The 58,846-nt window shown below is 33.4% G+C and overlaps 6 protein-coding genes, 1 non-coding gene and 1 pseudogene across 10 annotated transcripts; 3 read left to right on the top strand and 5 right to left on the bottom strand.

Moving 5' to 3' along the window:
• Nucleotides 1-4,822: 4,822 nt before the first annotated feature.
• On the top strand, nt 4,823-9,979 carry LOC140063143 (testis-specific serine/threonine-protein kinase 5-like). The gene is made up of 10 exons (XM_072109597.1): nt 4,823-5,073; nt 6,103-6,243; nt 6,485-6,581; nt 6,768-6,911; nt 7,236-7,367; nt 7,530-7,649; nt 7,829-7,978; nt 8,834-8,960; nt 9,062-9,171; nt 9,430-9,979. Exons 1-10 carry the CDS (start codon nt 4,912-4,914, stop codon nt 9,864-9,866), a joined length of 1,620 nt encoding a protein of 539 aa, XP_071965698.1. The 5' UTR covers nt 4,823-4,911; the 3' UTR covers nt 9,867-9,979.
• LOC140063131 (eukaryotic elongation factor 2 kinase-like) lies at nt 9,950-22,366 on the bottom strand. 2 transcript variants are annotated; one of them, XR_011847575.1, is made up of 14 exons: nt 22,198-22,366; nt 21,327-21,706; nt 20,873-20,910; nt 17,457-17,628; nt 16,881-17,030; nt 16,180-16,240; nt 15,449-15,648; nt 14,751-15,233; nt 14,130-14,252; nt 13,858-14,046; nt 13,488-13,612; nt 13,203-13,381; nt 12,788-12,979; nt 9,950-12,131 (listed from the first exon to the last, which is right to left on the bottom strand). XR_011847575.1 is itself a non-coding variant. In XM_072109580.1 (13 exons), the coding sequence occupies exons 2-13, from the start codon at nt 21,636-21,638 to the stop codon at nt 12,864-12,866; spliced, it is 2,148 nt and encodes a 715-aa protein (XP_071965681.1). In that variant the 5' UTR covers nt 21,639-21,706; nt 22,198-22,366; the 3' UTR covers nt 9,950-12,863. The 2 variants fall into 2 exon arrangements, 1 of the variants encoding a protein (XP_071965681.1); XM_072109580.1 differs by having other exon boundaries at nt 9,950-12,979.
• A 321-nt stretch (nt 22,367-22,687) lies between these two features.
• Trnal-uag (transfer RNA leucine (anticodon UAG)) lies at nt 22,688-22,769 on the top strand. The gene has a single exon. It is a non-coding gene; the product is annotated as a tRNA-Leu (tRNA).
• LOC140063113 (transmembrane protein 180-like) lies at nt 22,745-28,628 on the bottom strand. Of its 3 annotated transcripts, none has more exons than XM_072109571.1 (5): nt 28,620-28,628; nt 24,610-25,534; nt 24,213-24,367; nt 23,864-23,947; nt 22,745-23,779 (listed from the first exon to the last, which is right to left on the bottom strand). In XM_072109571.1, exons 2-5 carry the CDS (start codon nt 25,501-25,503, stop codon nt 23,500-23,502), a joined length of 1,413 nt encoding a protein of 470 aa, XP_071965672.1. In that variant the 5' UTR covers nt 25,504-25,534; nt 28,620-28,628; the 3' UTR covers nt 22,745-23,499. The 3 variants fall into 3 exon arrangements, with proteins under 3 accessions (XP_071965672.1, XP_071965654.1, XP_071965663.1); XM_072109553.1 differs by having other exon boundaries at nt 28,533-28,624; XM_072109562.1 differs by lacking the exon at nt 28,620-28,628 and adding an exon at nt 28,498-28,601.
• Nucleotides 28,629-28,692: 64 nt separating this feature from the next.
• Nucleotides 28,693-32,181, top strand: LOC140063105 (cytochrome c oxidase subunit 6B1-like). The gene is made up of 3 exons (XM_072109545.1): nt 28,693-28,803; nt 31,383-31,586; nt 31,895-32,181. Exons 2-3 carry the CDS (start codon nt 31,392-31,394, stop codon nt 31,946-31,948), a joined length of 249 nt encoding a protein of 82 aa, XP_071965646.1. The 5' UTR covers nt 28,693-28,803; nt 31,383-31,391; the 3' UTR covers nt 31,949-32,181.
• Nucleotides 32,182-32,467: 286 nt separating this feature from the next.
• On the bottom strand, nt 32,468-43,139 carry LOC140063101 (polycystin-1-like protein 2). The gene is made up of 14 exons (XM_072109537.1): nt 43,028-43,139; nt 42,432-42,570; nt 41,437-41,629; nt 40,716-41,024; nt 40,164-40,541; nt 39,166-39,948; nt 38,704-38,939; nt 38,153-38,508; nt 37,228-37,350; nt 36,297-36,581; nt 35,479-35,801; nt 34,821-35,076; nt 34,235-34,504; nt 32,468-33,983 (listed from the first exon to the last, which is right to left on the bottom strand). The coding sequence occupies exons 1-14, from the start codon at nt 43,095-43,097 to the stop codon at nt 33,841-33,843; spliced, it is 3,864 nt and encodes a 1,287-aa protein (XP_071965638.1). The 5' UTR covers nt 43,098-43,139; the 3' UTR covers nt 32,468-33,840.
• Nucleotides 37,032-37,149, bottom strand: LOC140063704 (5S ribosomal RNA; annotated as a pseudogene).
• Nucleotides 43,140-48,050: 4,911 nt separating the features above from the next.
• LOC140043038 (uncharacterized) lies at nt 48,051-57,551 on the bottom strand. Its single transcript, XM_072087737.1, has 6 exons — nt 57,455-57,551; nt 53,830-56,874; nt 49,040-49,202; nt 48,614-48,712; nt 48,217-48,367; nt 48,051-48,092 (listed from the first exon to the last, which is right to left on the bottom strand). The coding sequence occupies exons 1-6, from the start codon at nt 57,549-57,551 to the stop codon at nt 48,051-48,053; spliced, it is 3,597 nt and encodes a 1,198-aa protein (XP_071943838.1).
• Nucleotides 57,552-58,846: the final 1,295 nt, after the last annotated feature.

Below are 58,846 nucleotides of genomic sequence, written 5' to 3'. Positions count from 1 at the left end.
CAAAGGGGCACATACAAACGTGCAACCTACCCTCGCTATGATCATCAACCTTGACGTGGTAGCGAGGCTTGCGTGCTTCCAATGTATTGGTAGCCAGACCAATGATGATCAATAACAAAGTAAAATAAATACAAACACACTTACTGAAACAAGTTTTAATAGCAATAAATAAATAAATAAATAAATATTTTTCTGTAACTATTGTTCATTATTATTACACTATTATTATTTTATCCTGTTAATATAAGTAATGATCAATGATATATAATTTATGTTTACAAAACTCGTTCATATTTACAACTCATTCTGACAAGACAACAACATTTAATATTTTTGTAATTCACAATTCATACATTTATTTGTAATGTATTCATGAATTTGCTTTTCCTTCATCCAATCTACATAGTAGATATATGAAACTATTGTTCTAACCACGTGACTATGTAGCATAGAACATTAATTCTAAACCGCCCGGTAATATACTGAAATTTAATTAATTAATTTGAAACGATAAAGATGAGGAAATCTGTGAGAATGAGTTAAAGTCGCCCCAACCGAGACTCGAACTCGGACCGCCTGCTTGATATGCAGATGTCCTAACCGTTAGACCACTGGGGCTTTCACGGTTCGAACTCGATTGGATAGCGACTCTTTAACATTCTCGGCGTGGTACGGCGGAACAGCACTAGTCCTCAGTTGTAAACACAACAGGCATAGAAATAAATTCCAAACCGCCCGGTGATACACTGAAAATGATTTAATTAATTTTTGAAACGATAAAGATGAGGAAATCTGAGAGAATGAGAAAAAGTCGCCCCAACCGAGGCTCGAACTCGGACCGTCGGCTTGATATGCAGTTGCCCTAACCATTAGACCACTGGGGCTTTCATGGTATTGTTCTTTAACTCGACCGGATAACGACCCTTTAACATTCTCGGCGTGGTACGGTTGGAACACAATACATATATATATATATATATATATATATATATATATATATATATATATATATATATATATATATATATATATATATATATATATATATATATATATACAGACAGTAACAAGTGTACATTATTATAAATATAACAAATACATATATATTATATATATATATATATATATGTATATGTATTTGTTATATTTACAATAATGTACACTTGTTACTGAACTATGGAGAATTTTTTTTTTCCGAAATAAAAGAAGAATGAATGAATGAATTTATTTTCAATCTTTCTACATAACAACAAATATATAGTATAACAGGGGAGTAGCGGAAAAGCAAAAGTAAAGTAAATTTGAACCAGCCAAACATGTATGAAACATTATCCAGTAAGCACATTTTATAAGAAGCTTTTGTTTATTAAAATGGGTTTCTCTGAAATTCCAGAAGTTTATTAAACATTGAAAATAACACAATCGCCTTTAAACAAAATGCTGTTCAAAAAAAGAATCGGTTGAAGCAAGCGTTCTTATAACATCCGATAAAATGAAGGTTCAATAAAGTAGCCCTATTAACAAATGTATGAGGTCTCAGGCCTATCCCATATTAATTATTTTTATAGATACATTAATTTTAAGATTCCAGATACCGAATTGTTGTTTTTTTTACATAACAAGTCATTTTTTCTTTGAATATAAATTCTGATTTAAGGACAAAATACTAAAATAAATACTTACACCAAAGGTGCATAAAAACGTGTTGATGTGGCGCTATATCGATGTCATTATCTTTGCATTCACCCTAGACGCACATAGTGTGACACCCCTACCATATTCTCGATGTGACGATCAATGTACCAATTAACATAATACTTCAGTAAAACTGATTATGTTTTTTCAAGAGATCAGCTATATCGTGTTGATTATAAAAAGGTGCAACTTTTAATTGATTGGGGATTAAACAAGTAAACTATTTATTCTTCTTGTCTTTACTCGTACAAAATAATATAACGGTCGCTAATTGGAAGTGTTTAAACTAAAGTGATCTATAATTGGAAGAGGACCCGTACAATTACTTGTTTTTTATCACATGATTATAAACTATTTATTCTTCTTGTCTTAACTAGTATTTATTCTTCTTGTCTTTATTCATACAAAATAATATAACGGTCGCTAAATGGAAGTGTCTTAAAGTAAAGTGACCTTTAATTGGAAAAGGACCAGTACAATTACTTATTTTTTATCACATGATTAAAATCTATTTATTCTTCTTGTCTGTACTCATACAAAATAATATAACGGTCGCTAATTGGAAGTGTCTTAAAGTAAAGTGATCTTTAATTGGAAGAGGACCAGTACAATTACTTGTTTTTTATCACATGATTAAAATCTATTTATTCTTCTTGTCTGTACTCATACAAAATAATATAACGGTCGCTAAATGGAAGTGTCTTAAAGTAAAGTGATCTTTCATTGGAAGAGGACCAGTACAATTACTTGTTTTTTATCACATGATTAAAATCTATTTATTCTTCTAATTGTCTGTACTCATACAAAATAATATAACGGTCGCTAATTGGAGGTGTCTTACAGTAAAGTGACCTTTAATTGGAAGAGGACCAGTACAATTACTTATTTTATATCACATGATTATAAACTATTTATGCTTCTTGTTTTTATTCATAAAAAATAATATAACGGTCGCTAATTGGAAGTGTTTTAAAGTAAAGTGATCTTTCATTGGAAGAGGACCAGTACAATTACTTGTTTTTTATCACATGAATAAAATCTATTTATTCTTCTTGTCTGTACTCATACAAAATAATATAACGGTCGCTAATTGGAAGTGTCTTACAGTAAAGTGACCTTTAATTGGAAGAGTACCCGTACAATTACTTATTTTATATCACATGATTATAAACTATTTATTATTCTTGTCTTTATTCATACAAAATAATATAACGGTCGCTAAATGGAAGTTTCTTGAAGTAAAGTGACCTTTAATTGGAAGAGGACCAGTACAATTACTTATTTTTTATCACATGATTAAAATCTATTTATTATTCTTGTCTGTACTCATACAAAATAATTTAACGGTCGCTAATTGGAAGTGTCTTAAAGTAAAGTGATCTTTAATTGGAAGAGGACCAGTACAATTACTTGTTTTTTTTTATCACATGATTAAAATCTATTTATTCTTCTTGTCTGTACTCATACAAAATAATATAACGGTCGCTAAATGGAAGTGTCTTAAAGTAAAGTGATCTTTCATTGGAAGAGGACCAGTACAATTACTTGTTTTTTATTACATGATTAAAATCTATTTATTCTTCTAATTGTCTGTACTCATACAAAATAATATAACGGTCGCTAATTGGAAGTGTCTTAAAGTAAAGTGATCTTTAATTGGAAGAAGACCAGTACAATTACTTATTTTATATCACATGATTATAAACTATTTATGCTTCATGTTTTTATTCATAAAAAATAATATAACGGTCGCTAATTGGAAGTGTCTTAAAGTAAAGTGATCTTTCATTGGAAGAGGACCAGTACAATTACTTGTTTTTTATCACATGATTAAAATCTATTTATTCTTCTTGTCTGTACTCATACAAAATAATATAACGGTCGCTAATTGGAAGTGTCTTACAGTAAAGTGACCTTTATATGGAAGAGGACCAGTACAATTACTTGTTTTTTATCACATGATTAAAATCTATTTATTCTTCTTGTCTGTACTCATACAAAACAATATAACGGTCGCTAATTGGAAGTGTCTTAAAGTAAAGTGATCTTTAATTGAAAGAGGACCAGTACAATTACTTGTTTTTTTGTCATATGATTAAAATCTATTTATTATTCTTGCCTTTATTCATACAAAATAATATAACGGTCGCTAATTGGAAGTGTTTAAATTAAAGTGATCTTTAATTGGAAGAGGACCAGTACAATTACTTGTTTTTTATCACATGATTAAAATCTATTTATTCTTCTTGTTTCTATTCATACAAAACAATAATAACGGTCGCTAATTGGAAGTGTTTAAATTTAAGTGATCTTTAATTGGAAGAGGACCAGTACAATTACTTGTTTTTTATCACATGATTATAAACTATTTATTATTCTTGTCTTTACTCATACAAAATAATAAAACGGTCGCTAATTGGAAGTGTTTAATTTTAAGTGATCTTTAATTGGAAGAGGACCAGTACAATTACTTGTTTTTTGTCACATGATTAAAAACTATTATTACTCTTGTCTTTACTCATACAAAACAATAAAAATGGTCGCTAATTGGAAGTGTCTAAACTAAAGTGTTCTTTAATTGGAAGAGGACCAGTATAATTACTTGTTTTTATTACATGATTATTATTATATTGTTATTTATTCTTCTTGTCTTTATTCATACCAAATAATATAATGGTCGCTAATTGGAGGTGTTTTAAGCCAAGTTATCTTTGAAAAATAAAAACTAGTTTGGCATTATTAACAAATAGTGGTCGTTAAAAAAAGACAAGTGCATGCGCAATCACGATCAAAACCTGAATCTCAAATCTCAACCACGGACGGTATTCAATCCAAGGGTCAGACATTATTAAACGCGCCGGACAGCATTAAATTGTTGGAAAACGCCCGCGAACCCGTTGAAACATGCAATTGGACACTATCCAATGCTGAAAAGTGTCCACCCGGACACTTTTGAATGATGGACACATTTCAATCTTACACCGGCAACCAAACTCTACACATTAGATACACGTGTACGCGTACGTATGCCCACTGTTGCTAAGTACGCATCAATACGTACGCAAGTTACTAGGTTACGATATAAAAGTATACACACTATACCACCAAAATTTAAAGTTTAGAGAAAAGGACGCACAGACTTAAACGTTAAGGCACAGTGGGACTGTATGTCATATTTTTGCTTCACAAATTAATAAATTCAATAACCACGTCATAATGCCAGCAGACGACCAAATATTTTACTCAAGTGAGGAGTTTGAAATGAAGAAAAGAAGAGGCAATAGCTGCTGGACACCTCGCAAACAAAGTAACCCTTTAGATTCTCTGGGACTTGGGATACAGATAGGTCGAACATTAGGCGAAGGAATGTTTTCAAAGGTAAGTTAAATTTTTTATACAAATGTAGAGTAGGGTAGTAGATCTAACAAATATATGAAAATAGATCTGTAATCAATGTGACAATAGGCCTAATACAATTTTCATGTATTAAAATTATGGCTTTCTATAATGTATTTACTATTAGATATATCGTTTTAGTATTAGGCATTTTTGTCTATTCCAAATTAAATGCTAACTTACCTTTATTATGAACAACAAATCATACTTGACAATGACAGACAACATTGTGACAATGTCGGACAATATTGTGACAATGTCGGACAATATCGTGACAATGTCGGACAATATCGTGACAATGTCAGACAATATCGTGACAATATCGGACAATATCGTGACAATGTCGGACAATATCGTAACAATGTCAGACAATATCATGACAATGTCAGACAATATCGTGACAATGTCGGACAATATCGTGACAATGTCAGACAATATCGTGACAATGTCAGACAATATCATGACAATGTCGGACAATATCATGACAATTAATGTCGGACAATATCATAACAATGTCGGACAATATTGTGAAAATGTCGGACAATATCGTGACAATGACAGACAATATCGTGACAATGTCGGACACTATCGTGACAATGTCAGACAATATCGTGACAATGTCAGACAATATTGTGAAAATGTCGGACAATATCATAACAATGTCGGACAATATTGTGAAAATGTCGGACAATATTGTGACAATGACAGACAATATCATAACAATGTCGGACACTATCGTGACAATGTCAGAAAATATCGTGACAATGTCAGACAATATCATGACAATGTCGGACAATATCATAACAATGTCGGACAATATTGTGAAAATGTCGGACAATATCGTGACAATGTCGGACAATATCGTGACAATGTCGGACAATATCGTAACAATGTCGGACAATATCGTGACAATGTCGGACAATATCGTGACAATGTCGGACAATATCGTGACGATGTCGGACAATATCATGACAATGACAATTTGTCTTGTTGATTTGCATTGTTGTACAGGTGGTGAAGGTCCATAGTGAGAAGCTCAACAAAGATCTAGCAATCAAAATAATATCAAAAGAGAATGCGCCGGAAGAGTATACCAAGAAGATTATTCCAAGAGAAATTACAATAATGAAAACGCTTGGCCACGAACGGCTGGTAAGTGGCTCTGTTGCTTGTGGTTTATTTGTGTGCTTTACATCGCCAGTGCTTTGGTTCAAACCTAGTTGTACTCACCACCAATGACATTATTATTGTGTTGGAGATGCTGATAGGTTGTGAGATACCAAGATGTACTTCTCTGTCTTCACCCAACCTCCACATAGAAAACCATCTACCTCCCCTCGGGCTTCAAAATCAGCATAATATTTAGCGGTCTTTCTTTTTTATACAATTTCAGATTGGATTCGAAGGAGCACTTTTGACAAATAAACACACTTACATAATTATGGAATATCTTCCTGGCGGAGACTTGTTAGACTACATCAACAGAAAGGGTATATTTATATATAATATAATTTCATTGTTTGATATTCTAATGACTTTTACCACACAATACCCTTTAGCATTGAAAAGTCGCATTGATAATCGCAATTTTATTTTCTAAATTGTTTGGTGCGGTACAATTATTATTTATATTCAATTATTTATAATCATTAGATTACTTCTTATTTTTATTCCAGGACATCTTTCGGAATGCGAGTCACGTCGCATTTTTCATCAACTATTGGACGTCGTGACGTATTTACACAATTTAGATATTGTACATCGCGATATCAAGTGTGAAAACGTTTTGTTGGATCGACAAAATAACATAAAATTAGCTGGTAATTTAACTTTTTGGCGATATCTAAAGCAATATCTACTCTAACTACTATACGTGTTTTGGGTTGCAAACGCCCACAGTTAAAAGCATCCAGGCCTCTCATTGGCTATCTTCCCTCCACGTTCAGGTTATTGATGTTAGCGTTTCCTCTCTCATTGGCTGCTACGTGTATGATGCATAAATAACGATTCTCTCATTGGTTAAAAGTAACCGAATAATTAAAATATCTCTCAATTTGCATACAGGCGCTTCAGTTGTTCGTTTGCAGCGAATTGCTTGGTTGTCTCTTTGGAATTCACCTTTAAACCTTGCCTTTATTTTAAAGATCTAGGCTTTTCGACTTTTTGTGACCGCAGCACCCTGCTTGACACAGCGTGTGGTTCATTCGTGTACACCGCACCTGAAATCCATGAAGGTATTTGTTACGACGGGAAAATGGCAGATATTTGGAGTATGGGTAAGTTATCAACCTCATCCGGCCACAGAAAACAGATCATTCATTTTATATGTATAGGCCTACCCTTCGAGAACGTGGGAAGAAACATATAAGCATTTTCTTTAAGCCCAGCAACAAAATAAGTAAACTATAACATTGATTATCAATCAATACTTATTACAGGTATAGTTATTTACGCCATGTTGTGTGGGCGATTGCCATTTCGCGATGATGACTTCAATATCTTAATGGCGTCTTTTAGACGAAGAGAAAAGCTTCATTTTGAGAAGAAAGTGTCAAAAGGTAAGAAGATGTTAGCACAAGTTTGCAGAGTTGTGTGTCTTATGGAATTGTGAATCCTTTTGATGCACAACAGTAGGCCCACTTTACCGTGTAAATCAAGCCCCATTTTGAGATGGTGTAAAAGGCTTGGTAAAACAATACTATACATGTAAGATAAACTTTCTTTTTCTTTTTTGAAGATTGTCGGTCTTTTGTAAGATCAATGCTTTGTTTAGAGCCAAGATGTCGTGCCACTGTCGATCATTTAAAGCATTCTGATTGGTTGAATCGACCTATTGACACATCAACTGCTGACTTTGGAACACCTTGTTCGTCATTAGCTTCACTTGGTAAAGCGTGGTTCCCACTAGAACGTAACGCAAGGACGTAAACGCAACGCAAGCGTTTTAACCAATGACAAGCGAAGTTATAGACAGTTAGCCATCGCTTGTGATTGGTCAATTCACTTGCGTTGCGTTACGTCCCTTGCGTTGCGTCGCTAGTGGGAACCACGCTTAAGGGAAAACCCCAAAAAATTGACACTCAGTTATTAACCAAACATAAGATGAGACATGAGACCAAACTATAGTTCTTGGGTCACTCTCTGTACCTCAGTTATCCATATTGGTATTGGTAGAAAATGACCAGATGATGTGATTGTTCTTTGAGGCTAGCTATGGTATTTTAGTTCCCCAGTCTCAGTGTTCCTCTCTGTATCTCAGTTCTCTATATTGGTATTGGTAGACAATGGCCAGATGATGTGATTGTTCTTTGAGGCTAGCTATGGTATTCTAGTTCCTGGGTCTCAGTGTTCCTCTCTGTATCTCAGTTCTCCGTATTGGTATTGGTAGATAATTGAAAAAGACCAGATGGTGTGATTGTTCCTTGAGACTAGCTATGGTAATCTAGTTCCTGGGTTGCAGTGTTTCTCTCCGTATCTCAGTTCTCCGTATTGGTATTGGTAGATAATTGAGAAAGACCAGATGGTGCGAGTGTTCCTTGAGGCTAGTTATGGTAATCTAGTTCCTGGGTTGCAGTGTTTCTCTCCGTATCTCAGTTCTCCGTATTGGTAGATAATTGAGAAAGACCAGATGGTGCGAGTGTTCTTTGAGGCTAGTTATGGTAATCTAGTTCCTGTGTTTCAGTGTTCCTCTCTGTATCTCTTTTCTCATCAGTTTTAACATGCCTTAACCCTTCTCTTTTAGGTGGCGACACTTGGAAGCCCATGGAGGCTGATGCGTCCCATGGTTATGCATTGAGTCAGCGTGCTATGAAACAGAAGGAACCATCACTGGTCACAAACATACTACGAGCTGTCGCTATCAAACATACGTAAGTATGAATGTTATCAGACTTGCAAAGATACGCTACAATTTGTTAATACAAAATAAAATAATACATAGAATCTTAACCTATGATATTAAATTTATTAGAGCGGATTCCAATGTGACTCATCATCTGGGCATGTTAGAAAGAGCTGAACATACTGGACTTAGAGGACCAGCCGCCCAGAAGATTAGCATTCAACTCAGTGACCATAACTGTAAGACTATTGCTACATGTTTGTTTAGTCAATTAAGTTCAAGTTTAAGTTTAGATAAATTTAATAATTGTATTGACATGTAACATGGAATTAAAAAATTGTATTCCAACCTCCCAATCCCAGTTGTCTTGGTAAAAATTGTGCATTTTGTGCATACGTTTGTAAATGTGTTGACTTAAAAGTTAAAGAATGTTTGCGATTGCGATTACTTGCCTTTATTTGAAACATAAAACAAGAGAAATAATGTTTTTCAAGCAGTACAACAACCAATGATGATGTACCACACAATGGACGATTACTCTGGAACAGAACCAGACCGTAAATCAAGTCTTATGATGATGGCGGCCTCGAATCGCAAAGCTAATCTACGCCGAGGCTCCCTCGCACTTAACCATGGTGCTCTTCGTCCAGGTGGTTCACAAATAAACATGGCTACAGACGACCTGATGGCATCCGTCACTCGTCTTAACGAGAGGAGTTTTGATGCTGATTCACGCCATATGCACTTTAATACCAGCTCACGTGTTGCAATGGCAGCCGGAGCAGGTAAGCGGTCATCAGCAGAGTGTACCAGACGGAACTCTTCCATTACAGATGAAATGAAGACCAGGAAAATGTACCCTGGTGGTTTGACAGCAGAAGAACGTGAAGAAGTTGATAGATGGAAAGGAAAATGTCAATTCATGCTTTATTAAATAATATAAAAACTGAAATTTACAAACAAAATATAAATTTTTTATGTAACTTGCATTTTAAAAGGCAATCTTTATACAGTAAACAAGAGTAGAATAAAATAAAAAATCATATGTAGACAAAAATTCTGTATTTTAGTTGTTTATTTATCGAAGGCATACAGAACCAGTTGCAATTTGACAAATGTATGGTGTATTTCATACACGTTCATGTTTATTTGGTATTGACAAATCTAGAAAACTCAACTTTCAAAAGTGGGAGGGGCATGCACTCCCAACTACTTGACCTAATACAGTGTTAACACTATAATATACTGACCATTGTGTTACACACAGCAGAAATGTCTATACGGTAGATTGTGCCAAGTGATTCACTCTATTCAGGCATTCAATTCCTATCGATAATACCAAGATTAAAACACATTAAAGACATTTACCAACTACTATCGGTATAGATCTTGTATTGTATTGCATTTAAGCAGTTATCAAGATTTCAACATTTGACTATTATTATTATAATAATAGTTTTTTCTCTAACACAATTACTGACTGAACTATATCAATTATTATATACAGATCTTGTATCAAGATCCTATCAATATTGATGGAACTCGTGTTCTGAAGTAATACAACTTGTACAGCATAGCATTAGTAATAAAACTCACAACTTTAGTACAAAAGATTGCTATAAAAAGCTAAATTGTCTGCTACAATTTCATGTTTTTAAAAACATTTTATTAATAAGAATCCATTAAGTTGTATCTCATCACTTTTATTTCATAATATTGTGGTTTAAAATAATTGAAAGGAATTTAAATAAAAGTAAAAGCTGTAATAAAAGTTCCATATTTAATATTATATTCAGTTAATTTTGGCGTGACTTTACTAGTCAGAGACTTAAACTAATTGTTTTTTAATACTGATTTTTTTTTATATTAAATTTTATTATAACATACTAACATAATGTAATAAACATTAACATAACGACAATCTAATAAAGAATTCCAGAAAGGTATTATTGTTTAAAATATATAAAGAATAAAAGTGTGAAATGCTTGGAAATCTGGACAAACATGTAGGTTATGTTGTGTCCTCTAAAATGTATAATCAATATTAAATCATAGTCAATAATCAATATGAACTTGATAAAGGTAGAAATAGTATAACAAAGTGTGTGGTACCATCATGTTAATAATGTTCCCCTAATTTTCTACATTGGTTCTTTACATTTAATTGTTAAACTTGAAAATTCGAAAAAAAAGATGTCTACAAAAACATAAAAATTTGTCGATTTGTTTGTGTGTGTATGTCAGAATAAAATACAAATTTTTTTTAAATTTATAAAAAATAACTTGTGAGGTAGTTGAAATGTAGAAAAAAAAATCAAAATCAAAAATTGTGTTTCAAAATACAACTAAACAGTAGAATCTTGTTGGGACACCCTTATTCAAAAAAAGTGTAATAGGCCCAAATATGATAGTGATATGCTCATGTATGACATCATTGTGTCCATATATGGGCACATCATATTTTGTTGTCACATCAAGTTTGATAGTGTAGACAGACACTTATTCAAGGGACACTTTCCACTGAAATAAACAAGGGGAAATATTAACACGTTGCCAACCCCTAATTAAGCAGACACTTTGTTAATTGGGATCCCAATCTACTGTATAAATTAACATTATTTCCTTAAAGAAGGATAGAAGGAATGAAGCTTCAAAAAGAGTGGTAGAAAGTTAAGAACTGTAACATCATCCAAAAAAGAAAAAAATACAGTAAATTTGAGTTTAGAAAACCTCTTGCAATATCACAATAATTTAGCTTTACAAGAAACTGACATTACTATTATAGTGGCTTTCTAGTTATTTAAGAACTCTAGCACCAATACGAAAGATTATTGGAAGTAAACTATGTCGTTAAAAAATTAATTAAACAAAATGATATCTTGTATCCTATCTAAGATAGAAACAAAAATCATTCAAACAAAAGAACATGAATATTTTTACATTTGATTAATTCAAAATTAAGCAAATATTATAAACCGATATTTTGTCTCATAAAGTATGCATTCTCATATAATGTTAAGGATTAAATCTATTAATCTATCTATCAAATTGTGAAATGTATGCTGTATTATCCATCTCCTATTCTTCAGTGGACACCCTTGTGTCACACCAAATATAGTGGTTCTACTGCATATATATAATGCCATGTCCATTAGTATCGATTCTATGGAATGTTGCTTTGTTAGTTGCTGCTTTTTTACTGAAAAGGCAAACAATTTATAGTATGTGTATGTTAGTAGATGGGCTATAACTTGTAAATTTTACAGTACTAAATATTACATGATTGCATTTTCTAATTTAAATCAAAACAAATTAAAATAACAGTTTGTAGCAAAACGTATTGCTAATATTTGCCATTTTATACATTTTATGGTAGTAATACGATTGTATTGATAAAGATGTCAGGTTCTGCTTAGGCATTATTTTGTTGTTTTGTAAAAATTGACGTCTAAAATGAAATTTCGCCCTCTGTAGCTAAGACATTAGCCTAGGCTAACATGACTGAGAAAACATAATGGAGATTCTCCTCCTCCAATCCCCAAATAATATCCATAAAATTTCTTAAGACAGATCAATGTAATCAAAAGATAAAACAGTTGTTTATCATTTCACATACACCTCCAGGATGTGCAAACTAATATGTTCTAAAAGGTTTATTCAACATTTTACCAAATTAACTTAAATTTCTTAATCAATTACAGAAAATAAAACTTTAAATTATGCAAATGTTAAAATTTGAAATGTATTGTAAAATTGATTTCAAAAGCAATGTTTTTGTTTTTAAATTATGATGAAAGAAAGATAAGACAAAATTAAAGATTATTTACACATTCGCAAATAATTTTACCTACATACGTTAAGATCAAAGGAACGTATATCTTTTGCCAACCTTGTAGTTGTTAGACCTCACTAATCTTGTTGTTTGACCTCACTAATCTTCTTCCTCGACCTCTCCATATGCCTCTTCTGCCAACATGTAGTATTTATTAGCTAATCGGCCTTTCATACTTGCCATTGCACTTTCTGCTGCTTCATTGTACAGGTCACCTAGAATATTAATATCAATTTTTAGTACAACATTTAAAAAGCTTTTTTACACTAGAATTACTCCCTTTTAAGAAGATACTTTCCCATGAAATGATATATATATTTGAACACTATGGCCAACCCTTAATCAGGGGACACCCACATTAAGAGGAAACGGTGTTTGGGCCAGGTGTCCTAAATATACTGTATTAATTATTAATTATATATATAGCACATAACTGACCTGCACGTGATGGATCTTTATCGACACCAAAACCGCCCTCCCTGTATATTTCTGCTTGTCTAGCAATCAATTGATATATGGGCGTATCAACGACAGCATCATAGCCACCAGAATCATCGTCTTGCGGAGCATCTGTGACGGAAGAGTACCAATGGAGAGCTTCATCCCAATCTTTCTCTCTGGAAAAAAAAGAGTTTTACAAATTTAAACCTTTATCTTTTTGCTAAATTTTGATTATTATTTACTGACCAGGTTTAAGGCCTAATTTGCATACATTTTCATTACCTCTGTGTGCCTAGGCCATTACCAGTGTCAAATGCTTTAGCCATGTATATCTGTGAAGCCCTGTCTCTGGCATCTGCAGCCTGCTCCATGTAGTCTAACCCTTTGTCCTGATTTTGAGGATTGTCCTGGAGGATAACAAGAAAAATATAACACTACTTCCAGACATCAAGGTATTTCCTTGGAAAAACAGTGAATGCCGGTCCAGGTCTGTATATTGCCTAGGAATTTAGCATTGTATAACATGTATAGTGTTTTGTCTACTGTGTGTCCCATTTATTTAATTGAATTGGAAAAGTGACGCACACCAACACATATTGTGCTAAGTACTGGGACATGGGTACTCACTAAACATGAGAATAATAATACACACCTCAACTGAGTGGTCTTCGAGGACATCATGCGGTAGCTGCAGATATATCTTAGCAAGATTGATGATAGCTTCAAGTGATCCACAGAGGCCCGACTGTTCAAGATGATAGAGGGCGGCCTCCATATTACGTACATCATCTGTCTGAGCAAACCGTCCAATTTCGTGGTAACGGGCCATGTCCATGTGAATCTAGGGAAGAGAATTTGTTATTAGTAAGTGTCTTAATAATAATCTCATTCATTCTCTTGTTCTGTACTGTACAAAGCCATTACCTTGCCAAGAATGGAATCATCCGATTTTCTCATATTTGCTCGTAATCTTAACTGCATTTCCAAATTAACGCAGGATGCACGAGCCTTCATGTTGCACTTAAAATATGCAGCGGCTTCTTCTTCCTAATTGGTTAACAAGAAAAAAAAGATATTACTAGGCTGCACACACATTTGCTAGCCAAAAGTAACATTATAAACTGAGGGTGTGTGGTGCAGTGTGTTGTACGTTGGATTACTGATCGTGAGATAGTGAGTTTGAATTCAACTTTTGCTGCACTGCTTGTATCTTTAGGGAAGACACTTTACTTATGTTTGCCTTTCTCCACCCAGGTGTATAAATAGGTACCTGGTTAGATCAAGACAAAACTTTGTGCTGATTAAAGCTCCATTATGCGAGTATATTTGATCCAAAAAGAGTTTTGTGCTTGTAACAACGAATATCATTATTATTATTATTATTATTAAACTGTAGATATTGTCTAGATTTAGATCTTAAGTGAACTTTATGAGTCAGGTCTATTGTCACTATGTGCTGCAAAATATATTTATTTATTCCTAGTACTATATCTTGATTCAGCACCACTCAATCAAAAGAAACGATAAAAATATTGTACAAAATACCCTCGTCATAGAGTCTCCTTCTCCACCTGAAATTGTACGGCTTCTATTTCTTCCAAAAGTCACATGATTTGTAGTCGTACCATGTTCCTCCTCTCCGTTCTCATCCTCGTCCGCAATCTCTGACAAAGGAGATGACGGCATGCAAACCTCTTCTGGAGATGCAGGTGACGTAAAACAAATTGATGCGCCATATCTCAATGCCCGTCTCTTATCAATGACCGGTCTGGAATTGGCAAAACGTGACGGTGGAAGATCACCAATAGTGTCAGAACTTTCCGATAACGATCGGTTACTGTCAGAAGACGTACGTCTTTCAAACTTGTAATCCATTTCTTCCATGCTTTCTTCGGAGCATTCTGATATGTGGCGTTCTCTAACTTCGCGTATTATGAACTTGGTCATATCAAGTGGTGTGATTGATTTGCGAGGACGAGGGCGGAATACTGGCTCCTCTTCACCACTACAAACTGTTGATGAATTCTTCTACAAAATACAAGATTATTATAAAAATCAAATATTATATATTTTGTTTTTCTTTCATTGAATGTCTAAAAAAAAAAATGTTTGATTCAGCATTGGTTTAATATGGTTAACAGATCCTTCTACTCTTCCACCACACATCATCCTTAGAAACAAATGTACTATAAAATTACCATGATAAATATATTTCATAATCAGTTGTTAATTAGTTGTCTTACATGCATATCAAGATATCTAGAATGATCAGCAATTTCTGATGAGTGCATATCAAATGGTGTCATGTCCATCTTTTCACAGATAGTGTTACAAGTATGTGTGAAGAAGAACAGCGCCATCCCCTTCGTACCAAGATTTCCATCGTTGTACTCTGTTCCATTGGAGGTGTGAATCTGTGGATCAGTCCAAAGGTCACCAACACCTAAAATGATACACATTTAGAAAATGTTATTAAAATTATTAGATGACATATTTGGAAAGTATTAGCATACACTGATATAAAGTGCATTAGCATTACACTGACCTGAGAATATGAGCATAACACTGACCTGGGAAGTATTAGCATAATACTGACCTGGAAAGTATTAGCATAACACTGACCTGGGAAGTATTAGGATAATACTGACCTGGAAAGTATTAGCATAACACTGACCTGGAAAGTATGACCTTGTTGTAAACTAATATTGTGAAAGCTAAGTTGATTAGTAGATTACCAAGCTGTAATTAGTTACATTTAAGCAATGTGTCATGTGACAAAAAGGATTTCAACATATGTTCATAATGTCAGTCAAAAAATCAGCACAACAAATATTATGTGTAGATATCTGTTCTGATATTTAGAATTATGTAATTTTGATTCAACTTGAAACTGAATTATTTTTGCTGAAAACAGGTAGTGTAAAGTTACACTTAATTAACTTTATGCAAATTAATATTATCAACTAACATTTACCTTGAATATCAACAACAATCAACTTGTGACCTGACCTTTCAAATGTGAAATGACTGAAGGCCTAAAAAAGAAAACAATTAAATAATACAAAATTCTGATTAATAAAAATAATATTAAAAGTAAATGGTCAAATGGTCATTGACATGAGATGACCGTGATCTGAAATAAAAATAGATTTATAAATCAGCATATTCCTATTGGGATCAAAGGATTTACATATTATAAGTAAAGATCACAATTAGTCTAACCTGAATTATAATATTTAGCATATTACATTTGTATAGTGTTACTTCAAGCTATAGTTAAGTAATCATGCGATTCCACAACAGGATTAGTTTACAATAATGCTCAAGGAGTGCTTGTTGGTGATGATATTTTTATGAGTCACAGTGGATTATCTGATGATCAGGCAGTATAATACAACAGCGGATAATGTATTGTATATAAGTATTTGTTAATGTTAATATTTCCATGTCATGCAAACTGAGATATACAATTTGCATGTACTGCATGCAAGTGTTTGTAAGAGCAACTATATCCCAAATAATTTATTTAATAATAATAATCATGTTTTACATTTTAAAAACATCATACGACTACCATATTTGGGCACATCACACTGTTTTTTGTCAAACTAGTTTGATAGTGTATACATCCTGTAGCTTTAGACGTGCAACTATATTATGTAATTGTGACTTTACCTGTGGAGTGAGTCTCAATGCTTCGTCTCGGACAAAGCCAGAATTTGAGTTATACTTCATGTAGTCACCCTCAATGAAATTCTCGATGTGGTAAAGTGGGCTACCAGGTCGATCTTTGAACTCCAAAATGCACATGGCCATAATGTCAATCTAAAAGATTAAATAATGAATAATTATTGGAAACAAAAGAAAAAAAAATGATATATTATTAATATCACTACTGATATGGTACAATAATGTTATCACTTATAAATATATTTGTTTTCATAAACACAGTAAACCTCTATTATGGGACTCCTTCTGGACGAAGTGTCACCTTAATTCCCTGAATAGAGGTTTCCCCTGAATAGAGGTGTATATTGTAATTATATGGGTTTGGATGGATGTTGTTTATTTTAATTCCTCGGTCAGTCCATAACAAATTAATTCAAAGCAGATGACATATGATCAGGGGACCCCTCAGGTAGATACCATACCATACATGATAAAAAACAGATAACAAATCTGGTATCTGGTATCAAAAAAAATCAAATCAAAATCAGCTTATTAATTTTCAAAACAGTAAGTTGTTAATACCGGTTTAGGTGGATGGTGTCTGTTATATTCCTCGGCCCAGAGCTTAGCATCCATTTGCAATCGCACATCATTAAAATAGACGTCTCGTTCAACAGATGCCATGTACCGCTTAGAAACAAAATTACCAGAATGTTTCCAGTTCTTTGTTCTGCTCATGTTTGAGATTTTTTTCCTGTCAGATAGAATTTGTAGATTCATTTTATTATGAATAATGGTAAACATGGGTTAAGTTCTTATTAAATTATCTGTTTACTAACTCATACCACAAATACACAAGGCAATCATATGAATTTGGCGAGATCATTCTAGCTAGAATTCAAAGTATATTTCATTGTTATATGTTGTTATTGTCATATAGTTAATAAAATAATAATTTAAAAATTAAATTACATTAATTTTATCAATTGATTATACAAAATTAACAATTGCAGAGATAGAAATCATGATTGATGGTTTTCAATAGTTTACTGTTCTAAAACATATTATTATTATTATTATTATTTAAGTTACTTATTTATGTTATTGCAAAGTCAATACTATAATATCATGAATGTATTATTTTATTGTTCTATTTTATTTCAATAAAAATCATTGAAGTTGAAAACAGGATGAAGGCATTGACTGACATGAACACCAGGAAACTGATTGACCCCAAGGTAACCTAACCATAGACTTCCTGAACCAGATGTAGTTTAAATAATGAACCCTGGATGTCAATGAATACAAAAGCCTAGCCTTCATTTTTGTTCTTTTCTATTTTTTTTTATTCAGAGGGTCAAGGCAGGTTACCTTTAATTTGTTATTCTCTAGTTACATGCCTCAGTAAATGTAATATTTGATTGGACAAAGAAAAGTAGATGGTCACCTGCGGTCATATTTCATACAGCACAGTCTGTGACCAGTCATCTATGGAGTGAATTAGTGTTGATGAAAAACAGGACATTATGATTTGCTAAAAACCTATGCTGACAAATCTTACACTACACAGCAGCAGTGGCAGTACTGTATACTCAATTTGCATACATTCATTAAATTGACAAGAAATATTTAGGAAAGAAAAATAATTTATGTAATGAATGTACTGAAATAAGCCTACTGTAACTGGTTTTTATAGAATTTTACCAAATTCTTTATTTGATCAGAAAGAAGAGAAATTTATGTTTTATGTTATTTTTAGATATTTTGAAATTCATGTACATTAACAAATACTGTTAGTATCTAAAACTTATGCTTGTAGAGGTTTAACGATAAAGCATGCTGCAATGGGAAGGAATTGGTAATAACAGATGGTACAAACTGACCAGCAGTATAGACAGATCTTATCAAAGCATGACAAAGCAGTTAGGAGTCATCATAATCAAGTCAACAGACTGTTTACAATATTAATAGTCAAAACTTTAAATGCTTATTTACAAAAATAGTCCTGTAATAAAAGTGTATGTTGCTTAAGTACACTCAGGCTAACATATAGTTATACTGGAACTTGTGACTTGATATGTACGGTAGGTTGTGGTTTCTTCCAACATCCCCACCCACTCTTACGTAAAAAAAACATAACATTAACAGTAAAGTACAGTTTATTTTTTTGTTAATTATACATAATTAAGATTGAATGAATGAAACTCGTCTATTTGTTTGTGCATTGCAATCCAATGTTATTATTTAATAGTCTTCCATTGTAAACCCCACCTTTCTCCCACCTATAAAAAAACCAGTTACACAAAATAGTTGTTTGCATTGTAATCAGGGGACTTTCCAAAAAATGGAAAAAACCAATATCTGTATAAATTTATTACAGTACTCTTAATATAGACCAACATCTATCAGTGTAATGATTTAATAGTTATTTGAATAAATATTTACACAAGAATTACTGTTTACAATGTTATTATTATTGATATACTGAATCAACATATTGTTGCACATTATTATAAATAGTAAAAATTGCATTGCATACAATCAGGGGACTCTTCTGAAAGTGGAAAAACCCAATAAATACATTGTAAACATTAAAATGATTAAACATATTAGTTTATAATTGAACTTTAACTGACAGTCTGATGTGTGTCCTCGAAAGTGAATTTGTTGTGTAGGAGTGATCCAACAGACATATTGACCTTTGAGTTTGTTGTGATGCTATGGCTGTTATTTGTTTACAAAACGGTGTTATCATAAGCAGTTAGATTAATGACCAACTAAATAAATACATTAAAGGTATACTTTAATAAATTGTTTTTTAAAACCATTTATGACTTTTTTGGTTCATTGTTAGTGACTATAGACTGGTGCATAAGTATGTTGTATGGAAGTGCGAGGTGATCAGTCTTATGTTAAACAATTTGAAGCTAGGATAAAACTTAATAAATAAGCAAATGGACAAATAAACGAACCAAGAAAGGAAATAAGCAAAATCTGAGGTTATTTATACAACAGACAAAAGAACATCTCAGCAATGAACATCAGACCAACATTGTTTGGTAACAAAGGGCTATCATCACACCACTGTGTTGTGACTACACCAAGTTCAGGTCAAGGAGTAAACAGTATTATTGATTGGTGTTAAATAAATACTTACTCAAACAACTAGCTAACCTTGCCTTAAAAAGTACTTAGGTAGTCTGTAAATTACAATTTAGACACTACTAACTTATTTTAAGGTACTCTATAGTACAGGTAGTCTGTAAACAATACATGGTACAATGTTTCTAAGGACATATACACAAATTATCCATAAAATATCCTAATAAATAACCAAAAAAGAATAAAATCAGAGGAACCATTTACATCTGAACAGAATTATCCATAAAATATCCTAATAAATAACCAAAAAAGAATAAAATCAGACTAGGAACCATTTACATCTGAACAGACTGTACAAATCATACTAGCAGTAAAAATAGCCATCATACAGTTTCATGATAGTGATAGGTATATGAAATCAAATAATATCAAAATATATTCCTAAGGATCTGTTTACATTATCAAACTTGTTTGACAAAAAAAGTGTGATGTACGCAAATGACACAGGGATATGCACAAATATGGTAGTGATGACATCATCATGTCCATATATGGGCACATCACATTTTTTTGTCACATATCACAGTTTGATAGTGTTAATAAAGGAATATTTCACTGAAAGAAAACTGAAATTAATAAGTTAACAGTTTATCAGCCATACTGAACAGGGTCATGTATGACAAAGGTCATTTGTGTTGGTCATGAATCCTTCACAGTACTACCTCATGGACATTTGAACCTGTCCCAAGGACACTTTTTCAACATTATATTAGGCGTTTCCTTTGTTTTACGAAGACAAGTAGAAAAGACTATCCCCGTACTGTATATTAACTAATACTATTTCTATTACTGTGTTTAATTTATTAATAAATAAGTAAATTAATGGAGATACTTACATTCGAAAGCATTCCCTCATGGCTCCATTTGCAAATGGCTATAGATTAAATAAATTCACTTAATTATTGAATAAAAACTTAAATGAAATATTTAGCTTTTTTCAAAGTGGGGGTAATAGGAATTTTTTTGTATTTTCTATAAAATAAAATACAGTAGATAAGGACTTTTTCCACGACTGTATAATCAACAACTTGGTAACTATTTGTCTACGTAAAATTGATTGTTCTTTCGATGAATGAATGATTTTCAATCTTTTTACACTATTCCTGTAGAATCACTTTTGAAAAAGGGACTTATTTCATGACAATTATTCTTCTTTATCACATTCACAGCAAAACGGTATAAAAAATATGGTAATTTACTTTCAACTTTTTTTTCCAAATTGCATGAGATTAAATAATAAAATATTTAAAATGAAGCAAAACATAGGGCCTTTTTTTATTCTTCACTTACCACATCAGCCATTTTGACGAAGACCATATCCACGACCCATGATTGGTCAATGGCATTATACCTGAATCTCTTGGCTTTCTCTTCCTTAAACACCTCCAAGTGAAAATCCTCCCATGGATCGGTACACTGGATTGCTTTTCTCATAACCCTCTGCCACCGCCGTCGCACAGCCATATTAATGGGCCTTGGAATTGGTTTGTGGACGGCAGAGACATGATCAACTACTTCGATCTCTGTCAATGTTTTTATGTTCAAGTCATCATCTTCCTCTGTATCCATAGCAACCGGTACCAAATTGATGTTGACTGACATGCTGTAGTGCGCTTAGACCAATAAATATATTTAGTAAATTTTTCTTTTAATAATTCCTCTAGAATGGCCTACAGTAAAAGAAATATTGAAAGTTAAAAATGGCTTGAAAATTAATCTGATGACACCTGTTTTTATACAAAAATTTCCTTTCCATTGGTTGCTCTAGGCCTACACTAAGAATAGCACCAAAAAGCAATAATTTGACCTAAACTAATTAGAAGTTCAATTGGCCTTTACTTATCATTTACTATAATTATTTTATAATACTGTATATAATCTAAAAATAAATTACTAAAAAAAGTAAAACATTAAATAAAAAAGTTAAAAAAAGGAAAAAAATTAATATTTCATTCATTTAAATTGATAGATTAGCATAGTTTACTAAATTCAAGGGAGAGTGCATTTTTCAATATGCTAGCCTAGCCTATATTTATTCTCAACTGAATGTAGGTCACACTCCTGCAAGAAGGATGCCTGGTCTGAGTAGACATACATCCCACATACGTACGACACCACGTGAGAAGATGGCCTGGCCTGGGAAAAAAACTTTTGCACTTACTTTACATTCGAGATAAAAACTGCAAAGATATCCGTCTCTCTACAATGATATATTGTATGTTACCATATTATATTTAATAGTATTGAAGGCATTAAACTCAGAGATGCTTTTGTGAAAGAAAATGAGAAGGCCTACAGTGTAGGCTGCTGCTCTGACTGGATATTTATTATTAATTTTATCAACACCACTGTCATGCTTCACCGCCTATGACGACGTGACAGTACACACATGAGATGTTGTTGTATTTTGTACATCTTTTGCATATTCATTAAAATCATTGAACCGTTACCAGGCATGAATATTCATTTGAAGTTAAAAAATAAACGAAATGTTGAAATTAACAATTTTATAAATTTAAAAAAATGTAATTATTAGTAAGAGTTATTATAGCTAGTAAAAAATATCAAGAAAAGTAAAGCAATATTCAACAAATATTAACATTTATGTATTAAGTGGTGATGTCCAATAAAAATACTTTCAATCTGTTCAAGGTAGCGTGGCCGAGTGGTCTAAGGCGCTGGTTTTAGGCACCAGTCATTTCGATGGCGTGGGTTCGAATCCCACCGCTGCCAAATTTTTTTTTTCGATTAGATTTTTTTTTCATAAATATTTCTTCGTACTTTTGAAACTATTATATCTATTTACAAGAGCCCACAATTTAAAAATGCATACCCAAGAACAATATACAAAATACAAATTTCATATTACAATTTTTATTCAGTTAATAAAACATTTCTTTATTAGGCAAAATGCAGCTGCAAAAAGAGTAAAAAGAGAAAAAGAAATGGTAAAATTGATTACCGTACAGTTGTGTATTGCACTGTATTTAACAAGTACCATATCTTAGATATACACTCTAAATATTACATTGAAAAGTCATTTCTAGAATATGAAAGAAACTTTGTAACCAAATCTGAAACGGAGTTCTACGTCTTTCAGACTTTGAAGCTCAACCACTCACCAAACCTGATCTCAAACTACCAACAATGTCAACGTACAATACAATAAATATGAATATGTTTATAATGCATTTTGTATAGTAGGTTCTTTTCTGGGTTTATTGATCATGTATTAATATTTTTGTGTGGTGAAAAACTGTTTTAAAATAATTTTCTACTGCTACTACTAATGTTTTATTTGTATTAATAAATAAGAGCAGTTTTTCTGTTTGGGCTCATAATTACCTTCTCCAGGTAAAGTTGTATTTGCTAAATAAATATTACAGTACTGTAACAAGAGACTTTTTAAGATTTACATGCATAATATGCTTGTAAAAAAAATGGCAAGAAATTTATGCTTATTTCAATTTTCTAGATGAACTGGAACAATCTTATGACTGGATCGTATTGAGTAAGGTCTCCATACAATCAGCTGCAGAACAGCAATAGCTATTGGAAGCAAACACAGAATGTTGAACATCGCAGCATGCAGTTCTTCACTCTGATCTTCTGAGGCTGTTCCGTGTTTCATCTCAGTGTAACCATGGCTATTGAGAATACTTACAACCAACATTGGAGCAAACGACTGAGCTGGTTTAGTAAAAAGGGCATTGAAGCCAAACACGGAAGATGATAGTGGACTCCTGAAAAATAAATTGAAAAAATTAACAGTCTGTGGATTTAAATTCATTAAAAAAAAATTGTTAATCTATGACGGTAAAACTTACTTGCGTTGGTGCCGTTGTTGGTCATCATCAATAATGTCAGACAGTGGAAGATTTGCAAAATTAAAAACGGCATTTGATAAACCACTAAAAAGAGGTAAAAACCACAAAGTGAATCAATATAATGAATAACATATTCCATACTATTATATTATAACATGCCTAAGAATATTGTGGATAGATGTAATAGCACCGTAGTTGGCAGACAATGACATGATGTGACCCGACAATGACCCTCAGGGGAGAAGAATGTTGTTGAAAAGCTATTACGGATATGGCGCTATCATAGAGGTTACTCTATCTATTCACTCGGCAAATAAATTATTTATATAAAATAAAAATTAAAACATACCAATCTAAAAGTAAAAAGAAAGCAATAAACCATGTATGTGTAGGCCCAAGCAGGAACATTAATGATGCCAAGATAAGCTTGAGATAGAAGGAACAAACCATTAGACTGTAGTATCCTATTTTTGAAACTGTCGAGCTTAACAGCAACACCAACACCTGTAAATGAGAATTATTTATTCATATTATTACCTCTGCTAAGGAGGTTCAATCACTTTGGTTTCACCTTTTTAAGTTGCAATTTCAAATTAACTTTTTTTTACATTTTTTGTTGATTGTTCAGTGCTTGCATTTTGTGCTATATTAATTTGAACATTATTATAAATATTATTATTTGTCTGTTTATTTGCGAGTTTGTGTATTTGTTTGTATGTTACCGAGTGTGTAATATAATATATTACCTGAGGCAGGATCTGAGTGGATCCGTACACTACTTTCCGTGAAAAACTACTAATATCATCATCTGGTATAAGTTGATCTCCAAGGATTGCCAGAAAGCTTACTAAATACTGTATATGGAAAACCATCAGAAAGTTGGTTCCTATGAAACATAGAAAGTTCTTCTCAAAGCATATCTGCTTAAAGCTGTTATACAAAGACAGTTGTATTTTTTCCGGTTCGAGCAGAGACTCTGACTTTTGTTTTTCGAACATTGCGTCCTGATGAGTGTGAACATTGCGACCTGTGTAGGTCATCGATAACCAGCCAACGAATGCAATAAGCACGCAGCACATTTGAAATGCTTGAAAATTCTGCATGCTATTGGATATAAACTCTGTGAAGAAGACGCTAGTAGCTCCAAGGGTTTTAGCAATTTGGCTCCAATTCGTCAAAAGTATACGATCTTCGTACTTGGTAGATATCTCAGCAAAGAGGGCGCACTGAGCGAGCAATACAAAGGTATACAAAGCATCATAAAATGACAATGTTACCATTAAATGTACGCCACACAACCAGTCGTTTTTTTCATAGTCACGCCAGGGAAACCAAGGGAAAAGAAAAGAAACAGCAAAGATTGGTGCTCCGTACAGTATTGATAATCTACGCTGTCGAAAGACAGCAATGTTTGAGTTATCTTGGAAATAAGCAAACAGAGGGTCATTGATGGCATTCCAAAGAAGGTAAACTACCTGCGAAATTTGAAACCATGATTCAGAAATCTCGTACTTATTTAGGAATAATTTAACATAGTAAAAACTAAAGACGCCTGTCATTAGACTTGCACCAAATGTTGTTAAAGAGTAAGCAAACGCATTTAAATGCAATGTTCTTCTGTTACTAGAAGCTTGTACCATTTTGAACGCCCTCCTGTTGTTGTCGTTGCGTCTAATAAGGAATTAAAAAAATAAATATTTTTAATAAACATAAGAAATTAATATGACACTAAATAATTTACTGATTGCTTTTTTTCTATCAACCTAGAATCAAACGACTTTTCATTCATTAAGTTAGTCGACATCCACTTCAGTTGGTTGGGCATTGTCTCGGCTTAGACTAATACTTTATGTTGGAACTTTGAGGTAACCTCCATGGTTGAATCAGTGTTTATACAGTACCACAGATCCTAGCTAGACATGGCACATTTTTACATGATTAACTGAAGCTTAGATAATTACAGATGATTGCAGCATTAACAATTAAGGTTGACAACAATTAAATACTCTTTGTTGCCAAGTACTGTCTTAAACAGTCTGATAATAGTGAGTATTACTATTTTAGCTTCATACAGTATATTTCGGTGTAGTGTAATACTCAGCTATACTATTATAGATTAATTATCATTAATGCTAATTCATTTGTTTGATTATTCCGATGGGCCAAGTAAGGCATATTTTGAGCTGTGATTTACGGTTAAGTCGAATTTATGATTATGATACAGATTTGATCATTAATTTAGTTTATGCGTATTACGTACATTTACTGTAGTTTAATATGATTTTTGAATTTAGTTTAGTTGTTTTAAATTTGTTATACCAATTCATTATTCAATCACTAAGACAGTTTTAATTATCAATTATTTACAGTTTAAAACATTCAATCATCTAACTTATCGTTCGTTCAACATCAGTCTAATCATCATTTGTTCGTCCAACTATTCGTTCGACCGTTCAATCAATCGTTCAATCATTTGTTCATCGTTCGTTCCATTGCTGCTGTGTTGAATAAACATTATTTTATCCTTTGTGAATGTGTTTAATTCGTTTTGACTCCCAGAACCGCACTGTGACGTCAAGGTTACGTAAGTTTAAAATCTCTTCTATTGCAATAATCTCTAAGATGTCTGACATTGAATCAAATGATTCAGCGAGTTGCACAAGCTCTGAAAACTAATCATCGAGCAACAGATCTAGACTCCGGGTTAAGGCTGAAGCATTAAGGAAACAAGCCGCCAGACAGAAAGAAAGGCATGATTTGGAATTAATGCTCATGCAAAACTTTATAACCATGAAGGACGTGAATAGACCAGTTCAATGTGAGCTTACAAAGTTGGACATTTTTGATCTAAATCATCAACATTCAGTGTCGCTTGCAAATGTCTATTCAGTACAAACACTGCCAATTTCCACCGATACAATCGCTATGCCAGATGACATCAACAAATGGCCTCACTTAACTGGAATTCAAGTAAAGGAAATGTTGAATCAAAGACAAAGGAATGGGAGAGAAAGAGAGATGCAATTAAGAAAGAAAAAGAGGACAGGACAGCCAACTGGACAAAAGAATAATACGAAGACATGTTATCTTCTCTCAAATCGGACAGAAAAGAACGAGAACATAGTAGTTTTTTTTAAAAAAAGCGAAATTCAGAAAGCACTGATTTGTTTGACTTTTTACTGTAAAAACTGTAATTTAAATTTTTGATACTATTTTTGTACATATATATTTTGTAATTTTATATTTTGGTGAAATTAAATACTTATAGTATATAGAAGAGAAAAAAATTGTTTCCTTTTATTTCAATTGTCTGAATGATGGTGATGATGATGACGATGATGATGACAACAACAAACGATGACAGAAATGAAAGAATATTGGAAATTAACAAGAAAACAGGAAAACGTTAAATTTATCTGATCCAAGCTGAGGATGTCTAGAGAAAACTAATATCTACAAAACAAAGACCTAATAAGATATCTTATTAGGTCTTAGGTTTTTAGATATTAGTTTTCTAGACATTTTAAGTTGAGTAAAGAATAACAACAAAAACACTTAATTAATTACATTTTTCAGAGGGCCCTACAACTTCTTGTCCTATTATCAAGAAACAAAAAAATATCATTAGTCTGTTGGAGCAAAAGAGTAAAATGTTCAAAAGATGAAAATGTTTTTAAAGACAACAGATGGAGGAAAATGAAACATACAGTACGTGTGCAAAGAGGATGTGTTTGTTGATTAACTTTTTTTCATACTTCAAGAATACAGTATATCCGTATTCCTTTTATAGCATGTGTCGATGATCAGCACAGATCAAGTGGATCAACACGCGTCATTCCTACCACAAACCTGTCATATCCAAAAAGACTTCTGAGATCTTGACCACGGCAGTCGTTTTGTTCACCTTCATCATAATAATTTTTTCAATGGACACAAAGATGATCAAGGTCGATGTTGGAAACAAAACGATGGGCGCTTCGATAACAGGCAGGGCAGAAGACTTCTTCTCCGCAGCGGCAAATAGCAAAACTACAAACGGTAGTGTTCTAAATGGCGAATGACAGCGCCGTTGTTTGCTGGTTTTGTTGTTGGTGTACGTTTGTTGCAGGAAGAAAAAATGACTGCAGCGATGACCTGTGCGGTGCACACAGGCTCATGGAGTACGACGGACAGTCCAAGTATTGTGTGTGCTTAATCGGTTCCAGGCCCTATGGCACACTGTGGACAGATGCGAAGCGTTCCGTACCTGGTATCAGGTTCTGTGCTATAATTCACAGAGCGATTGGAACATTGATGTGCGAGAGGATAAGTTGGTATCGCTCGTTAACTTTCAATCGCTACCTCTCGTGTACTATCCTCTGAGCGTCATCCTTTGGCAACCTGATCACAGCGAATTATCAGGATGACGTCTGCTTTGTAATCCTATTCTCTACTCTGCTGAACCACACACTATAATATACAGCCTAAACTTTAGTTACTTACTTAAACTTACTGCTAGGCCTATGTAAACTAATGATTATGTCCAAACTTAAACTACTGTAGTAGCCTAGCTAGGCCTAGTCTCTAGCTAGCCAGACGGTCTCTCTTTTTTACTATAACTGCCATCTATCTTTTTCTACCCTCTTTCTTCTTACTTTTTGCGCCTATTGTTATTCTACAAAAGAAATACCTCTCTTTCATTTGAGTAATACTGTAGTACTAGTTAGGCCTAAGCCTCCTCTTTGGACTAAGATTAGGTTAAAATAGTATACCGTACGTAAAAATAATACTGACGTACTGAAGAGGGCGGTAGAGTATGCGACGTGGTTTTTTTGACGATGTTGTTCCGAACGTGCACTTTATTTACCGGATAAGTTGCAAGCCTTTTACGAAAGTCGCCATTTTAATTTAGCGATAATTTCTTTCCAGTTTAATACAACTCCAAAATCTTGATAAATAATGTAGGTCTCCACGTTATTATAACATTTGTTTTAACCGATATTATTAATTCTTATTCAACTTGAATGCAGTGTGTAAACATTGTATTTTAGGCATTCTATATACCTTAATAAACTTGAGTCATTCAGGCTAGGCATAGGCCTAGTAGGCTATAATATTATATTTATAGGCTATGATAGGGCAGGCCTATCTATACATAGCTAAAGAGCTAGCATACCTAGATAGGCCTAGCTAGATGGGACAGACACTTCGCGCGGCGGGTGTGGGTGAATTGGATGGATGCATGTTGTATCTGAGCCTAGCCTAGTAGTCATAGTGGGATCCAGTCAAGTCGCCCCATCGCAAAGTCGCCCCATACAAAGTCGCCCAATACAAAGTCGCCCCATCGCAAAGTCGCCCCAAAACAAAGTCGCCCCGGCACAGTCGCCCCATCGCAAAGTCGCCCCATTACAAAGTCGCCCCATCGCAAATTCGCCCCATCGCAAAGTCGCCCCAACGCAAAGTCGCCCCATCGCAAAGTCGCCCACGGTTTTAATCATATTGGTTGCGTTTGATATCGATTGCGTTGTTACTTTGGTCGCGCTAATGTCGTATACAGTAGTTTATCCTATATACATAATTTGTGTTTTAATTTTTATTTTACAGGTTTTAATGGAGTGATGTGCTTTTTAAAAATCATTAAAAAAATAGTCCCTTGTTTGAAAGTTCTAAAAAGATTATCCCTGATTTATAGTTTCGAAAATGTTAATTTAATATGATTTTAAAATTAGTTACCAGAGCCACAATTACGAATCTTTCTTCAACCTACGCGTGGATACCAGCTAATTTTTTAGGATAATATAATAAATGTATAAATGTGTAGTAGCCTAGGCCTTCCTATAGATTTACAGTAGTTAAAACAATAACAGTGTTGTAAGACAATGAGTGTTATAGGCTACTTATTGATCATTTTACATTTATTGACAAGTTATGTGTCTTAATTTTATAATGACTTTTCAAAATAAAGAAATAAAAAAAAAGGATTTCATCGCCGATATGATTGTTTTACATGCAGGTATTTTAGTAAAATTAAAACGCTACATTTTGACCATGGAAAAACCATCGTACAGTATCGTGTGCGTGTTTTTTAAAAAGGGGAATCCCCGACGGTCAGCAGAAAGACGTAGCAGCTGAGAGGAAACAGATACCAGAAGGCGCAGCTCCGATTGGTTTCAGAGAATGTTTCAGATGGCGAGTCGCCTTTTATTCAACAGCACAATGATCATTTTACTGAAGAAATTCTTTTCAAGGTTAGGCCTAGAACATTCTAATTATCATGCCTAATAAATATCCTCATATCGGGTATTTATTTAATTTTAAATTAAACAAGACAGTGAAGAGGCACGGAATAATACGTACACGGACGTACGACGAATACACACACGCACGTCATCATTTACGACATATAGTGGTGATATGATGCAATTTTATAACGGATATAATGATGGGATTGCCTTTCCAGGCTTACAATCAATGTTCATTACGTAATACTATGTATATAATAGTAAACTGAATGTTTATAAATAAATTGTTTTACGTAATTTATTGCATATAAAATAAAAGACACAGACGTAGCCTACGTTTCCTATAAAATATTTCACATTTAAATAATTATGTAGGCCTACTGCTAAATGACATTATGCTGGAATATTATAATCTTAAACTATGTTTACAAATTATTAATATAGGTCTAGTAATAATAATACATATTCATCGACCAAAGTAAAAATAATCTAGATCGTATAACATCATTTTATCGCGACTAAATTTAAACGCGACCGATTTCGAACGCGACTGATATCATCGTAAAACTCCGGCGGGGTTTCCCCATTTTCAGATGGTGCGTTGTAGTACGACGACAACGGCGGAGTAATTACGGGGGTTTCCCTCTGGTAAGCTAGCACGTTAGTGCGACCGCGGAGTGATTAGTCGGGTGCTTCCTCTCTGATGATGGGGGTGCGTGCCGATCGTGTGACCTGAGACTACATGGCGGGGCTTCCCCTTTTTATGCCTACACGTTCCGTGTTATTTTGTGTATCATTGCGACATTTTACGCACTTGTAAACTATTTTTTAACGTTTTGGGGCGACTTTGCGATAGGGCGACTTTGTGATGGGGCGACTTTGCGATGGGGCGACTTTGCGTTGGGGCGACTTTGCGATGGGGCGACTTTGCGATGGGGCGACTGTGTCGGGGCGACTTTGTTTTGGGGCGACTTTGCGATGGGGCGACTGTGTAAGGGGCGACTTTGTATGGGGCGACTTTGCGATGGGGCGACTTGACTAGCATCCGTCATAGTCATCCTAAACAAGAGAAGTTAGGCCGGCCATATGTAGGCTAAATAAGTTGGGTAATATTTAATAGAATAAGCTCTACAAAGCCTGTTAATAAAATAAAATACATTATTATGCCTACTGTACTGTACTAGGCTAATCTAATAATAACTAATTAATACAAACTATTAATAAATAAATAATTTCTTGAAATAAAAATGCATTATGATATTATTATTATTAATCAAATACTGTAATTCTTTTTTCAGATATCCAACATGGCTGATGTAATGGATGCTATAAAGAACTACAAGACTGCACCTTTTGATGCACGATTTCCCAATCAAAATCAAACAAAGAATTGCTGGCAGAATTATGTAGATTTTCACAGGTGCCAAAAAATCAAAGGGGAGGATTATGCACCATGTGAATGGTTTAAGAGAGTCTACCAATCTCTATGTCCTAATAGCTGGGTAAGCACACATCCTTAAGTCTAAAGGATTAATGGACCAATTATCGTTAACTTTGATGTGAATAACTTAGCATGTCCTAAGCACAGGGTAGGCAGATTGAGTACTGGCAACCTTTCTTCTATGATCAGCCCCTCAGTTCGGAGACAACACTGGTAGTTTCTGCTTGCCTTTAACCAGAATTGAATTGAATCACAGTAAAGTACTTTGAAGTACATAGTTACCGCATAATGAACTCTTTGTCTGTTAAAGACAAAAAGCGTCATGAAATTTACATGCAAACCTTAAATGTATTTATTATTCTATTTCAGGTGGAATCATGGGACGAACAAAGAGAAAATGGAACATATCCAACAAAAATCTAACTTAGGAAAACTAAATTATGCAGCAATTAGGAATATTTGGAATGCTTAGGACTGTTTGTGTTGGAAGTGTTTTGAAATGGTCTACTACACCTTTAAGATGACAAACATTAATGTTTTAAAGGAATGAACTGAAATTATTACTTTCATGGCATTTGTTGTTAATTAAACATCTGTTATACATACTTCAAAGCTGGATACGGATTGATATAAATAAATAATTGAATTATACTGTATTACGATTCTGGTCTTTTGTTACTTGTACATTTTATTTATAAACATTGTAAATTTTGTTTGGGTTGCACATGGAAAAATAGTGTTGGCATAAGCAAAATCCCAAGCGAAGAGTAAAACCGTGTGATTGCATTTATCAATCTTTTTGCTTTAGTCTAGATAGTTAAGTACTTAAGTGAACAACTGAGGATTTTATAATCAAACCAGTTCTTATGGAAAATTACTTTTTAAAGGTTATTTTGACTAGTAAAACGATACAAATTAAACTTTTACTATTTAGCTTGCTAAAATTACTTTTAATGAAAACAAATGCAAAGTACAGAAATTAGTGGCTTCTTAAAGTTTGTGCTAGAAGAGAATTATAATAATATGTAAAATGCAAACTCTTGACAACCTACCACATTATTAAATGCTGTGTTTTTTTCTTCATAAAATCAGAATGCAATTTGTATTGAATAGAGTTTTAATTTAAATCTGTTATATTTTACTATTGGAAATGAACATTTTGACTATCTTCTAATAATATTCATCATGAAATTGCACAGTATTGATCAAAATCAAGTATTTTACATCACAGGTGCAGTTTACTTATATCATCATGTAATAATAAATATGAAAGAAATGGAGTAAAAGTTCTCAATTGAACTTTCTTGTCAAACTGCTTTCTTACATCAATAATAATAATTTGCCCAAAATATTAATTATACTCTTAGAATACATTTAAATAGTATGCAGACTTGTAAATCCATTTGTTTTGGTAGAAAGCAAACTAATAATCTGCAGCATAGTTACCAACCATCTTGCATCGTGCAGGATTGTCCTGCATACACATTTTAAACAACATGTGTGACCACATATTTGTCTATGTGTGATAATTTTTAATTACTATTTGAGAGGAAAATGCATTAAAATTAATTTGTATATTTTAAAAGTATAAAATAGATACATAGCAAAAATGTGTAATAAAAAAAAAAAAAATGCAAATAGTTTTTCCATGGTTGTTCAGTGTGACGTGGGCTCAAATATTTTGTGTTCGAACTCCCCCTCCCTCAATGTGTAGTCTATCATGCATTTCAAATCTTTCAGGTTGGTAACTATGTGCAGTCTTCTGAAAGTCTGGAGTGAACAGCCAAATACTTCTGGTATCTAGACTAACATAACATTGGCATTTATTACAGTGACCAAATATCTTTACAAAAACTGATCTTCTGGTGAAAATTACTTTACTATAGGGAAAAAGGTGTTTTTAAGAGTTTAAAACAATTTGTAACTGACGTTGAATCGCATATCATTTTAGTGAGATTATTCCAAATTGTCAGGTGTTGTGAAATATCTGAAAAATAGGTAAATTCTGTTCCGAAACATACATCCGTTTCCGAACATTAGCCATAATGAGAGTATTCAGTTTTAGGAGAATTCACAAGAATTGTGACCTAAACAACAAGACACAGATATACAGTTTTCAACCATCTGTGCATGCCTACATGTGTGTGCTTGTACAATACCCTTCAAAACAAAACTTACAATCTTTGTCTTTACGAATCTAATATATATATTTACAATGAATTAATATTTTATTGTACTGTTTCTAACTTTTCTGTTAGAAAAGCTTTATTTGACAATATGCTTCTCTCTCAAAAAAGAGGCATATTCAATAGCCGTTAAGCAACAAATATCGGACGTTTTGTACTCTTTTCAAACCCTTGAACTTCTTTTTCTTTTCGAATAAGGTCATTTAGTTTGTCAACCATTAGGAGCAACTTTTGACTCATGGCATCGCACTCAATCTGAATGGGATCCACTCCTAAAAAAAATAACAGATAATAAAAGACATTAAGGATAGCTTTGTGTTTAACATTTCTACTGTTTATTATAAAATGTAAAGCTCTGTCTACACCATCAAACTTTATGTGACAAAAAAATGTGATGTGCCCATATATGGACATGATGATGTCATATCACTACCATATTTACATCATGAAGTCCGAAATAAAAATAAATGAAAATTGCATTTCAGAAATTCATGATGGTTGTCACACACTCCAAATCACATACCTTCTATGTATGTATGTTTTCTACGAGGCACTTTTCTAACTCTTTTTTCCGCAAAACCTGTCCAAACCTTAAATCGTTGTATCATAAACTCAACGATTTCAAGCGAGTTCTGTCTGCGACTTGTTTCAGCTCTGGTCCTTGCAAAAGCCTCATTGATGATCGTTAGGAACATGTTCATGAGAATGAAGACAATCATCAAGATAAAACTGAAGAAGAATATTGGTCCCAAGACCCTGTTTGTCTGTGTCATAGCCTCAAAGTCAAATTTCCCTTTAAATAAAAAAAAAATATTACATTTATGTATTTGTTTACACATTAGGACTTTCATTCCATTCAGTGATTGCATTTATTATTCAAATCTGCCAATATAACCTCCCAGACTGTCTAATACAGTTTGCCAAACCCATTTATAATACATTGTATAATTAAGGTATTTGTTAACGATAAAGTAGAAATCTTCTTTGGGACACTTCTTTTCAAGGGACACTTTCCTGTGAAACAACGAGGGGCACTATGGCAAAATCTTGTTCAGGGGACACTCCAATTAAAGGAATTGGTTGAAGAAAAAACAAAATAAACCACGTACCTAATAATGTAGAGAACAGAGACTCAACTGTCCCTATGATAGACCGGTATGTTTGAACACCAGTGAAGAAGATCATGTAGCCTACTGATGCATAAGATGCAAATATGATGACAAACATAACAAAAAAGTTGAGTAACTCTTTGTAGCAGGAACCAATTGTATTGGCAAGCATCAGCATTTTACGGTTAAAGCGCAGTAATTTTAAAAACTTGATTGTAGAAATGAACAGAATGAATCCCAGTATGTAGTAGTATATCTAGAAAATATAAAATTCATTTTACTGTTTTTTTATTATTTCAGTCGATGTGTAATAATAATATTGTTTTTATTCACATTTAATTTGTGGACAAATTAATGTGACCTTAACCACAATGTTAGAGAATATGTTAAAATTGCAGCCAGATACATTTTAATTTAGGTACCTTCCTGTATAAAGTAGTTTTAATGATGGCATTTAGCTTCATAACATTATTTAAGATAAGGACAGCAGATGTCATACACAACGCCAACGTTGTGCAGTAGTAGCGTTAACAACTTCATTACCTAGTTTAGATGCAAAGGCATACACAACACCTTAATACGCCATACGAATGAACATACCCTTTCTCTAATAACCGAATAAGTTGCAGGTATGCTTGAGAACACAAGCTATCCTTACCTGATCCAACTGTCCAAAGAATTGAAAGTTCATGAATTCTCGGATGTTTTCCTCTCGTTTTGCCAACAGACTCTCATTAATGAAATATCGGTAGACGAACACAATGAAAGCCATCAACGATAACGACAAAACAATGAACTCCAACAGGTTACTTGCATTTTTGAAGTAGTTAAACTTCTGTTTTCTGAATAACATGATTTCTCTGAAGAGGTACCAAAGAATAAACAAAGCAAAACAAACTTCACACAAGATCACCAAGAAACTGGCAGCACTTGAGTAACGATCCAATAAAACAGGATGGAAATTGTAATGTGGTATAGCACCTATAAAAGAACATTATTTAAAGTCTCAGCAAATGAATTGCAATAAGTAATTTTTTTATGTAAAGCAAAATTAATCTCTATAGAGTAAAGTATATAGAAAGGAATTGCAGAATTATAAATGCGAAAAAACAGATCAGATGAAGCGAACACATTGACAATCAACTTGTCATTGGCTGTAAGAATCTGAGGTTGTCCATTTTTTGGTCTTAATTTTGACCGGAAAGTGATGTACCAGCACACCGGGGGCCTCCTATTGTTCTGAAAGATGCATCAGGTTTTTAAATTGAACTCAGCATTTAAATTTAATTTAATTTGCTCTGTCTACACTATCAAACTAGTTTGACAAAATGACCAAAAAAAATGTGATATGCCCAAATATGATAGTGATATAACATCATCATATGGGCACATCACATTTGTTTTGTCACATAAAGTTTGACAGTGTAGACAGAGCAGCTTTAGAATTTATCAAGAAAATAAATCTGCCAGTAATACCTCCAGTCGGCAAGAACTCTGCAATCATATATGCAACGCCGTACAGATTTGTCGAAGGATTAAATATTGAAAACTCGAAAAACACCGCTCTTGTATGTTGATCTACCCATTTTGTAGATCGTAGATATTCTGCGATTTCCAAGGCATCATCAAGAGTGTAGCCAAGTTCAGCAACATAGCCACCACCATTATACAGGGCATACGTACCCCAGTATGGAAGTGAACCCAGATCATACCAAGACTTGTATCTCCACATGTTTTCATTTCCAACAGATGATGTTGGATCTAAAAATAATTTTGATAAAAAGCGTAAGTCAATAAAAAAACAGAATCTCATTTGACAGCCCACAAATTAGAATTTTATAGAGAATAATTTGGCATTACAAAAAATATCACTTAAATTTTGAACACTGCTTAAACACCCACACATAAATTCAATACTAAATTCAGACGTCACTAACTATAGTGACCATTCACCAATTACACACATATTTTGCTTAAGTAGTATTTTATTTTATTTTTATTTTATTCAATCGAAACCAACAGCGATAATTACCGCCACTAACAGGTTTGATGCAAACAAAGCCAGGACTGTTTAAAGCACCTTGATTGGTCCTAACATTGATCAAGGGCTTCTCTCGTCCAGTGCCCACCTTGACCAGAAGTCTGAGGCAGATACTAGATGCAGGGGCTGCCAGCAGTGCTGATTTCAAATGCCTAACGGGACCCCAGCTCCATATACAGCACCCGTTATTCCCAGATGGTCTCCCATCCAAGCTCTAACCAGGCCCAACATCGCTTAACTTCGGTGATCTGACGAGAACCGGTGTTTCAACGTGGTAAAGCCGTATCTTCGTATTCAGAAGATGGGAGAATTTTTAAAGGGCAATTCTCGCTACTCAAGTTATGAAAATATAACATTTAAACTTACGTGTTTGGTTCTTCAGTGGAATCCAATGTTCATTAAAATGTCTGGTATCTTCAGATGCGGAGCTGTACTCAGGTCGACAATTATCAATAAGCATGTGCATTGGTGAAGAAACAACACAGGCATCTGGTAAAATAATACAAATGCAAATTATTGGGAATAGTTTTTGTTTTCATTCTGGTACACCTATAAATCAAATTAATTATACCTATATTTATCATCAGTAAAATATTTAAAAAATCAGAAAGAGATGAAAAGGAAATACATAAAAACTTGAAATGAGCTTGATAAAAGTGCACCCTGAGATTTCTTCTTTTTCACCTTACAGTATGAACCTGCTGTGATAAAGATTCTCTATCACTTATATATTCAAACAATCACTGAGTATACATCTAAATATTTTATATTACACAGTGTTTTACATACACAGTGAAAATGAATCTGATATATCTTTAAGTTTGGTTCCCAGAAAGACAAGTACCTGTATGTAGCTCTACACAAGTTAATCAGCCGAACTTTCATTTATGATCGGTCAACTCACTTATATTGCTATTTATACCATTGTGTTGCATCCAATTGGAAACCAAGCACTAAAAATTCTAGTACTTAAAACCAACCAAAAAAAGAAGTGAAGCAGTGGGTTTTAAGTACTAGAATTGTTAGTGCTTGGTTTGCAATTGGATGCAACATGGCATATTAGCAATATAAGTGAGTAGGTCCGGGTTTAACATGTTTATTGTTTCAAACAGTATTGATAATACCACTTTTGGTGAATTAGGTGAATCAGAACAAGTGTTCAGGACTTTTTTCTAGTATGAACAGGAGATTGTTGCAAAGATGTATATTCTATAGTAATAGACATTTTATACCCTGAGCTATCCGTTAATCTTAAACTTTTCTTTCGCCTATGTTAAAAAAAATGATATACCATCTTTAACCCTGAGCTGTCTAAGCCTTGCTACAGAAGTCAACGATGAGGTACGATCAGCTACCAGGTGCTCCACAGCACTCTTAGGGTCTGCTTGACCATTGTAGGAGACGCCAGCATACAGGCTTGGCAGAAACACATTGTTGGTGTAGTTCCAGAAATAATCACGTGTTGAAACCTTGGTAAAATGCATTTTTCCATTGTAAGAGGCTTTTACAAATGTCTGCACCATCGAAGCACGAAGAGAGTAATTATCTTTACCAATGTTTCCAAATGCAACTCCCATCAACAGACATAAAAACACAGCATAAACTGTGATTTCTTTCAGTATCTCATGCATCTTAATTTCTTTCATCCTACAGTATAATAATTAATAATATAATCATATTAATCATCATACAAGAGGATTTTTTTTTTAAAAAGTCCTAGAATCAGACAGAATCTGAATCAAGGGTGGTAGGCAAAAATCTAACTTCCAATTCACAATTTCAATTATCAAGCAGTCTTATAGAATTTGTGTATGAACTAGAAAAAAAACAAACAAATCTGACCTAATATCTCTTTGATCTCTAATCTCATCTTGATCTGGGGGAAGTGCACTTGCTACTTCTGCCATTCGCTTCTTTTCGAACTCCTCCAGCTTACTGGGGTCGTCAAGGTCTTCCTCCTTCAATTGCTCATCATGCAAAAACTCTTCGTCATTCTCTAGCTGCACATTTGTTAATTCATCGTCTTCTTTGTCTGGACTTTTGATTACGAGGGAGTAGAATGTGGCCAACAGCAATACCTGTCAAAAATATTAACAAATAGTACATATTTATAGAAATAAAGTTTCATTTTGTTGTGGTTTCACATATGCTTTAATTTGTAAGACTAATAGTAATGTTAATCTTAATTAATTAATTATTTTACCTTCAATTTCTATTTTTAATTGTAAACACTTTTGCATGATGCCTAAATGACCTTGTATGTCCCATCTGAAGCTGAGATAATGAGAATAAAGTAAAAGTTACCTTTATTGGTTGGTTGATGAAGATATCTTGAGTTAGTGATATAGACATTGTTACGACCCATTCGCCAGCCTTCTTTGATCCAAACTCTCCAGCAACTTCTATGGTGAGCCAAAACGCCAATCCAATCGTCATCCAAGCCAATGCCCATGCAACATATTTACACCACCAAGGTAGTGGTAACGATGACTTGCGTCTTTCTTTCATTTTAGATGGTACATATAATTCAACACGAGATGTACCGACTTCAGATCTAGATGGACTTTCACCTTTGACATTTTCACCATTGATGCTTGATTCTAACAGATCTCGTTGTAATCTGAGATCCTCTTTCGAAGAAATACTGGATGTTTTGAAACTTTGCGGCTTGAATCTTGCTTTTTCTACGTCATTTCGTTTACAACAACCACGTTTTTTTTTTAGTCTCGGACGCGAAAGACGAAATAGTTGAACGATAATCAGATTTATCGGGAACACCATCAATGTGCTGATAATACCAATAACGAGTTGACCTGTTGAGAAACTAACTGGTCCAAACGAAAACGAAGAAGATTCATTTGCTGTGATATCGATGCCATAAAAAAGAATGTTGGCCATCATAGTACAAAAGAGAAGTGACAAACAGCATGTGGTTCTTTGACACCTGGTGAAGTTGCTTTTCGGAGGACGCATAAAAACCGACACCCAAAGGTGACTATCTGTAATGTTTCGCCTAGTCCGACTGTGAAATAAATGCCCAAAACTTGTTAGTTCACTCTGCCCTGCAGTCGGTACTATACGCTCAATCTGAAATATAGACAAAAAATAAGCATTGTGTTCGATTACAATCTTGAAATAAAGGTAAAAGAATGCAAGTAATAAGCAGAAGAAATAAAACTTTATATAAAGTCAATTCCTCAATGAATGGGTCAAGTATCATGTTTCCAGGTATTAGGGTTCTTCTGTGGTAGGAAGAAATAACACATTTGCAAGAGTTTTTCATGAATGTTGACTGTACTAACCTGGCCATCATCTTCCTCTAGGGCTAGCCATCGATCCAACATAAAGTAATACGTTCTATTGGTTTGAATGTCCTTAACAGACACACGGCTCAAGAACCATTGCGGACTATGACCAGTGTTATCATGCCAGATTCGAAGGTGCACCAGCGTACCTAATGTCTGCTGTACAGTCATCAGAAATGAATCAATCCCGCTTCGTTGAAGGATTGGTCGTTTCTTATCTTTGATGATACGGATGCCTGTTTCACCTTTCTCACCTTGAAGGATGAAGGAAACATTGGCAGTGGTAGAAGACTGTCTTCTCACCCCGGTGAATATTGTGATCTCGTACTTGTACGTATGTCTTGGGTCGTTATCAGACATTGGAGTAATGCCAGCCTGTAATAACAACAATGTTAACTCTGTCAAAATACCTGATCTAAGACAGCCAAAGTATAAGACCCAGATTAAAAAAAAAAAATTAAATCATCCAATGTTAAAATATCCCATGAAAGCTCATGATATTATTATACTAAAAAGTAAATGCATTATCAATTTTGTCTCATATCTTACCCTTGCGACATCTCGTTTATCTTCTTTGCGCGCCCAAATAATGATAACAATATACGCACACAGACAGCAGGTCATGAAGGTGAAGACAACTGGATTTTCACTCAGTTTTGTAAATGCCGAGTTGCGTAAATTAATCGAGTTCATTGGTACTGAAAACGATCCTCCGACGGTAACAAGGTTTTCTTCTTGTTCCGACTCTTGACCATAATTTTCAATGCTTCGTTTTGACCTTTGATGACCTTCACTTTCAGACGGTGCAAGATAGTAACAAAAACATTGAGTAGTGTCACGTGTTGAATCTTTGCCAACCTGTAAGTACAAAATTTAAAATAAGGGATCATTGCAAAATTAGTCTACTGCAGTTGCTGCAGTAACTACATTTTTATTGCAATAATGTATGGTTTTAGTTTGATTTGACTGCAACAGTATGTAGTATAAAAAAATAAAATTATTAGCTTTTTTTGTGTTTCTTGGTTTCCTTTAAATTTCTCCATTTTCCATTAACATTTCGCACATTTTGATAACTGTTGCAAGACTCTTGTAGCAAAATAACTTCTATCATATCATTGAAATTATCATAAAAATTAAAACATATCCACAATTTCTGAAAGATATTTAAAGCTCTGTCTACACTATCAAACTTTGTGTGAAAAAATGTGATGTGCCCATATATGGACATGATGATTTCATATCACTACCATATTAGTTTAGTGTAACATACCTCACACTCTATATAATGCCATTCTGTATCTGATGAGCTTCTGTAGTAACATTGAGAGGTAAACGACGAGATATTATAGTACATTGGTATAAATTCTTCATTTTCTTCATCGGGAACGGTGTCATTTCCTTTGCTGCGTAACCGTTCATGTCGGACATTTATGTATATATCCGAAGATGCGTTGGACAAAAAACTACAATTAAAATTTAAAAAATAACAGTTTCAATATAAAATTGACAATATGGTTAATTTTATTGTATTTATTCAATAATTTAAAAATAATGCATGATTAGATTTCTTTTAATTATTCATTGAGATGCTATACCTGCTAGAAAGTGAACTTGTCGAACTGTCTAGCATTGGAGTTTCCTCTATAGTTATATAATCTCTTTGGAAAATTTAAAAATTTAAAACATACAGATGAAACATAGGGCCTTTTCAGGCTTAGTAAATTTACCCGTTAAGCTTCATGACCAAAGATCTCTGAGTTTGGTGTGTAGGCAACATACCTTAGTAAATTATTAAGCCGCCTTAAAGCCTGTTTTCCAATCAACGTTGAGTTGAAGCAAGTTACAGATTCCATGATTTTACAGGAGTTTTTCGCCTTTTTTGTACACTTTTAAGGTTTGATATTTCAAATTAAATTATATTATAAAAGCTATTTAATTTAATTTTAACAATCGGATTGATTATTATTTAATACCACTATATTTTCATTTTGATTTTATTTATTTAATAATTTAAACTAAAAAAATTAATTCATGATTAATTTCCTTTAATTATTCATAGAGATGCTATAACTGCTAGAGATTGAACTTGGCAAACTGGCATTGGAGTTACCGGTATAGTTATATAATCTCTTTGAAAATTTTAATTTATTGCATGCAACAATGTACAATTGAAAACATACAGATAAAACATAGGGCCTTTTCAGGCTTAGTTAATGATCAACATACGTGGGTCAATTATTAAGCCTTAACATGCTCATTCAGTACCTGTTCATGACAGTGTTTGAAAAGAAACAGACTGTGTCGCCTGTGTGTCTCATCTCTGTCTCATTAAATTTGAATACATCAGAATCATTAAGAATTGCAGTCACACTTTGTATCAAAGTACAGTTTAAGTCATGATTGTCTGTTACATTAAACAAAAGAATAATTGTGTTAAAAATATACAGTAGTACAAGTTATTACTTACGCTTAAATATATAGTATATTTGAATATATATCCCAAATATATATACCAAAATTAATTTTAAGTTAACTGGGTTACTCAATTGCCTACTAAAATGCACGACCGATACATGTGCCAATTGAGCGGGACAACTTTTATTTCCACTTAGCCATTTGGTTATGTTAGAAAGGCAATTTTTGGTGAAAAAATGTTTTTTAGACAAATTTTAACCAACGTAATAGACCACAAGGTCACAAATGAAGACAAATTCCAAACAACATACTCTTTCTGCACACATTTTCAATTTTAACTCTAAAATTCAAATCTAGTTTTATCTGCTAAGATTTATAAAATGTTTGAAACAAAGCAAGTTAATTGCTACTCGAGGTGAGAGAAGATTAGAAGGTCTTCAACTTACCTTGAGTGGGTGAGGCATTAATTTTAATATAAACTACAATTGTATAAGTATACGAATACTCAGGTTTCATATCTTTCTCCCCTCTGCTTATCACAGTGATAGAGAGAGCCGTGTGTTTTGCTGTATCTGAAATTTATACAACAATTAAACATTCAGTGTAAATAAATTAGGATATCATTATCATATAACTGTATATTTAATGCTTCTCAATTTGACTGTGAATTAGATTAGATTAGATTAGATTAAATAGTAACATGAAGTGGCTTATTAGAAAATTAGCAGACAAACTTATAGTGTAATGTCGAATATACATATTTTGCTTTGCTTTTTTACTTTTTAAAATTATTTACAGGTTATAAATACATCAAAGTCTCTCAATTATTGATGCTAGCCAGGTGTCCTTTGTTTAAAAAAAATTAGTTTCTTTCAAGGCTTTCAAGATCACACGTCTGAAAGGAACATGAGGACGATGTCATGCGTGAGAGACGTTTGTACATCCCGCTACGGCGCCTGGACTATTCCATTTTCCTTTCGAGAGGTGTCCATATTGGGAAAATGGAATATGTAGAGTCTATACATGTAGGGATCTTACGAAAAAGACAGTATACCCTAGAGTGTATATGTCTAGTTTTCCAAAAAAATGTTATACCAAATGTCAAAAAGAATTTGAACCTCAAGGGATAGTTCCATTTTTCAGAGTTTGATAGTGGATAGTCAACTGTATTACATAAAGAAAGGAGTATACTGGAAGTAAGTACACCTATGGGTAAAAGAGCTATAGATACTTGTTAGAGAGACACGCCATTTGACAATAGTTATCTTTGACAGATCCTCTCTCCTCTCTCTTCTTTTTATGTTTCATTGAAAGGAATAAATAAAATAATATAGAGCAAATCCTACATACCTCTCAACATTAAATCATCTGGCGTGAAACTACTTGATACAGTTTCAAAAAATTGATAGTTTGAGGCATTCTCACTTGTCACTGCAAACTGCTCTTCTCCCCTATAAATATTAAACTCCATCGGCTCAGTCATGGATGTGGCATAAACTTGTTGTCCTGTATCATTTTTCATGTTGATTGAAACCACTGATCCTCGGAGGCTGGTGCTATTTCCTTGGCTAAAAGGATCATTACTTTGAACTATAATCTATATAATAATAACAAAAGTTGCATTCATATTAGTCTACTATAGATTCCAGACTGCATTTCGACTTAATACTGGTAAAAACATATAAACATTTTGGCACACATGGCGTTTCATATGTATAATACTTGATCTTGTAGTTTCAGACAAACATGGAAATGTCGACTGGAATATGGTCAAGTCTACATTTGTGTAGTTTCTTTGTTAACTATACAATCATTTTATTTACAATCATCCACAACACTGTGTAACAAGCCCATAGCCAGAGCCAGACGCACACGCCCCTAAAGTGCATAGTCTAGTTATGATGATTTTGCCCTTCTGTAGGAAAAAACCCTCTATAATATTTCTGTCTAACCATCACTTCCACTACTCTGCTGAAATAGGAGTTTCATTTCATTTATTTTGTCAATTATAAACATGGAATACAATACAAATAAGCATACAAAAGATGATCACACAAACATGTGATATAAAGCTGTGTCTACACTACCAAGCTAGTTTGACAAAAAAAGTGTGATGTGCCCAAATATGATAGTGATATGCTCAAATATGGTAGTAATATGACATCATCATGTCCATATATGGGCACATCATATTTGATGTAGACAGGGCTTTATGATCTGTACAGAAGGTAAAAGGCAACATACCCTGGTCTCTAATTCTGTTGTACTGTCATTTCCGCTTCCGATAATTTCTTCTACTTCAGGGAATTTTGTGATTTGATTGTCATTCTGATCCGTAAAATCATAATTTACTAATTATTGAAAAATACATAAAAATGTTAATAATTATCAATATATATAAATGCATTAGGCTTTGCAAATAAATAAGAAAAAAAGAAATAAAAAATAAGAAATAAACATATTAAGTAAATTCATAAACAAATTATTTACTTACCATTTTCATCTCGAGTAAAAGATTTGGCAACAGTGACTGCCATCACGTCTGTGTTGATTTTAACATTTTTTTGTCCAGTTACCATTACGCCTATCATGGTATCAATAATAGATGTTACAACCTCAATTCCAGCTGTTGCCGACTAAAATAAAACAGAATAGGTACATTAACAGGTGTCTGATCATTTCGGCCGCCAGTCATTTCAGCCGCCGGTTATGGAATTGCCAAATTCATGAAACGCCAAAAAGGACAAAATATGTATTGTTAATTTTGGCCACCAGAATTGTAATTATTCTTGAATATGTATGACACGCCATGCGTGTTAAAATGTTAATATTTTACTAGGCCTAAATACTGTATTATTAAGCCGAATCGGCGGTCTTCAATTCCAGAAACAGCAGCGATATAGCGTGCAAATTGCCATCACTACAGTGAATATTAATGATATTTTTTTAATAAGAAGGAGGTGATGCTGAAGTTTTTTTTATGTGTCAGTCAAAAACACTTGACTTGATTCATATTAAAAGAAACACATTTTTACAAAGCACACGCATCTTCGGGACTTGTAAAATAGATAAAAAAATAAACATTAAATCAATATTCATTTTGACCAAAATATTCAGGAGGTAAAATACTGTAACTAATATAACTTTAAATCTATGCCTACGGCAAAAACAAAATGTATTTAGCCCATTGCACAACTGATCTCTAGTTTAAATGACCATAATTCTCTGTGGCGTTCCATAGACTTGATAAAGTTATTTTTTTTCACTGTAATACTGTACAGTTAATGAGTTATTTCTGGCTATTTCAATTTGGCGCGCCATACCTGGCGGCCGAAATGATCATGCCATATTTTGTCCCTTTTGGAGTTTCATGAATTTGGGCGTTCCATAACCGGCGGCCGAAATGATTGCCGGCCGAAATGCACTGTGACCCATTAACATCTCTCTTGCAGGTTGCACCAACATCCAGACAGGAAAAATAATGAAGCCACTCCTCATGAGAGGAATTTATTGTTTTGAATTTTGGTTTTGACACCTAGAGACTAATACTATGAAATGAGTTTGGTATACTTGCCACAATTTCACTTTCTGCATTAGTTGGTACTCCTATAATAATAATAATATTTTCAAATCATAAAGTGAATGTGTATATGCTGTGTTAGAAGCATTTCCAAATAATGCAAGTATTACGTTGAGCATTGTGCTGCATCCTAGCAGCTTTCATTCACACATAATTATTTAGCTTGTCAATAGGGTCTTTTCAATCCAGAGGCCTATCAATGAAAATGCTATTATTAGAATTTCATCTGCTGGGTTATATCTAAAACAACCTTTTCTTCAGTAACAGCTTTTATTAAGTAAAATAAAAGTCTGATAAGTGTGCTTACCAAGAGAACTAAATACCAGTTTTGCAGATTCTTCAAGGTCTTCCGCCAATGGACTCTCAGCTTTTTGTATTGTGGTTGCAAAGGTTGATGCCAAATGTATACTTGTATTCTACAACAAAATCTTTAAATTAATACATACAGCAATTGCAATAGCATATATTTATAAAAGCTTAAATAAAGTAAAAAATTAGGTTGTATTTATTATATGATAAACATACCCGTGCCATGTCTGTTAATTCATTGGGAAAGGTCGTTACATGTTTAACAGCAGATGCCATTAGTCTAAATATTCCCATATCATACGCTGGTTGCAAGGAAGCCATCGTAGTTAGCATATCTTCCCGAGTGAGACTTATTATAATAGAAGTATTAGATGACTCAGGTACTACAAATAAGAAAGAAAAAAAAACTCAGCTGAAGCAAGACAGACAAGCAACTATAAATCATTCAATTTTTTTCATTTTCAAAATGAAAGAAAACAACAAAACTCAAATATGACCCGCAGCCCATGCGCATTTAATATTAAAGAGTACATACTTCCAAACTGAACACTAAATAGCACAGTGCATACATGCTCCAAGTTCCACGTTTAACACTAAAAGGTACACACTATACTTGGTTTAATTTAACACTGTTCCAAGTTAAAACTACTAAATACTGTAGTAGTGTACATACTTGTTCCAAGTTTGCTACAATAGTTTAAGAACTCAGCAGTTGAAGAGACAATATTTGAAACTTCTTTTGCTTTCCCTGCTCCTGCCAACACCTTCAATTCATCCGCTAGTCCATAAGTTATTTTCAATGCATTTTCTTCAGTACAGTTCAGAGGAACAACCTTAAAAAAATAATTGGTTTTGTAAAAAGAAAACCTGTTTTATACAATCCTTACAATTTCTTTACGGATACTATATATGGTTTTTTAAAAACCCCAAAGTAATAGAAAAAATCAACTTTCTAATCATGTTATAAAAAATGAGAAAGTATTATTCATATCTAATTCTGCAACTCTGCAAATGGTAAAATGATTTTTTTTTCTGGCTAACAACCGTACCAGTTGAATCACTCACTCTTAATGTCCCAATTGGGATGAAAATGGACTATTACTACACCTTTACTTACAGTTATGTTTAAGAATGTGTCCTTAAATGATCCGTAAGTGTCAGCCACTCTAGCGCGAATAGTAACTATGTAATTATTCGCCACTGAACCTGCTGGAAGATGTATAGTTTTGTCCATGCTACTGTACTCCTCTGAAAAAAGTATTATAAGTGTAATATTATGCTTAAAATGCAAATGTTTTAGGAGGGTCAGTGAATAAATGTTTAATGAGAGCTTCTGTATAGGTTTATGTATTGAAATAAAACAGTATATAAAAATACATCAATAACAGTGTTGTTTAAAAGCCTAAGCCAAGCATTGTGAATGTACTTACCATTGAAAAATGTAAACCAGTTTTGATCATCGGTACTATATTGATATATGTAGGTCAAAGGTGTATCAACATCAGTAAAATTAACACAATTAACAATAAATTCAGTTATTGTAGCTGTACCATTTGTAGGAGTCGCACTACACGTTCCTTTTACTGGTACATCGTTGACTTCAAAACTAATATATGATATTCCTGAAAAAAATCAGAATAATTCTATGTAATAAAAAACAAAATGGCTGAGAGATGACAATGTTACATCATTCTTTCTTATAAAAGAATACAAACCTGAATTGCCGAAATTGGCATTTCTTGATACTCTTAATTGTATACGGATCTGTTGATTCTCCTCAAATAAACCTGGTTCAATTGAGAGGTTTGAAACATTTGTTCCAGTTCCAGAATAGAGGTTTACTTTCCTTTCAAGTATTGGTTGGTAGCTTCCACTCGCTAAATAGGATACTTCCCACCTACAGGTAATTAAAACAAAAAACACTTTTGTGAAAAAAACATCATTTAATAAGGTAATATCGATTTTAATATATATTACAATTTTTGCTATTTAATATCTTGTAAATATAATAATTATGTTAATGATATTATATTTTTAATATTCAAGCAAATGAATTTCTTTAAATAATTTTACTGATTACAAGAACCTCAGAATATACAAAACAATACAACAAAAATGAAAAAAAAATGTATATAATTTATACTTGTAGTAAAGCGTAGTTCCACGACGTTTGTTCAATTCCTTTGTTTCTAGAGAAGACCGATTTGTTGACGTCTTCTTCTTTTTGCAATTCAATTTGCACCTTAAATTAATTAAATTGCACATTAAAATTCATTTTTTTAAAATCTGTTGTTCGAAAGCTCTGCAAATTTTTCTGGCTGTTTTACTTTTGATTTAGATTTTGCTTATTTTATTTGTATCTCCATTGAGATTCAGCCACTGATACCCACAGTATTGTCATTTTTCAATAATTTGCCTTGGAATTTATATATGTATATATTATAAACAAAAGTTTATTAGGAAATTAAGGATAAAGTTTTCTTGACCCTTATATCTTTTTTTATCATAAAATTGCCACTTAGTTTCTAGGTATAGTTCCTGAATAGTGTAATAGTATATTAATACATACGCCATTTGTATCTCAGGTGGTTCACCTTCCACAACATTAAGTATCTGAATGTACTCTTTTCTTCGATCACCTTTACGCACCACAAACTTTACCTCGTACTCCATAAGCCAGTACATAGCACTGGTATTCAATGTTAGATTAGCAGCTTGATAGGATAATTTACCTGTTGAAAAAACATTTAAACATTGACTTAATCAGGGCACCTTGCTGAAGAATGTAGTGTCATGTCCATGTTTTTAAGAATTTTATAGAAAATCAATATTGTTTGAATCCTTGTTGTGTAGACTTTAATGAACTTAGTGTAAATGCATTAGACTCAACCTTAGCAGAATGTCAATATAACTTAAAGATGCTCTCCAGATAGAATGTATTCTGAGATGAGAGCAATCATATTGTACCCAGTAAAATACAGTATTCTTATTTTTTAATTTTTGTTAATTTATACGAAATAACAGACTGAATTGAAGATTAAAATGATTAATTGATGAATAATAATTTATTCATTCACCATTTATATAGTGCCAATCGAACTATATAAAACAAGCATGGGCTTCACGTACCAAAATGTTAAAGATTTAAATACCAGTCTGGTACTACTATTGTATAACTGTAAATAGAGTAATGATTAACATGATATACCTTACATTAAATATATCTACTTTATAACGAAATAAAGAATTTTTTTTTTAGTTAAGTATACTGTAGTATAGTTTTTTTTTTTTGTTTTTTTTTTACGCTATGTGAATGTATTTTTATATATATTATTTTGTATCATGTATTATTGTTATTACTAAACTGTAGTAGTCTGGTACTACTAATGTATCTATATATAAATTTACGTAAGGGCAAAATTCGGTAAATCGCGCGTTATTTCTAGAATGTTTACTCGATGGTATATAAAGTTGGTTAGAATCTAGGTACTGATTTTAACCACCTGATGTAACCCTGTTTACTAATTAAATTGAGTTAGATAATTAGTTATTGACAATTAAAACGAATTTAGGTTCAACGATTTGCCCCAAATAGGGGTGTTTTTCGATCGTGGTATACACTGTCTAATGGATGTCCGTCTTGAAAAATACCCGCAGACAATAATACGAGGATGCTTCGCATTTTCCTATCTCCTCCTACGATAATTGTTTTTAATGGCTGAAAACCGGTTGAACAGCTCGAGTACAGCATCATAATGTTGAAGACAGGCCGATTTTCTTTAAAAAATAATATTTTGATAGATTTAATATACGTTTATACAAATGTATTGATTTGCGATGAATGGAATATTCCAATCTCTGTTCCACAAGTGTCTATTCCCTCAGGCGTCGTAAAGGCAAGTACTGTATACTCATAACAGAAATTCGATCCATTTTTTTTTTCAATCTGTGCTGTAGAGGTTGGATATAATTTTGTTTTAAACGGATAATGAGCTAGCGTTTTCAATCGCCGTAAATTATGTACAAATCTTTATTATTGCAGTTCAACAACCCACATCATCATCACCCTTGCCTAACTGGCATGAGTAGCGTTGTTAAGCCAGTAGAGGATAGGCCTACGGTGCATCACATGCCCTAAACGCAGAACAACTTTGGTGGGTAGGGTAGGAACCAACTTAAGTATGGATTGGCTCTAAGAAACAATTGAAAACCATTAGGCCTACTATTTAAGTTGAGTTAGATAATTTAATATTTATTGACGATTAAATCGAATTTATGATTTTCCCCGAATAGAGGTGGTTTTCACAAATTGTTTTACATTATATAAACATACACGTCGTAGTGATGTATCGTTACATGTACTGTACTATTTCAATCGAGTAGGACGGTGATAGTTTCAACAAAGTATTATATCGTAATGTTTTACTGTGTTTAGTGGTATATTATTTGTAAAACATGAAAACAATTAATATTTCGTTACTAAATGGACAAAGAATATATTTAAAAATTGTTCCTCTTTGCACCCATCCTCTTCCCCATCCCCTTCCCCATCCCTCAGCCCGAATGTTACATACAAAACACAAATTAAGTTTGTTTAAATTTGACTTAAACAATTGGTCTCATTTTCTCAAGTTTCTCTTTCGGAAGTAATTCCCAGGGTGCTAATTTTAGTTGAGTACATAAATCACAGTGTCTATTTATTTGTTCCTGTAAACGACATGTATTATTGTCCTGCGGTACGTACATTTGAAATCGCCAGTTTTTAACGCTGAAATTATTATGTATTCGAGAACCATCTGTGGGCATGACCTAGATGGTACGCGAGCGAAGCGAGTTGTTATCAATTATGCATATGCCATAATGGCTTTGATAATTATCGTAACATATTTCACTAAAAAATTAACAAGCTTTGACTTAGATTTGATTGGCTGAATCTTCGGTAACTGTTGTGATTGGCTGACGTGGCAATGTCGTTCCACTTCCGTATTTTGAACTACCTGTACAGCGACCGTTGCTGCATCAAATCCATTATGATATCTATATATAAATTTACGTAAGGGCAAAATTCGATAAATCGCGGTTTATTTCTAAAATTTTTACTCGATGGTATATAAAGTTGGTTCATACTTTCGGTACTGATTTTAACCACCTGATGTAACCCTGTTTACTAATTAAATTGAGTTAGATAATTAGTTATTGACGATTAAAACGAATTTAGGTTCAACGATTTGCCCCAAATAGGGGTGTTTTCCGATCGTGGTATACACTGTCTAATGGATGTCCAACTTGAAAAATACCCGCACACAATAATACTAGGACGCTTCGCATTTTCCTATCTCCTCCTACGATAATTGTTTTTAATAGCTGAAAACCGGTTGAACTGCCCGAGTACAGCATCATAATGTTGGAGACAGGCCGATTTTCTTTAAAAAATACTATTTTGATAGATTTAATTTACGTTTTTACAAATGTATTGATTTGCGATGAATGGAACATTCCAATCTCTCAGTCTGCCAGTTTGGTTTAACACAAGTAGGTAAATTTATGAGCCCTTGGAGAATAAACTTGCAATACTTTGACAATACAGTACTGCAAATACCTATTAACCATTTTTGGTCGTCATTTGAATCGAAAATTTCTTACTGTGAATACTGTTAGATGTAAAAAAATATATACTGTACAAACATTTCTTACTGTGAATACTGTTAGATGTAAAAAAATATATACAAATAAACTTTATTACTGTGATTATGGGTAGGCTCTACTGTTAGATATATAAACACGTAATATACAAATAAACTTTATTACTGACAGTTGCTTCTCAACGTTTGCATTAATTAATAATTACAAAAAATATAAACGTCGTAGTGGTGTATCGTTACATGTACTTTACTATTTCAATCGACTATGACAGTGACAGTTTTAACAAAGTATTAAATCGCAAATGTTTTACTATATTTAGTCACCGTTAGTGGTATATTATTTATAGGCCTATAAAAAATGAAAACAATATTTCGTTACTGACGTGGATAAAGAATATATTTAAAAATTGTTCCTCTTTGTACCTATCCTCTTTCCCATCCCTCAGCCCTAATTGGGTTTCTTTAAATGAATAAACAATTTGGACTCATTTTGTGGTAAGTTTCTCTTTCGGAATTCCCAGGGTGCTAATTTTGGTTGACTACATAAATCATTGTGTCTACTTATTCGTTTCTGTAAACGGCAATGTATTATAGTCCTGCGGTACGTGCATTTAAAATCGCCAGATTTTTTACCCTGAAATTACTGTGTATTCGAGAACCATCTGTGGGCACGACCTAGATGGTATGCGAGCGAAGCGAGCGTACCATCTAGTAACTATAAATACAGTAATGATTAACAGGCTATACCTTACATTAAATATATTTACTTTATAACGTTATAAGTATAGTATAGTTAATATTTTTCCGTATTAACTTATGATCTTATGTGAATGTATTTTTATATATTATTTTGTATCACTAAGTATAATTGTTATTACTATACTGTATAGGAAACCATTTCAATATTAACTATCATGATAATTTTAATATCCTCGTCAACAATTATTTTTGCAACTACTTCCTCTTTATGTATATATATATAAATATATTTAACTAAAATGTATCAACTCATGTCAGACAAATATTGCCACAGTATATAGTACTAATTTTAATTTAAATTAGCTTAAGTATCCGTATCCGTCATTTTATGTTAATTGTGTTCAATATGGATGCACCACTTCCTGTGTGTGCCACCGATGTAAAGGTGCAATTTCCAAATAAATTGATTGAATCATTGCTTATGGCACTGTGGACTAAAGAAGTACATGATTAAATTAAAATTTATTTTAAAGATGTATTGTCCTTTGAAACACAAAAAATGAAGGTCAAAATATTCTAAATTTAAATGGCCATATCAAAGTAATATTCAATTTATTCACTTTAAATCGAAAATTCGAGGCGAAAACAACAAGTTAACGTAATTAACAGGTAAATTAATTTGATTACATTTCATCTGGAAAATCGTCGCGAGCGAAAGTAAACAAGGATTTCAAACCACAATTATGCATTTAATTATGCATGGTGCTAATTAGGATTGTTTACAACTCAATACGGTTGAGAAGGTGTTCTAATACAGATCGTGAGAAAGTTTTATGCATTCAGAGTAGCCAAACAAGCGTCTTGAATTGATATGTTTTGATCAAAAACTTTGTTATAACTATTATGATACTTCAAAATGACCCTCTTTTTTTCGAAATCTTTATTTTTTGGAATTGGTCAAAGGGACAATACATCTTTAAATAAATTGAAATCGAAACAATTAGTCAATAAATGTTACCTCCTGGTTTTGGGACATCCAAGCCTCCTAATTTGCCAAAGCATCCTCCAACATCTTCAATATTTTCTTGATAGTATAAATCTCTGTCTTTTACTGTTGAATTTCTCAATAAAACTTCAAAATCATCATCCCATTCTTCAAAAGTTTCAAGTTCGTCAACATGAATGCTTTCATTCAAAAATTTCTTTCTTGCTCTTCGACACAACCACGTAAAATTCATACCAGTTTTATCATGTTCATCAATATCAGGATCGTGTGTTAATGTCAAACCATCTAAATCAAAAGTGCCCTTAGTCCAGGAAATAGTGTGGTACTCCCCTCCTACCACCTCAACTGATAAATTAGTTGGAATTACTTCTATATTCACAGAATCTTCACTATAAACACCGATCTCTCCACCTAACATTGTCACTCTCAGTTCAAATCTGTAAATACCATACGTAAGTTTTTTTGGTTCAATAATCAGTGTTCCTAATCCGCTTCCAGTAGTGACTGTATGAGACGACAAATCTACCGGTATTTGATTTTCATCATTGCCCTCTTTAATAAAGCCCTTCCATTCGTAAAGAGTTAAATCGGTAGATGAACAGTTGACAGTAACAGCAGACTCAACTTTAATCCTCTTTGATGCTTCATATTGACGAATATTAAGATCTTGATTACATTTTGTGTAAGTATCTCCACATTCGTTTACGCCTGATACATCCACAATTGGTAAATAACATGGATATTTAGTTATCAGCTGCGCCACTGTTTTGTTAACGTAAGATACTGTATTTACACCTTCATACTGTATTTCAAATCTCCCGTACTCATAAAATGTATTTGAAATCTTGATTGTTGAATCAGCATTATCGTTATTCACATCAAACCAAAGTTGCAAAGAGTCAATAGGCTCTACATCTTGAAAATCTGCATATTTTTCTTCACACATTGCGTGTGATCCATGGAAACGTACACGTTCTGGTTCTGATAGCTCACTTATGAAGTCAATCCGATAGCAAGCATCTGTAGCCACTCTTCCCAGTTCAAGTATGAAATCTACGGTTGAGTTCACAAGCACTGCATCAGATCCTGTTAATCTCAAATCAGTTACAACCTCTTGAACATATATTTGTTTGCTTGCTACTTCACTACTCACTGGGTTCGATGCATTCACTGATATTATATATGAACCCGGCTCTGAGTACTGATGAATTTCTGTATGTTCATTTGTTGTCTTTACAGCAGTTGAATCACCAAAATCCCAGGTATATTGAACATGCGATCCAGCACCAATTGTAGTAGTCACAACAACCCAGTTTCCTAATGCCACATACTCTTCCTCCAGTAATTCATCAGTTGTGTTTGTGGCATTCTGACTGTCAATGTATACATCTGAATATTGTACTGTTTGTTTTAACTGCTCAATACCTTCCAACACCAGCATATCACACTGAAACACTACATTGCTAACATGATTCCAAATGGTAAGATTAATAGTGTAACTGTTGGAAGTAGAATATTCATTGTTCACTTTCACAACATGTAACATATTGTTTGTGTTTTTCGATGTTTCTACCACTCCATGTTCAGACACATCTGCCAGCAGGCACATTTCCTCCATAGGGCAAAGAGCAGATCCGTCGTCAAAATCAATTGTAAAGTATGCATCTGTGGGCTCTTTAAAAATGTCATTACGATACACATCAATTGGTATAACTACATGTGATGGTTCACCTTCTTCGTTAATTCCCAATTTATTTAAATACTGACATTTCAATTCATAAGCTTTTACAGGGTACTGAACAGTAACATTGGCAAAGGTTGATGTTTCACCGATCGAATTTGTCGCATTTACTGTTACATTAAACACACCTTTATCACCAAATGAATGCGGAACAGAAATTCTATATTCAGATGTTTGTTCTTTCGTTACTTTTTCATCATCACCAAAATCAATAGTATACTGAATTCGTGAGCCCCAGGTCACCGAGATGTCAAACGTGACAGATTCTTTAACTGGAGCATAATATTCAGCGTTCACATTAAGGCTAGTAATCACCGCTTCTAAATCAACTGTGCATGTACGTAAGACATTGCTTATTTTATTATAAAGATAAACAGAGATATCATATGTACCATAAGTTGAAAGGTTAATTGTATGACTTGCAGATAGGTTTTCATCATACTCAATACCAACCATGTTCATTATAGTTTCACTTGCGCTCAGCCGACCAATCACAGTGTAATTAGCAAACACGGCATTCGGAAGGTTTATAGGAATCCCAGTGAATGAATATTCTACAGTGATATTCCATGGTTCCTGAAAGTCAATTGCAACGACATCATCACAATTCAACTGTAGCTCATCCGTAATATTATTCTGGACAGAAATCGTTTCAGAAACATTCATGACGCTGATATTATTCCAGCAATGAAGGAAAATATCATACTCGCCTAGGCTGTTGATCTGATGAGTAAAAGATATTTTATCCCCATCACTACGAAGCATTAAATATATTGAAAATTCTTTTTTGGTGGTATCATTTAGCTGTACATTACAAACGACATGTGACCCTCTCGACATATCAAATTCAATTTGAAAGGGATGACCTCTATATGCAAATTCCGGCACGTATAACTTCAAGTCATCAATTTTATATTCAACTGAGAGGAGAATATAATCCTTGGCTAAACTTAACACATTGCTTCGTATCATAGTAACATTTAATAAATCTAACTCATTAAACATTTCAGTCGCCATGGTGAGGGAATAAACAACGGTTTGTTCAACTTGATAATGTGTCTCTGTGATTTGGGTATAATTGACTCCATCTATAAACAATTCAATACTAGAATTGACACCTGAAAATACTTCTGTTGCAATAAGAATCTTACTGCTTCCCCATGCAATAGGATTTTGGTTCATAATTCTAAACCCAGTAATACGCTCATCGTACTGTATATTTGTTGAGATGTTGGATTCGCTGACGACATTCTCTGACTGTATTGTAAGCGGAAGGTTAGCTGAATGGGCACATTCGAAACTAACAAAGTTGATGCCTAACAAAAAAATAAATAAAATGTTTTTATTTGTAGACTGTAGATATCCAGCATTCATACCACTTGGTATGAAGTGCCCAAATTGTTGGCACAGAAGATTAAGTGCTCTATTTTCAACTCAGTCCCTAAAAATAGATGCTTACCTTATAAGGAGGCAAAGAGTATTTACTCGTAGAGGCTGCCTCCTCTCATAGTGTTTATGTGTGTGTCATATTTTTGCTTGAAAGTGTTAAGTGTTATGAAACAATATGGAAGGGTAATGAGTTCCATGTGTTAATGATACGTAAATCAAAGAGGCTCTACTAAAGGTATTAAACCGAGGTTTACACAACTTAAAAGGATGACCTCGTGTAAAATGGCCAGCAGAATTTTGGAAGGTAAAAAAGTTGGAAAAACAAACATTTTCGAGACCATGAACAATCTTATAAGTTTCAATCATGTCACTTCTACTACGTCTATCTTCGAGTAACGATAGACCCAACCTAGAAAGCCGTTCCAAAGCAGTCAATCTTTTAACTCATGACATATTATGACCACTTACAGTAAACGTTAATTATTTTGTATATTAACAAAAATGTACCTTTGCAAACAAGTAATCCAATTTTCAAGAGCACAGCACCTTCAAAGTCCATAAAATTTATTTTGATATACTCGGCTATGATTATGCCATCAAACATTTGGTACATAAGGCCATCATGTGTTTTATGATATGTAAATTTCTGAAAAATACAACAACTTGTTTAAATATCTTATTGAAATATATAGTGGAAGGTAGAACTGTTATACCCAAGCTTAGATCTATAATTTCAACTTATCGAGCAGTTTAACTATTTCAATCATGGTTAGAGTAATATTCTCCCCATCAACTCAAAAACATTCATTAGTACGTTTACCTTGATTTCCCCTTTTTCATAAAGGAATTTCCAAGAAATTTTGTCTACACTGTGTTGTACACAAAACTGTCGTTGATCACTTGAATCCATGTTACTCAATAAAAGGCCTGATAATTCCTGTCTCCCAAGCAGTACGATTATCACCCATGGTTCATAGCGGTCCTTTATTGAAATCCAATTTTTACCACTTGAAAATGCTGTTCTTGTAGTGTCAATTTCGATCATTTCATGACATGTCTGTGGCCCTGTAGTTAACACAGAAAATGATATGTAATAGATTTTTAATCCTCTACAAATTAACTAATCCAATTACAAAACAACCAAACTACTCACAAATAAAAAATAGAACCAATAAAATTCACCAAACCAATTAAAATTAATAAACTTATCCATCTAATCTCCATAATCATACTTACTCTCGCAGCCTATTAGCTTAAAAGTTTGTGGTTCATTGACAACAGGCGAAGCACCGTCATATGTGTAAACCAACCTCAAAAAACGACAGATTACTGGGTAACGAAAACTGTTCAAAACTTTCTCTTTAAATACCTAAGGGGAAAAATAATACAGTGTGGTATCAATCATAAACATTACCAAACTTTTCTCAACATGCCCCTTTTTATCTGAAAAGGTCGTGCGCACAAAATAGCAACCTAATAAAATAACATTATTCGCCACAACCCGCTGCCAGGATTTTGTGTGAACGACCAGTTATATTTTGCTGTGTGAGAGCATGATGGTTGCAGTTAACAAGTAAATAGAATAAACATGGTCTTTTTTTCCCCTTAAGCTGTTTTCACATTGGATTAGGTCCGACGCCCTGAGGAAAATATAACAAGCAGAGTTTGGTGTGAATGATCCTGAACCCATTTTCAACAATATCTTTCTCAGGGCACTGGACCGAATCCAGGCGTGATGTGAAAGTAGCTTTAATCATATAATTTGACAATATACTATCAGTTAGCCTCCACCATATAACATCTAAAAAAATCCACAAGAACAAACCTCAATATCTCCATTATTGTCCTGAACGGGCTTGAAATTGTTGTTATCCATTGAGTATTCCACATGGAATATGT

This window comes from Antedon mediterranea, chromosome 1, assembly GCF_964355755.1.
Source record: "Antedon mediterranea chromosome 1, ecAntMedi1.1, whole genome shotgun sequence".
NCBI lineage: Eukaryota > Metazoa > Echinodermata > Crinoidea > Comatulida > Antedonidae > Antedon > Antedon mediterranea.
Note: the sequence above shows the minus strand (reverse complement) of the source record. Positions and strands in the feature narration are given on the sequence as shown.

Bases quoted from the DNA above. Each gene is read 5' to 3' on its own strand.
- LOC140043038 (XM_072087737.1), bottom strand. From the start codon at position 57,551: ATGTTTGATGGCATAATCATAGCCGAGTATATCAAAATAAATTTTATG. The intron at 56,875-57,454 runs GTACATTTTTGT...TTTTTTTGTTAG, and splicing joins TGGATTACTTGTTTGCAAAG to GCATCAACTTTGTTAGTTTC. The intron at 48,093-48,216 runs GTATCAAGAAAT...GATTTTTTTCAG, and splicing joins AGATCCGTATACAATTAAGA to GAATATCATATATTAGTTTT.
- LOC140063143 (XM_072109597.1), top strand. From the start codon at position 4,912: ATGCCAGCAGACGACCAAATATTTTACTCAAGTGAGGAGTTTGAAATG. The intron at 6,244-6,484 runs GTAAGTGGCTCT...ATACAATTTCAG, and splicing joins CGCTTGGCCACGAACGGCTG to ATTGGATTCGAAGGAGCACT. The intron at 7,650-7,828 runs GTAAGAAGATGT...TCTTTTTTGAAG, and splicing joins TGAGAAGAAAGTGTCAAAAG to ATTGTCGGTCTTTTGTAAGA.
- LOC140063113 (XM_072109553.1), bottom strand. The intron at 23,948-24,212 runs GTATGTTTTAAT...ACCTCTTTTTAG, and splicing joins TTCTTTTTACTTTTAGATTG to TGGTTTATCAAATGCCGTTT. The intron at 23,780-23,863 runs GTAAGTTTTACC...TTTATTTTTCAG, and splicing joins CAACAACGGCACCAACGCAA to GAGTCCACTATCATCTTCCG.
- LOC140063131 (XM_072109580.1), bottom strand. From the start codon at position 21,638: ATGTCAGTCAACATCAATTTGGTACCGGTTGCTATGGATACAGAGGAA. The intron at 14,253-14,750 runs GTATTTTGTACA...TTAACCAATTAG, and splicing joins AAGGAGACTCTATGACGAGG to GAAGAAGAAGCCGCTGCATA. The intron at 12,980-13,202 runs GTCAGTTATGTG...TTAATATTCTAG, and splicing joins TAAAGATCCATCACGTGCAG to GTGACCTGTACAATGAAGCA.
- LOC140063101 (XM_072109537.1), bottom strand. From the start codon at position 43,097: ATGAAACCTGAGTATTCGTATACTTATACAATTGTAGTTTATATTAAA. The intron at 41,630-42,431 runs GTACTGAATGAG...TTTTAATTGTAG, and splicing joins TCAAACACTGTCATGAACAG to TTTTTTGTCCAACGCATCTT. The intron at 41,025-41,436 runs GTATGTTACACT...TTGTACTTACAG, and splicing joins GGCATTATATAGAGTGTGAG to GTTGGCAAAGATTCAACACG.
- LOC140063105 (XM_072109545.1), top strand. From the start codon at position 31,392: ATGGCTGATGTAATGGATGCTATAAAGAACTACAAGACTGCACCTTTT. The intron at 31,587-31,894 runs GTAAGCACACAT...ATTCTATTTCAG, and splicing joins CTCTATGTCCTAATAGCTGG to GTGGAATCATGGGACGAACA.